At 42.6% G+C, this 72,089-nt stretch overlaps 4 protein-coding genes across 4 annotated transcripts in view; 1 reads left to right on the top strand and 3 right to left on the bottom strand.

The window, feature by feature from the left end:
* Nucleotides 1-535, bottom strand: part of LOC145394974 (uncharacterized) — an 841-nt gene extending 306 nt beyond the window's left edge. Inside the window, exons 1-2 of the mRNA XM_080268727.1 lie at nucleotides 443-535; nucleotides 1-189 (exon numbers count right to left, since the gene is read on the bottom strand). The exon at nucleotides 1-189 is cut by the window's left edge and continues 306 nt beyond it. Of these exons, the coding sequence (XP_080124853.1) occupies nucleotides 1-189; nucleotides 443-535 (282 nt within the window). The remainder of the gene's footprint in view (nucleotides 190-442) is intronic.
* Nucleotides 536-3,491: 2,956 nt separating this feature from the next.
* Nucleotides 3,492-21,478, top strand: LOC145395297 (methionyl-tRNA formyltransferase, mitochondrial). Its single transcript, XM_080268977.1, has 6 exons — nucleotides 3,492-3,570; nucleotides 11,877-12,087; nucleotides 14,640-14,834; nucleotides 17,401-17,523; nucleotides 18,800-18,978; nucleotides 20,295-21,478. The coding sequence occupies exons 2-6, from the start codon at nucleotides 11,897-11,899 to the stop codon at nucleotides 21,041-21,043; spliced, it is 1,437 nt and encodes a 478-aa protein (XP_080125103.1). The 5' UTR covers nucleotides 3,492-3,570; nucleotides 11,877-11,896; the 3' UTR covers nucleotides 21,044-21,478.
* A 7,615-nt stretch (nucleotides 21,479-29,093) lies between these two features.
* On the bottom strand, nucleotides 29,094-45,187 carry LOC145395304 (leucine-rich repeat-containing protein 47-like). The gene is made up of 7 exons (XM_080268983.1): nucleotides 44,972-45,187; nucleotides 44,228-44,627; nucleotides 39,608-39,801; nucleotides 39,045-39,209; nucleotides 38,500-38,735; nucleotides 33,080-33,182; nucleotides 29,094-29,492 (listed from the first exon to the last, which is right to left on the bottom strand). Exons 1-7 carry the CDS (start codon nucleotides 45,185-45,187, stop codon nucleotides 29,208-29,210), a joined length of 1,599 nt encoding a protein of 532 aa, XP_080125109.1. The 3' UTR covers nucleotides 29,094-29,207.
* A 15,311-nt stretch (nucleotides 45,188-60,498) lies between these two features.
* The window catches only part of LOC145394985 (putative G-protein coupled receptor B0563.6), a 51,452-nt gene continuing 39,861 nt past the window's right edge, over nucleotides 60,499-72,089 (bottom strand). The window contains exons 3-4 of the mRNA XM_080268735.1: nucleotides 71,748-71,948; nucleotides 60,499-61,321 (exon numbers count right to left, since the gene is read on the bottom strand). Coding sequence (XP_080124861.1) covers nucleotides 60,499-61,321; nucleotides 71,748-71,948 — 1,024 coding nt within the window. The remainder of the gene's footprint in view (nucleotides 61,322-71,747; nucleotides 71,949-72,089) is intronic.

The raw sequence follows: 72,089 nt of genomic DNA on the forward strand, positions 1-72,089 counted from the left end.
GGACGTGAGCCCGATAAAGGCACAGAATTCGTGGACATCTAGTGGTAGGGGGAGGTCTGCAATAGCGTGCAGTTTGTCAGGGTCAGGTGCTATGCCTTCTTTGGAGATGACGTGTCCTAGGAAGGAGACAGACTGTTCAGCCAGGTCCTGGCCCAGGACGCATTTCGATGGCCTAAGCTTAAGCCCTACCTGTCAGATTTGGATGAAGGTTTGTTTGAGGCGCTGGAGGTGGTCGGCCCATGTCTAGCTGAAGATGATGGTGTTATCAAGACATGCCAGGCATATTTCCCAGGTGAGGCCACTGAGAACTGACTCCATCAGCCGGGAAAATGTAGCAGGGGCGTTGCAGAGTCCAAAGGGGAGGACGTTGAATTCAGAATGCTTCCCGTTGCTGGTCGAGAAAGCTGTTTTCTCTCTGTCCTCTGGGTGTACAAGGACTTACCAGCATCCTGACTGGGGATCCAAGGTGGAAAACCAGGACACTGTACAGGGAGTCATCTGTCCTGGGTAGGGGGGTGGCATCCTTTGAGGTCATGTCGTTCAGTCATCAGTAATCCACACAAAAGTGCATGGTGCCATCTTTCTTTTTAACTACGACGACTGGAGAGGACCAAGGGCTGGTGGATGGGGACATAATGCCGGCATTGAGCATTTCCTGGACCTGCCAGTCTTCCTCAGCCCATTGCTTGGGGTTTTTCCTTCGAGGTGGTTGGCGAATAGGTGGCCCTGTGGTGTGGATTTCATGTGCCGGGTACGTGATGTGGCCAGTGTCTGCCGGGCCCGACAAGAAGAGGTCTTGGAAGTCCAGTAGGAGATGTCGGAGGCTGTCATCCTGCTGTGGTGAGAGGTGTTCTGGTAGCGGGGAAAAGGATGGGAGGGGAGGAGGGGTGGTGCGCATGGTTTAGCTTCTTCCATTCCACCGACCACTAATCATTTGGGGAGGGTGAGAGGGGTGGTGATGTTGGTGATGCGTACCACCTCGAGGTGGGGAGGGAGGAAGATGGGAGATAGTAGACAGGAGGAGATGGTTCCAGAAGGCAGGTTCAGAGAGAATAGGATGGAGGTTCCATTGGGCCTGTTCAGGTGGAGCCAGGCCTCGTGCTGGAGACTGTAAAATTTTCTCATGGCACTGGGGGGGATCCTCAACAGAGTGTTGAAGATGTGTTGTTCCTGGGTGGCCTTGTCGGCCTCCAGGTAAGCAGCAGTGACGAATCACCTGGCCTGGTTGAGCATGTTGTCCAAGTTGCCGTCACAAGTGAGGGCATTGAGCTGAGATAAAGCAACGACTTTCCTTAGTGATGGCGTGACTGCTTGAGTCACAATTTGTGTGAACTGTGCCCATGTCAGCTCAGGGACGATCTTCATGATAATGCTTGGGACTGTTTTTCCCAGGTAGGGTAGAGTTACTGCTATCTACTCCCTGTCATGCTCGAATCCGATGTCCAATAGTCGTTTAATCATGCACATGTACGTGTCTATGTCGCACTGTTCAGGATTGAATTTTGGCAATTGTACGTGTGGTTTGGCCACCATTTTGTTAGATTTTCCCTTTCGTTCCTCGTTGCTCTTTGACCAGATCTAGAACCACCACTAGCCACCAGTATTATACTACATACTCACGGTTCAGCCTCTTGCTCCCTGAGTACAAGGATCTGATCTGGGGTTCTTTTCAAGACCACCAGAGGAACAGGGCCCAAAACACAGGCCAACCAATTTTACACATATGTACCCCCCCTACAATATGTCTACCCCCGATGTATATATGCCCCCCCCCCCCAATTCATACATGCCCCCACTAAACTTGCTGACCTAGCACGCTTTCCCAGGGCCCCAAGCCTGGGAAGACGGCGCTACTGTGTCAGTTCAGAGCAGACACTCAAGAAGGGCAGACTATTTTGTTGTGAGCTCGTAATAAACTCCTTATCTAGCTGTTTGTACACGGAGTTTCTATCACCAAAGTATTGCAAGTTACATTTGGTAGCAGCAGTGTTTCGGTAGTGTACCCCCCCTACAATATGTCTACCCTCGATGTATATGTGCCCCCCCCCCCAAAGCATACATGCCCCCACTAAACTTGCTGACCTAGCACGCTTTCCCAGGGCCCCAAGCCTGGGGAGACGGCGCTACTGCGTCAGTTCAGAGCAGACACTCAAGAAGGGCAGACTATTTTGTTGTGAGCTCGTAATAAACTCCTTATCTAGCTGTTTGTACACGGAGTTTCTATCACCAAAGTATTGCAAGTTACACATATATTGTCATACAAACATGCAGTACTGGGCACAATACAAATGGGCAGATTATACACACTATAGTAGACACAATGGACAAGAGTTGTGACTACAGGTGACAAGGTAGCTGTAGGTGTTCCCCAAGTGTGGGGGCCTCGGTGAGTGTGTTGGCCCTCGGGACTGGGGCCGAACGGGGCGAGTAGGCGCGCTGCCTTGTGCCTAGCCTTGGTGGAGGACGGCTTGCTGGCTGGTCTAGGAAGGTCTCAACAGGCAGTCCTGGGAATCTCTCGGTGGCTGGGGGCTGCGGCCTTGCCTTTGTTGAGAGGCCATCAGGGGCTGCCTGCGGCGTCTCTTCCTCTGGGAGTCCGGCAGCGACGGGTGATGTAGGGGCACTGGCTGGAGTGAGCATATCCCCAGGCTAGCTGTGGGGCTGCTCCAGACCCTCTCCAACTGCGACTTCGCTGGGGAGCGAGCTCCGCCACTTGGGGTGTGGGGAGAGTGAGAGGGGTGTCCCACTCGGCCTCTGGAGGAGTGAGGCAAGCAAGGGACGTTGCTCTCGGTGGGTGTCTCAGGGGTAGCAGACGAGGGAAGTATGGTGGACGTTCCCTCCCCGGTGGGCACGGTGGGTGCCGTTGCAATTCCACTAGACCCTGGGACTGCAGGTGAGACGAGGACAGTGGCTGTCCTCTCCCCAACGAGCACAGTGGGCGTTGCTGCGAGCCTGCTCCTAGCGGGGGCTACAGGTGAGGGAAGTACAGTGGACGTTCCCTCCCCGCCAAGCACGGTGGGCGTCGCCGCGGTCCTACAGGGGGTAGTTGGTGAAAGTAGTACGGTGTACATCCTTTCCCCGACGAGCACGGTGGGCGTCGTCGCAGTCCTGCTTGGGACTGTGGTTACACGAGTCCCACCCCGATCCTGGTGAGTGCTGGTGAGTGCTGGTCCGGGTAGAGAGTAGTGCAGCGGGGTGGCGTACCTCCCGCGGGTTCCGTTGAGGGGAAGAGGGGCGCATGGTGACGGGGAAAGTATGCCCTTCTTGCTCGGGCCTTTTCCGCGCCTCCCTGTGGTCTCCCCTTGGTGCTGGTATTTCAATAAGCTGTTCTTCATTACATCTACGCAGTATTTTCCGTACTTAAAAATGCGTTTTTATGTATTTACAACTTTGAAATATAAGGTACTGTAATTTTTGTGTAGGAAAATTATAACCCGCCGGGCAGGAGTGATCGGTCAACAGGCGGCCAGCTGATGTTTGTTTACATTTTGGTGCGGCACGGGGGCTGCGGTGTGGTGGAGGGGGACGGTGGTTGCAAATGCAGGCAAATACTACACTGCAGCTTGTAATTTGGTAAATATTAATGACAAGCCTCACGAGTGCGATTCAAATATTATAAGGTGATATCAGAGTGCATTCTATGAACAGTAGCCGGTGTTACACCATTTGTTGATACCTTTCATCTTAGGCTATGCACTTACGTTATTGTAAAAATAGTCCTTTTAAAGCATATAATAGTTCACGGGGTTCAGTTTCAACCAACCACAGCTCATGGTGGCTGGGTTTGTGTCAGTCACAGCTTGGCCAAGTTTGGTCAGTGTTCATGGATAATAAAAGTACAGTATTGTGATAATGAATTTCAGCAGGAAATTTATTTGCTTGTAGTAAACATTTTACTTTAAGCAGCAGAAGCACATTACAAAGTCAGATCCTCTTCCTGATAATCTATTAAATTTTGCTGGTTATTTCTGGGGTGGTAAATAAATGTTTCATGCATAATTTTTTTCATTGTTGGTTTTAGCCACGTTCTTTCTGCTGTATCAACTGTATCTCGAGTGTAATGATAGACACATACTCAAGTCTTGTCACCTTCAAGTACCTCTTCCCAACCTTACATCTTAACCTAACCAAACCTAACATAACCTCAAAATGACCATAGCTTGAATTCAGCTGTCTGTTATCTTGTGTTTGTTTTTTCCTGGAGGGAACAATTTGCTGGCTCCTGGCCTTTGGTTCCTTATTCCTTGCATTAAAAAAAATAATAATAATAATAACTACCAAACCTAGCAGTTTAACTTGGCCTAGCCTAACTTAACTAACATTAAGTAAGGTTTAGTATGAGTGCTGCTACAAATGTCAGTGAGATGTAAGAAACATGATTACAAGGGGACAAATATCAACATAAAACAGTTATTTACCACCATGAAAAGTCTGAAAAATACAGAAAACAAACTGGAATAATAGGAATTGAATTGGTAAGGTCCATCTGCCGCGTATAGTAAAACGTATATTTACACTTGCATGCTGTGTATTTCTTTGCTTGTTAGTCCCTTACCGATCAAACCGTTTTGGGGTTATAGGTTTGCGTGGTTCCATAAGTATGTCCGTCAGTCCATCCACAATTTTGTGTCTTCTCAAACTTCAACATGCATGGACAGATTTTGATATAATTTCGCACAACTTTTCCCCATACCATGATGGTGTGTCGTGCGCAACAGCCATCTATCTACTCCCAAGGCCAAGGTCACGCTTGGGGCTCAGACAAGCTTGGGTGCTGTCTTACTTTACAGCCATACTTACATTCGTGTCCTGTGCATGTTGTCTGGGGAGATCATTGAATGGTTGTACATACATATTGCTGTCATAGCCACATTGTATACAGTACACAGTACATGCTGTTATGTATGGTTATCATCTGGTAGGGGGCTTAATATTGCATGGCAGGGACCTGTTTGATTTGCTTTTCTTGCATGCTTGCCTACTTTGTCTTCTGTCAGTTATGATCCCCCCCCCCTAACCCTTTTCCAGCTCCCTATGAGTTGTAGAGGACCACTGGGGCTTTGATGCAGTGTTGGGGGTGCAAAAATGAATTCTGTATTTAGAAGTGCTTTTGGAAAATATCTTTAAAATGTCAGCTCTACAGTGACGATGTCTTTGTATACTTCCATCATGGTTGATGCTGGTGCACCGATGATGACTAATGATTATTTTAGAAATAGTTTCACTTTTAGTTTTTTTTCATAGTTTTTTATGACAGTTATTGTGCCAAAAGTAATTTTTGTCATAATAAGCCTGATGTTGGTGGTGGTTTTCACAGGTTGATGTACCGGTAACTGTTTGGGGTTTTCAAGGATAGGTTTAGTGGCAATCCATGGTGGTTAATATTTTGAGGTTCAAGGTAGGATGCATTGATGCATCCAGTCGGCAAGATCATACAAGGTTTGTTCTGAAATTATGGTATCAGGACATTAGGCTCTAAAAAAAGTAAATAACTAACCTGGTGAGCTAGGACACCGATCCCCTTCAAAGTAGGCCCCTTCTGGCTTGACATACATAGTCGAGCGTTCTTTCCACTGCCTGAAACATTCTTCAAAGTCAGTTTTCGGTATCTCCTGCAGGTGCTTTGTCGCATTCGTCATGATCTCTTCTCTCGTCTCAAATCAGGAACCCTTCAGCGGAGTTTTGGGTTTGGTTAATAACCAAAAGTTGCGCGGAGTCATGTCTGGTAAGTGGGAAGCCTGCTGGACCTGTGGGATGTTGTGCTTGGCCAAAAATTCCTGAATCTGGCGGAAGAATGGGCAGGGGCGTTGTCATGGCGCAGCTTCCAACTTGCCTCATTCCAAAGGTTTGGTCTCTTCCACTGAACTGCATCACGAAGACGACTGATAATGTCGAGGTAGTAATGTTTGTTGACAGTCTGACCTGATGCGTAGCTTATTCGTGATGCACAGCACCACGGTAGTCAAAAAAAAACTGTCAGCACGTGAGTACATTTCACTTTGCTGTGGACCTATTGTGCTTTTCTTTGGCCGAAGTGACCCTGCATGCTTGCGCTGGGATGACCATGCTTTGGTTTCTGGGTTGTATTCATACACACAAGTCTCATCTCCAGTGATGACAGTCTTCGGAAAGTCTGGGTCATGATTTGCATACTCCATCTTGCCTTGAGCAACATTCATCAGAGGTAAGAGATCATGACAAGTTTGGCAAGGTACCGTAACAACAGGAGATACTGTACTGAAAACTGACTTTGAAAAATGTTTCAGGCAGTGGAAAGAATGCTGGGATACATTTGTCAAGTCAGAAGGGGTCTACTCAACTGGTTAGCTGCAGTAGTCCCCCAGTCATTCGACATAATAGAGCCAGAGGCATGTCTGAGTAATGACATTGTCTGGATAATAAACAGTATCCCCCCCTACTATACCCAGACCCTACCCATACCCAACTTCCAGCCTATACCTAACCTGTTTGTACAGTACCATTGCATACTTTAGCAGTGTTTTCTGGTCATTCAGGTATATATAGACATCAAAATACACATAGGAATTCTGAAAATATTTTTTAACACTAAGAAAACCATGCTAAAAAAACACTGAAAACCAAAAAACACCCTATCAACACACTGCTGTATGTATTAGTACCATACCCCTTCTGATTTTGGCAGTGTTTTCTGGTCATTCTGCCATATTTAGACATCAAAATACACATAGGAATATCCAAAGTAATGCTAAAAACCAAGAAATCCATGAAAAAAAAGAAAAGAAAAACTACGTATCTGTACAGTACCCTTCCAAATTTTGGCAGTGTTTTCCGGTCACTCTGCCATCCTGAGACATCAAAACACACCTAGGAATATCCATATTAATTCTAAATACGCAGAAAACAATGCATAAACAACAAAAATCCACAAAAAAATTGAAGACGGTTTGAAAATAATTTATCTTTGTGACGAGTGATAGCTGCTCCCAGGGCACACACAAAAAAATCCACGGCCAAATATGCCACCAGAAATTGGTTGTGTTGGTATAAATGGTATACTGTCATCTTCACTGGTGTTTGTAGTATAAGCTAATAAAAACAAAAAACTGATGAGTACAATAACAAAACTGCAGTGATACTAAATGGTGGTCAAGAGTAAAACTTGTTTATATAACTTCCCACCATCCTGGTGCAAAATTTTGCCTGCACCTTGCAAGAGTTAAGCATATGTCTAGATGCAGAATTTCGTGAGCTTTCTCATGGATTTTGCGGAATTTTGATATGACCAGTAATATTCAAATAAATCGCCAAAAAATTTAAAAAGTCACAGGTCAGTGCTTTCAGCGCAAAGGAGGGGAGGGAGTGAGGGGGGGATCCAGAGGCCTGGCTAGCAAGGCAGGGACCATGGGAGGGTATGGAGTAGGGATGGGAAAGGGGGAGAAACGAGGCTGTGGGCAGGATTTTCACCCTTCTGTCATGAGGCAGATGGGCGCTTTTACCCTGCTTGTGGTGTGTCTTACACGCATTAGCTTTTGGGAAACACAGCTCCTGGTGACTGAGCAACTTTGGATGTTCGGTGTAGAGGTGGACAGGTGCTTTCATCTGACTTGTGACTTGCGGTCTCTGTTAGACGTGCGGTGACAGCTGGGGAAGACAAATCCCAGTGGTGGTATGACTTTAGACATTTGGTGAGGATGCATACGGATGTCTTGACACTGCTTGTGGGTTACGGTTTGTATTACTCGGGTGCTGGAGGTTCGTAGGCAGTGATTGAACCAGCACGTGACCCTGACCATTCAGTACAGGGGTGGACGGACATTTTAGCTCAAGTTGTGGGTTACAGTATATTTCCCGCACACAGCTAGAGCTCAGCGGCCATGATACCAAATATTTGAACACGTTGGCTGGCTGGCCGAAGTTCTCGGGGACTTTTATGTTTGGGTAACAAGTAAATTCAGATTTTGGTTTAATAGAGCCAATGTCCAGTATCTGGATAATGAACAGGTCTGGATGCTGCACGTCCGGATAAAAGAGGGTTTACCTTATTTACTGTATTTTTTTTTTAGAGCCTAAGGTTGGATACTTCCTCAACAAACCACGTCTGTAAACACACTGCCGTGGGTGTCCAAGGTGATCTCAATGCTATACCGGTGGGATTACGGTAGTGTTTTGCATCTGGAGATGGTAGGAACTTTCTAGAAATTAAGTGTTCTGTCATGGGTTTAGGCTAATGTTTACCTCTGGAGATGTGAGGAACATTCAGGAGATTTCGGCATTTCTGTTTTACTGTATTTTCTTTCTGTCTTATCCTAGGAAATAATTCTTGTCATTTTCATTATTGTGCATTGTTAATTTAAGTGCATTATTGTGTCAGAAAATGTGCATTCTCTCCTAGGTTCTAGAGTGTTCTGGGTTGCACTGGTAGATGGAGTCAAGGAGGTTATTTAACTACCATTTCGCGTCTGAGAGAGTTAGTTCAGTTCAGGTAATGTGGAAGTTGAGTTTTAGTCAGTCAGCCAAGTATAACAGACAGGGGAGCATGCGTTTGGTGGCCAGCAGGAAATCAGTTTGGTTTTAGGCAGTGGGGCAGTTTTAATCAAGTGAGCCAGGGAGTGACAAACCATTAGTTGTGTGTGAGAGCTCAGTTTTTTTGTCAGTGAACAGTCAGTGAATCAGAGACAAACTTAGTGGGTCAGACATTGAGAGTAATCAAAGACAGACAGAGTAGTCAGTCAGAGTTGGTGAGAATTGTCAGCCAGTGAACGAGTAGCAATGAGTGAAGGACAGTTAATGTGGAAGAAAAAACAGTGTTTTGCAAGTGTACCTCAACTGTGCCTAGAAGGAATAAAACCTTGGAGTGTTTATCCGCCTTTGATTAACCGCCTGGCCTGTCTGTGTGTTGTTCTCGATGTATATATCTACAAACTGCTAAGGTTGTAACAACATGTGTCAGGGGTGGAACGAATGCTATGTTTGTAACAATATTATCAACAACAACCTTGCTTTATATTCAGTTCTTAAGGGTGCGTAGATATGGTCAGGTTGTGCTTTTGTATATCCATGGAATCTTGAGGATTTCATTTTGCTAGTCAATACAGCCTACATTGTACCAACTGTTCTGTATGATGAAGGTTTAGGAGAGCTCTTATTCATGTAATTTAAAGTAGTATTTTTGGGGTGGAGAGGTATATGAGAGAGGGGGGTGTGAGTTGGGAGCAGGGCAGTGAAATGGCGGGGGACAGGGCGACTTGGAGGCGATTTGTTTGTGGCCACCCCAAACGGGATTGAGGCGTCTGGCAATAGATAGATAGATAGATAGATTTTTTTCTCAAGAAAATTCCATTTAATATATCATAGCAATAAATTTGGAAAGTTGCAGAAATGTGCTTTTTTTATTTTTTATCAGTACGTTTTAGTACTTGGATAGTGTGATGAGTAAGGATGGAGGTTTGGAGGGTGAAGTGCTTGAAAGGGTACAGCAGGGAAGAAAGGTTGCTGGTTCTTTGAAAGCAGTGATAAGAAACAGGGAAGCGAGCATGGAAGTGAAAAAGTTACTACGTGACAGTATTGTGATACCAACTCTAACGTATGGAAGTGAAGCTTGGACGTTGTTGGAAGGACACAAGTCAAGAGTGAGAGCAGTGGAAATGAGTTATTTAAGAGGAGCCTGTGGAGTCACATGGAGAGACAGGCTGACGAATGAGAATATAAAGGAGCGTTGTGGTGTGGATGTGGATGTGATAGGAAATGTTATGAGGAACACACTGAGGTGGTTTGGCCATGTGGAGAAGATGGAGGGTGAAAGACTGACGAAGAGAGTGTATGTGAGTGAGGTGGAGGGGGGAAGAGGGAAGGGGAGGCCGAGGATGAGATGGAGGGATGGGGTGGAGAGGTATATGAGAGAGGGGGGTGTGAGTTGGGAGCAGGGCAGTGAAATGGCAGGGGACAGGGCAACTTGGAGGCGATTTGTTTGTGGCCACCCCAAACGGGATTGAGGCGTCTGGCAATAGATAGATAGATAGATCAGTTTTATTTACATTGGTTTCAATCAGTTATCCATTTGATTTAAATCATGATTTAACCCGTGGATTGTGCAATTACCTTTTTTTATCCCACCCTGTGGTGTGCAAAAAATTAAGAAAAAAAAAAAGTTTCTTTTTAGTTTTTGTTCATTATAAACTTGAAGATAAACATCCAGGGCATCATCTGGTGAAAAAAAAAAAAAAATCTGTCTCTCTTTGCATAGGGCCATGCGTAAGTTTATGTAGAGGAGTAGTGAAAAATGGAAAAAAAAAAATTGTTTTTGTTTATAAACTTGAAAATAAACATCTAGGGCATCATCTGGTGAAAATAAATAAAATCTCTCTCTCTCTCTCCATCTTCACGTAGCACCATGCGTAAGTTTGCATAGGGGTGAAGTTGTTAATGCACGGCCAGCACAGCCTGAGCTGTGGCTCGCAATCCATAGGTTAAATCATCTTTATTAGAAATGGCCAACTTTGCTAAGCAGACAGTCTAACCTAACAAAGACCTAACTTGGGCATTCCATAGTCCTAACCAAGGCATTCTCCTTCCCTGGCATAAACCTTCTGCCCTGGGAATAATTTGCATTCACCTGCATGCACTATTTTGAGCTGTGGTTGATTGAAATCTAGCCATTGCAAGCTGTGATTGGTTTTAACTTGATATACATTAGTGTTATAGACTGTAACAGTTATTATTCATTTGTGATTGTAATTTATGGAAGAACAGTGTGACCCTCTGAGATACTACCATGCAAGTTGTGTGGCTACAAGCATGGTAACAAGCCTCACACTTATCACTGTTTGGCAGGAAACATTCAGCCAGAAGTACGGTTACATGGTGATCTTTTTTTCTGAGTGACTACTTTGAGTCAGAGTTCAAGCTGAGACACGTTGTGACAAATCTTATTACACATCTCAAATTCCTTTTTTCCCAACAGCTTCCAGCAACTGTTGTTTAGGTTCCAGTCCATTGAAAACATCAGCCAAACCCAATACAAGGATTCTCTAAGAGGAAACATGGTGTCATTTTTACAGTATGTAATGTACTGTACAGTAAACCTTCGATATAATGAACTAATTGGTGCCACACCCTTGACGTTAAAGCCATAACACAATGGTGTTCGGTAATTTCCCAGGCATTGTGACTTGTATCACACAAAGATCATTAAATATAGAGCATTGTTTGGCCATGCACTCATACACAATAACATACAGCAAGGTCTAAATGGCACTTTTTCTCAATAAATGTTCTATTGACTTGTGTTTATTCTTATAATTTCAGGAGGTAATTGCTCAGTCGGTAGAGAGGTGGCTTGCAATCCTACCGGACCCAGGTTCAAATCCCTGCTGGGGCAGGGAACCGTTTAAAGATTTGAATTTCATTACGGCAGACTTTACCGATCTACCAAAAGACCCGCCGACATGTCGTAAAAATACCCCCACTAATACCAATACACCAGTCCTGTATGAGACAGCTCCAGCATGTATTCAATATGGACGGTGAGTGTTAGCACCAAAGTGGTGACATGTAGAGGTGTACAATATGTAGGAGGACTACTGGGCCTTGGGAGCAGGCTGAGAAGCCTATGCCCAGAGTCGAGCACATAAAAAAAATAAATAAATAAAAAAGATAAATTTTGCAAGTAGGCGTTTGATAGATCCATGTTAATTTGTCGTTCGGTGTTTCCCATGTGTCCATTCTTTTACCAAACAAAATTTGTTCAGTGAACATAACGTTCGGTCAGCTCAAGGTGGCCGTTAAAACTGAAATTCATTAAAAGAGGGTTTGGTATATTGAGGGTTTACTGTACTTCAAAATACGTCAGTAGCTGTTGTGGCGTCATGATATTATCCAAAGTTCTGATATTTTTGCAGTTTCACAAGTGTCATGCAAGATGAAGGGTCCCTTTGCGAGTGTGGTGCAGGGGCTGAAGTTGGCCTGCCGTCTGGTGGTGCGGCAGCAGAGAGGTTGCAGCACTGCAGCCTCAAGTGACATGCCATCACCACCCTGGGACATCATGTTTTTTGGGACCGATGAATTTTCTCTCAAAAGTCTCAAGGTCTTACACCAAGAACAGCGGAAGGGGTTAGTTGAGGTATATGATTTTCACTTTAGCTTGGCTCAGATTTTCATTTTTTTTCAGCCTATTTCACACAATTATGGTAGTTCTGTGGCTGAGTAAGACAGTGTTATTGTTCTACTTCCTTTTTCATATACTGGTACTTTATGACTAGCATCATATATTGCAACAGCACAGCATTCATGATGGAGATACGTCTATTTTAGGGCAAGATAGAGTATAAAAAGAGTACGGAGATGTAATACTGTACTTGCAAACCTTATTACAGTATTATAGATGACCATTCTGTAGTCATTTTATCTGCCTTAACGTGGCTGCCCAGATTTTTATCCTTCTGCAACATATTTCACATAACTCAGTGGCAGAATAAGACAATACTGTAATTCTACATCCTCTTCACAACATTTCGTCGTGACTTGCATCATATTTTAGCATTAATATAATGTTACAACTCAGTGTTCAAGATGGATGGCAGTTTTAGGCCAACTTAGAGTAAAATGAGTATAGTTACTGTACCAACAGACAGTTGTATACTATCCAGCTTAGGCTTGAAGGACCTGTTTGACTGAAGGGGTTAAGGCACTACAGTATTGGCATATTCAGCAATCTGTCAGTTCATATATTTGTCTGTTGCCAGATGCATTAATCCTGTAAGTAGTGGCCGGAGACAAACTGCCTCCATGTTTTTCCCGTCCCCAGCCAATAATTTTTTAGAACGCATGTTCAGGAGTGAAATAGCTGAGAAAACAGGGAAGCGCTGTGAGATGAAGGAAACTATGGGACCAAGAGTAGTAACCACTTTTGACATAAGCAAAAATGCTGTTAATTACCACTTTCTTATGCATTTATTAGTTGGCCAATTTACAGTTTGTCATGAGTAATGATGTACATTGCTGTGATCTGTTATAAAAAGCATCATATTCCACCACAAATGTCTAGAGGCACTAACATTGAGGTTTATTTTTATCTTCATTGAAAGTTAGGGCATTTTCTCCATTATACACTGGCTCAGCCTCTGTAATGAAATATAATCTTTATCCAAAAATGCCATGTTCCCTAATAAGGAATCCCTGTGTTGGGGTTGGTCATGGTAGCTAAACCAGGTACCAAAAAAGGAATTGGTGTGTAATAAGATTCCTAACAGTGTGAGAGTCTCAGCATGGACTTGGACTCTGTACAGTTGCTCAGAGGAAAGATCACTGAGTGACTGTACATGTGACTAAATGTTTCCTGTCCAAGAGTGGTGACTGTGTGGCCAGTTATAAACCTTGTTACCACATTCTACTTTCATAGTAGTACCTCCCAGGGCCCATGGTAGCCACTCATTTACTACCTTTGGCACAACCTCTCTTGCAGGATATTTGATCTTGTAGAATCGTGTTAAGATAGCTGAATTAATAGATGGTTGTTCGGGGATCACGTATTCACTAAAATACCATAAAGTACAGAAAAACAAAAACCTAAATGCAATTTGTAAATTCACCACTTGTTCCTCCCTATGTGTCAACAAGTGGGTTGGTGGAGGGTTAGTGCCCTTCCCCGAAAAACAAATAACTCAAGTCAAATGGCCACCCCTTACGGGATTATGGTGTCTGGCAATAGATAGATAGATAGAACACTTGTTCATTTAATAAATCCGTGTATATTTTCATTTTGACTAACCTTTTGTTTTCTATCTATTTGTTTATCTGTAGCCAGATGGCTTAATTCCATTAGGGGTGGCCACAGACAAATCTCCTTCATGTTGCCATGTCCTCTGCTGTTTGGCTTCCCAGCTTTCAATTCATAGTGCCTTCTCATATACCTCACCACTCCAACCCTCCATCTCATCCTTGGTCTCCCCTTAACCAACATGTAAAAGATTAGTAAAGCAATGTTCTGTAATTCCATATTGACAAGCAAAAGGACCAAAATTTGTACGTTTAGCAGTGAATTATCGTTTAGTGGTTTCCTCCATAAAGTGGTGCAGGAGAGAAGTGTCTTCCTGCAGAGGCACTGATATGGCTGACTCTGTTCCTCCAGTTATACCCTCAGTTCCCACCCTATCCCTCGAAAGGAGGCTAGTGGACAGCTGGAATAGGGCAACTGTATACCGCACTCCACCAGGCTCAGAGGAACCAAGGATCACAACACTTAATATACTTGGTTTTGTAATGGTTCGAACATACTTGCATGCATCAGCCTTGGTTACTTAATAGTGGTTCTCCATGCTGCTTGATCTCTAGCAGCCTCGATGTTCAATCCCTTTTCCCTGAGGTTACACATCATGACCCTGTTCTAAGTCTTTTTCTGTCTGCCTCTTGCATCCCTACTCTCAACATCAGCACCTTTCACCCTCCACACCCTAGTTGTCATCCTCCATCCTCTACACATGTCAAAACCATCTCAGTCTACTCCCTGTCATCACAACACTAATGCATTCAAGTCCCAGCCTTCCACTTAACTCTTCATTTACAGTGCTAACCCCCTCAGGCTTGTCATTCAAGGACTCACTGCCCATCCATCTAATCATTCTCATCCCTTTATGTTTGAGTATTGAACAACAAACTTCATACAGTGGTTTGGTGGGTCGGCTGGAGGTAGTTACGGTGAGCCTCAAGAAGCCAGAGCCAGCAGTGCGTCATTACTGTTGTATAGAAGGCGTCCCGCTGCACACGTGGCCACTCCCACAACAACCATGCGGCTTCCAGGTGGGGGTGGTTGCATCATTTGGCCACCTCATACCTGCTAAAATCATCACTGCCTTCCCTTTGTAAGTTTGGAATGTGTTTTCTTTTTTTTTTTACAGTACAGAGGCCTTGCATCCAGCATGTGTCTCTTTAGCACCAGTTGCCTTTAGTATGGTAGACACTCAAAATACTCAGTAAGAAAAAAAAATACCATAGTTTAATGTGGAAAACTTACATTAGTATGGTTTGCTTCCACAGATGTGGATGAAATTCATTTTTTGGGGAGGAGTCCATTTTTCTGTGAAGCTGAGAGGCACCATATCCAGTGAAAACATATATTAGCCCAGGAAAGTTAATGTCACTAAATATCAGTCTCCTTGTACCGGTATTCGCTGGAATGCATTCGACCATAATAGCATATTGGACACTTTTTTTTTTTTTTTTTTTTGCCCATATTCATCACACCAAATTGCACTTTTGTGTGTTTGCATTTCATTGTTTACAACATTCTAGGGATTCTTGTGCCGTATGTTAAGAGTATTGTGTGATCAAAATTTTCTTCAGAAGGTTTATTATTTGTCCAGTACAGCAGTGTTATCTGATTTAAACTGAACTGGATGCGAGGCCACTGTATATACAGGGTGGTCTGTAAATAGCACTTCACTAGAGACTCATGTGATGGTTTCGTATGTGTTGTGTGGATGGCTCATTCTTCTGGTGTGGGTGTGGGTGTGGCAGTGGGAGCAGGATATGAATAAATACTAGGTAGACATTGTGCATACAGCTAAGTATGGGATGTTTTTGTACCTTTCAGTTAGTGCCAGGATTGTGGAGTCTTGAATGGTGAGTGAATGGGAGAGGCTTTGTAAGTTGGGGAATATTTGGTTCATATCTTAGTTGTTTTTTTTCTTTTCTTTCCTGCCTCTCTGGACCCCTTCCTTACCTCACCTTGGGATAGGTAGGGAGGTTTGGATGATGATTGATGGATGATGGGTGATAGATAGATGGATGGATGTTTGATGGATGGATGGATGATTGATGATGGTGATGATAATGAAAAGACAGACACTGATAGTGCCAACTAAGCTGTCAGTGATGAATTATGCAAGCCCTACCTGGGCCTCTAACCTCACCAAAACACACTACAACACTCTACAGACCATACAGAACAAGGCCCTAAAACTAATCACAGGCTGCACACTATGACACCCACAGACCACCTACATCAAGAAACCAAAGTCCTCAAAGTCAAGGATCAATAAACATGAGAGGCACCCAGTTTCTTGCTGCAGCCTCCACAAACCCACAACATCCACTATATTACATGGCAGCACATCCACCCACACCAAGGAACATCAAAACAACACCCAGCACACGATACCATACACAAATACTGTCATCTCTCCCCCCTCAGACCAGCTTCCAAAAGCACATCCACACTCAGATCACTCGCCGCTCCATTCAGTCACTTAAAGACAACACACAGCTGCATGCACGGCCTCCTGACATCCACCCTTCTGAATCCTATCTCCCTCGTGAGGACAGGGTCCACCTGGCCAGGCTGAGATGTGGGCACCATCCAGCCCTCTTAAGCTACCAAAAGAGGCTGGATGACTCCGTTGCTGATGCCTGTCCAGAATGCAACACAGCACCCCATACTATTAAGCACATTATGGAAGACTGCATTGCACACAATCACCTATGCCAGCAACACAACATACACTCTTTGAGAGCTCTGTGGGAAAGCCTGTTCTCGGGCATGGCCTTCCTAGGGGACTCAGGGCTGTTCGGCCAGACTGCCTAGGGAACAACTACTACTACTACTACTAAGCTGTCCTCACAACACTCAAGAAATCACCTGTTCAAATGGAAGAGGAGTGTTATATGTGGGTCACCCTATTTGTAGCGCATGTAGCCACCCAACTTATGGAACACCTCATTTAGTGAAGGAATTGTTGTTGTAGTGACCCCATGTTCATCGGAATGAGCCTGGTAGACTGTAGGCTGAAGCTGTCCATGTCCTGCTGTCTACCATCCTCCTTTTGAGAACTGGGAGGGTGTTGAAAGGCATTTGTATACACAGACAGTGGAACTGCCAGGTTATGTTGGTGCCGCTGCATGAAGGCTGATAAGGGGTGTGTCTAGAGGCAAAGGATGCCTTTTGGAAAGTGATATGATTGTGTCAAGGGCTGTGGTGGAGGCTGTGTTTGGTGATGCATCAAGGAAGATGTCAGGTGGTGAGTGGGGTGTGTCAAGATGTGTTAGGGTCTGTGTTGGTATGTGTGTTGGAGTGTGTGCTTAACTAGTAAATAATTATTTCTTCCTTATAAGAATACTGCAGGGGTGGGTGTAGCTATGAAATGTGTCCTTTGTCTTGTCAAACAGTACCATACAGGTATACTGTAGCCACTGTACTGTTGTGCATGAAAGCTCCTTCCACCAACCAGTCAGTAAGAATCAAGATCACTTAAGTTTCAGTCACTAATGGGCTAAATGATTTTCCTACAGATGCTTCGTGTATTGAAATTCATGTGAATATTTTAGGCTCACTATAATGCAGGTTGTTGGCTTTTTTTTTTTTGAACAGACGTTTGTGTTTGATAATATATGATTGTCGTAATATATACTTAGGGTACTTTTCCTTCACAGTGGCATCATAAATATACATGGGTCACTGCTGCCACGGTGGCGAGGGGCTGCCCCGGTGATCCACGCACTGCTCCATGGCGACACACACACAGGCATCACCATCATGAGAATACGGCCAACCAGGTATACTGTATGAAGGGTGATGGAGAGGTTGAAGCTGTGTAGTGCAAAGATAGTAGCGAGCCCAATCTCCTTGCTGGCCAAACACAAAAACACACACACACACACACACACACACGAGTGTACTAATGTAAGACACAAGGTTAAGTGCGTAAATATGAAAGCTCAAATTACTGTGTAAAATATATAGGTGGGGGTGCTCACCATCCACTTTCTCGATGTAGTACTGCTCTCAGGTGTCTGCCCTTTCCTCTCCTTCTTCCTTCCTCTTCTGTCTTTCTTTACTTCATTTTTCCCTCTTCCTTCTGCCTGCTGGTGACTTTACACTCCCTTTTCTGTCTTTCTTTCCTTCATTCTTTACTCTTGCTTCTTTCTACAGGTGATTGTACACTCCCTTTTCTGTCTTTCTTTCCTCTTCCCTCTGCCTATGGATGACTTTTCACTGAGTGACAAGCCAAATGGTTTCCTGTACACCAGGAAACTATTTACTATGCTGGGTGGTAACCATATAACCAAATTATGGTGCCTGGTGGTTTAGTGGGAAAGTACGGCGCTCCAGTTGGATTGAGCCAGTGAAGGTTTATACCCAAGGAGTGGTTGGGGCTAATTACTCATGTAATACCTCACAGGTATAAGTGAGGCTGGTCACTGATATCCTAAATGTCAGGACCATCTTGCCTAGCCCAAGGCTGTTATGCTGCTCATGGGGCTGCACAGGATTGGATAATGATATCTCTGTGTTGCAAGTGTATGATTAAGAGGCTGTCCAACAACAGTTTCCAAACCTCATTCACAGTAATGTCAGTGGCAACAATGTACTCTTCTCGCCTGAACTTGGCCTAGATTTTCATCCTTTTGCAGGGTATATCAAGAAGTCTGATGGCAGAAAAATATAATACCACAGGCCTGCATTCTGTCCATAAGACTATACTTCAGCATAACTATACCCTTTTACTCTAATTTGACCTAAAATTGTCATCTCTTCTCCATGAATATTGAGTTGTAACAGTAAATTAATACTAGATTATGATGCTTGTCATGAAGAAGTGCTATGAAAAAGATACAGATGTACAGTATTGTCTTATTCTGCCATTGAGCTATGTGAATGAACCTTCAAAAGGAGAAAATTTTGAGCAAAATCAAGGTAAAAGGAATCTAGCATCATTTATTAATATTAATGTGTCGCTAAAACTCAGTATTCGGGATAGAAAGATGATAATTTTAGGTCTAGTAAGCATAAAAGTTGTTGATACCAACACCAGCTTCTTCCCTGCTGCAGGTTTGATGTGGGAAGTATTGTGAGCCAGGCAGTAGTTCCTGTGGCATGGGATACCAAGTGTGGAGCTCTGACCAATGAACTAGCTGACTTAGGGGCAACGGAATTGATATCTGTGTTAAACCACCTTCCTGAGAAGCTGCACAATGCTGTACCTCAACCGGACATTGGGATTACGAAAGGTAAGCTGTTTTTATATCCGAACCCAGGTTCAAATCCTCGCTGTGGCAGGGAACAGTTTAAGGATTTGAATTGAATAAAAACAGACTTTACTGATCTACCAGAAGACCCGCCAACATGTCGTAAAAATTCCCCCACTAATACCAATATGCCAATCCAGTATGAGACAGCCCTAGCATGTATTCAGTATGGTGGGTGGGTGTTAGCGCCGAAGTGGTGACATGTAGAGGTGTATAGGATGAAGGAGGACTACTGGGCCATGATAGCAGGCTGTGAAGCCTATGCACAGAGTCAGACACACACACACACACACACACAAAAAAAAATCCTCCTTACTTGTCTGTTTCCTTGCCTTTATTGTAGCTGTCTGTAGTTACAGTATATGTCTTTCTTTAGATGAGCTTTACAATACTTTGCTTCTACTATAGTCACTGCGTGCGACTCTGAGGTTGTTATTATCGTGCCCTGGCAACCTACCGTTCAAAAGTGCTTCTGATTTTGTGTATAATATGAGACACATGTGATTCGTTTATAATATGTTCGTGCATAATAATATTCGTGTATTAAGCAACGTTGGGTCTGGTTAGTATCTGGATGGGTGACCGCCTGGGAACACCAGATGCTGTTGGCATCCCTACGTGTCAGGTGGGGTTGGTGGAGGATTAGTGCCCCTCCCTGTAAAACAATTAACTCTAAGCCGTTGGCTACCCTGTTTGGGATACATGGCGTCTGGCAATGAATGAAAAATAATATATTCGTACATATTAATATGATTCGTGTATAATATGATACGAAATCGGACGTACTTTTGAATTATTGGCTTCCAGGGTACGATAATGACAACCTCAAGTCGTGTGCCGCGACTATAGTTGTACTGTAGATAAAAGAGATGCAAGACTTACCTGCCACTTCAGTTGTAATTATGTAAGTGCAGTTTTTAAAGTACTTCCATATGGATCTACTAAAAAATGCTAATATTTTTATGCACTCTGTAAAGGAGTTATCACAAAAGTTCCTGGAAAGAGGTTTGCCAGGGAAACAAAAGTATTTTAGCTGAGAACTGAGACTCCCACTTCTTAAAAGTGATTAGAGTTAAGAAGATGATGATGATGGTTAAGACAACATCACGGTTATTATTACTGTAAATAAAAGAGATACTGGGCCTGCTTGCCACTTCAGCACTATATTGATAAGTCTCTTACATTTGTAGCAACTGTACTTTCCTGTGCCTGTTTCTGGATCCCTCTTATTAAGTGTGAGAAAGTTCTGATAATGATGGTGAAGATTGATTGATTGATTGATTTTTTTTTTTTTTAAGCACCTAAGGTTTCAGAAGCCACATCGAGATTGAGGTGGAGTGAACACACCTGCCATGACATCCAGGCAATGTTCCGAGCTCTGGATGACCACTTCCCACTCTGGACGCAGTGGCAGGAAACACCAGTTAAGCTGAGGGGGATGGTGATGCGGCAAGAATGGTCCAAGGGAGAGGGAAGCAGGGAGAGATGTGAAAGTGATTGTAGACTAGATGATAAAAGAACTGGCCGGGATCAGGGTCATAAAAGTGAGAGAAAAGTGAGAGATCATGATGGTGTATGTGATCACAGTGAGATAGGAAGGACAGAAAATTTAAGAATAATAGAATCTAACAAAGTTTTGGACAAAGAAAATATTGAAACACACCATCAAGATGGGAAAATATCAGAAAATGGTGAAGGCAGGACAGAATACAAAGAAATAAATATGCACATAAGTAATATTGAAAGTGACCATAATTTGCCAAGAGACAAAGACAGAGATACTTCATTATTTAAACACACTCAAGTGAAGGATGTTGCAGATAATGGTAGTGACACAAAGGTGAACGTGAGCAGTATGGAGACAGTAACAGAATCTCCCGGAACCATCATTTACAGTCGAAAGTTAAAGTTGGTGCAAGTAAGGTGTGTAGATGGGTGGGTGAGTTTCCAACAAGTGGTGGTGAAGGGACGGAAACCAATGAATGCACAGGACTTCTATAATGGATTCATCAGTAAGGTGCCGAGAAACTTTAGTAAGTTTACTTAACTGAACAGTTGTTCTAGTATCACAGTCATCATAATCATGTTGCCTATGTATACTGTATGTGGGTTGGGGAGTGTACCACATGAGCTATAGAAAAAAATGCCCAGATTTGTGTAGTAGGTGGGGGCACTCACCATCCACTCACTCGAAGTAGCACTGCTCTCAGGTGTCTGTCCTTTCCTCGCCTCCATCCTTCTTTCCTCCCATCCTCTTCTGTCTTTTTTCCTTCATTCTCTCCTCGTCCTTTTGCCTATTGGTGACTTTACACTTCCTCTTGTCTTTCTTTCCTTCATTCTTTCCTCTTCCTTCTGCCTGTGGGTGACTCTGCACTGAGTGACAAGCCCACTGGTTTCATGTACACCAGGAAAGCATTTACTATGCTGGGTGGTAACCATATAACCAAATTTTGGCATCTGGTGGTTTAGTGGGTAATTATTGTGTCGCCCAAGGGATGATTAGGGTTTATTGCTCACGTAATGCCACTCAGGGATGAGTGAGGCTGGTCACTCTCATCTTAAATGTCGGGACCAACTGCCGAGCCCCGGGCTCCTACACTCCTCATGGGGCAATGTAGGATTGGATGATGGATGGATGGATATATATACTGGATATACTGTATATATATATATATATAATATATATATATATATATATATAATCATGTTGCCTATGTATACTTCAGTCCATCATCCAATCCTACATTGCCCCATGAGGAGCGTAGGAGCCCGGGGCTAGGCAGTTGGTCCCGACATTTAAGATGAGAGTGACCAGCCTCACTCATCCCTGAGTGGCATTACATGAGCAATCAACCCCAACCACCCCTTGGATATAAACCTTCACCGGCTCAATCCAAATGGAGTGCAATAATTACCCAATAAACCACCAGGCGCCAAAATTTGGTTATATGGTTACCACCCAGCTTAGTAAATGGTTTCCTGGTGTACAGGAAACCATTTGGCTTGTCACTCAGTGTAGAGTCACCCACAGGCAGAAGGTAGTGGAAAGAATGAAGGAAAGAAAGACAGAAGAGAATGGAAGGAAAGAAGGATGGAGAGGAAATGGAAGACACCAGAGAGCAGCACTACATCCTCGTGTGTGTGTGTGTGTGTGTGTGTGTGTGTGTGTGTGTGTGTGTGTGTGTGTGTGTGTGTGTGTGTGTGTGTGTGTGTGTGTGTGTGTGTGTGTGTGTGTGTGTGTGTGTGTGTGTGTGTGTGTGTGTGTGTGTGTGTGTGTGTGTGTGTGTGTGTGTGTGTGTGTGTGTGTGTGTGTGTGTGTGTGTGTGTGTGTGTGTGTGTGTGTGTGTGTGTGTGTGTGTGTGTGTGTGTGTGTGTGTGTGTGTGTGTGTGTGTGTGTGTGTGTGTGTGTGTGTGTGTGTGTGTGTGTGTGTGTGTGTGTGTGTGTGTGTGTGTGTGTGTGTGTGTGTGTGTGTGTGTGTGTGTGTGTGTGTGTGTGTGTGTGTGTGTGTGTGTGTGTGTGTGTGTGTGTGTGTGTGTGTGTGTGTGTGTGTGTGTGTGTGTGTGTGTGTGTGTGTGTGTGTGTGTGTGTGTGTGTGTGTGTGTGTGTGTGTGTGTGTGTGTGTGTGTGTGTGTGTGTGTGTGTGTGTGTGTGTGTGTGTGTGTGTGTGTGTGTGTGTGTGTGTGTGTGTGTGTGTGTGTGTGTGTGTGTGTGTGTGTGTGTGTGTGTGTGTGTGTGTGTGTGAACCTGCATGCACACATAAATACTTTTCATCAATATGCTATTGCCACATGAGGTCTGTTCAGGAAGTATCTGACCTTAGGCCCTTAAAAAAATTATATAGCTAACCTGTTGAGCTAAGACACTAATCCCCCTTGAGTAGGCCCCTTCTGACTTGACAGACGTAGCCCAGCATTCTTTCCACTGCCTGAAGTGTTTTCCAAAGTTCGTTTTCGTTATCTTCTGCTGCTGCTTCGTCGCATTCGTCATGATCTCTTCTCTCATCTCAAATCAGGAACCCTTCAGTGTAATTTTTAGCTTAGGAAAGTAACCAGAAGTCCCACAGAGCCATGTCTGGTGAGTAGGGAGCTGGCCAGAGCTTGGGGGGGGGATGTGCTTGGCCAAAATTTCCTCAATCTGTTTGGAAGAATGGACAGGGGCATTGTCAAGGTGCAGCTTCCAACTTGCCGCTTTCCAAAGGTCTGGTCTTTTCCGCCAAACTGCATCACGAAGATGACAGATTACATTGAGGTAGTAATGTTTGTTGACAGTCTGACCTTTCGGTGCATATTCGTGATGCACAACACCACAGTAATCGAAAAAACTGTCAACATGTGAGTGCATTGCACGTTGCTGTGGACCTGTCATGCTTTTTTTGGCTGGGGCGACCCTGCATGCTTGCACTGGGATGACCATGCATTGGTTTCTGCTGTAGGTCATGCCCATTCACCCAAGTCTCATCTCCAGTGATAACAGTCTCCAGAAAGTCTGAATCGCAATATGTACACTCCAACATGTCTTGAGCAACGTTCATCCGAGAGAAGAGATCACGACAAATGCGACGCTGCACCTGCAGGAGATACCGAAAACCAACTTTGAAAAATGTTTGAGGCAGAATGCTGGGCTATGTGTGTCAAGGCAGAAGGGGCCTACTCTGAGGGGGATTAGTGTCCTAGCTCAACAGGTTAGCTATTTTTTTAGAACTTAAGGTTGGATACTTTCTAAACAGACCTTGTCTGTCTCAATGTCATTGGAAAAAAAAAATTGCCATTGTAATTCCATACATTAAAACTTAATAATGATTAAACCTACTACATTTTTTCCAGTGTATTCTCCAATCTTAAACTAAATAAAAATAAATGGACAATAAGAATATTGGTGGGTAAAATAGAATTTTTCATATTTATCTACTATGGGTCCTTCACAAGCTTGGGGCCTTAGTCTTAATGTATATCTGCCCCTGGGTTAGTGAAAGAAGGAAGGCTATTAAGGTTTTATGCAAATTCATAAAAACAAACCACACACTTCTGGTTTATGTGACAGATAAATATATGAAAATATTTATTCCTAGTAATGAAACATGAACCAGTGTTTTCCAGTTACCTTAGAGGCAAATATTTGTATTTCTAGCTTCCAAGCCAGCAGGTCTGTACTGTATACATAAACTAAAATACAGTTTTCTGTGTTTTTTTTTAGCTGTGGAGCAACTCTATAATTAGGCCTAGCTTGGTTTATGTACATGTGTGCGTAAAGTCAAGGTTTATGGTTTGCCTACCAATCCATTGCTTCTACTTCAAATTTGGGGCTTGTCCATTGCTTTCCTGTTTTCTTTCGTTTATAAAGGCTCAAAGATGCACTGACCTTGATCACCTAACTGCGGCTTTCCATGCTGTTTGATTTTTAGCGCGTCTCTATTCTGTCCCTTATCCCTAAGGTTGAACTCTTATACCCTCACCTCAAATTGCTATTTAGAAAGAATCTACAGACAGGGAAACATACCAAGTCTTTCTCTGTGCTAGACTGTCAGGCAGCAGGGGAAAGTGACATGTTGTGAGGTGTAATTTTAGGTAACCATTTGTCCCAGATTCTACACACAGCCTTACAGAAGTCTCTGTTGGTATACCTTTTAATACAATGACTGACTATATAACTGCTATACCCGGTACTTTAAATTATGTTCAGTCATGACTTGGTATGTGATAGGGTTACATCAAGTGAAAACCTATTGCATCTGATGTCAAATTAACATGGATTCAATGGGAATACACTAGGGGGTCAAGAGCTACATAAAAAAATAAAATAAAAAACAAAAAAATAATTACCCTTTTAGGCCTGCCCTTGGTGCCCTCAGCAGTACCACACTTTCTACTGGAGGTAGCATTCTTGCCGCATATGATTTCCAAGTCACAAGTTTCAGTAATTCACACACAAAAATCATCACTCCACTTTATATCACATACAGCACTATACATTGCGTACTGCACTATGGCGAGAGCGATGGTGTTTCAGTGGCTTTGCACGCACAAGACAATGAAAAAGACAATCACAGCAAATGTAAACACTGGGTGGCCATCTTGGCTCAAACACCTAACCGTCGACATGCGAAGGAGGCACCACATATGCATGGGATTATTGTAACCGGCCACCACAATTATCATGTAAGCGAATTCTGCAATCATTAAACCCAACCCTAAGTATAACTTTTACACTGTACTGCAATGTTCTAAACTTTTACGCTGCACTTCAATGTTCTATTGCTTTACTGTGCACCAAACTGTTGCATAACAAGAGATGACTGTATATGATACTCAAATACATTTCTTGCTGTAAAATGACCTGTTATATGATCCCATTAGGGGTGGCAATTTGTCTTTGAGTTAGCTGTTATATGGGGAGGGATACTAACCCTCTGTTAACCCACCTGTTGACACGTAATACATAAAAAAAAATTATAAAAATAGATATATAAATAAAGCAAACATTTTCAGGAAGAACAGCTGGTATAAATAATGTTACCGTACAAGCAAGAAAAATTGGTTATTCACTCCTTGTAGACCACTATGGACAACTTTACCACTTGAACCAAAGGATGTATTATTTGTTTCCTTTACAGTATCTCCAAACTATTTTGTTTAGCTCTGGGGAGACTTTTTGAACTGGAAGAGTTAGAAACAAGAGCATCTTCACTTAGATGTACTAGAGGGAGTGTTGTAATGGAGGTCTTTATGATCCTATACTCATTTTACTCTAACTTGACCTAAAACTACCACCTCTCCATCTTGAATTCTGAACTGTAACAAGAGATAAACATTAGAATATGATACTATTCATGAAACAGTGTTATGGAAAGGATGTAGAGCCAAAGCATTGTCTTTTCCTGTCACTGAGCAATGGGCAAATAGGCTGCTAAAAGACTATAATCTGGGCCAAGTTAGAGTGAAAACAGCGTAATGAATCTGTTGACGCCTCAGATAAACTGGGTCGAAACAAGCCTGTAGGTCAGACGACAGAGGATGTGAGACATAGGTAAGTACACTGGCACCACATAAGACCCTGAACACATCACCCTCTGCAGTTTTTTTTTTTTTTTTTTTTTTTTTTTTTTTTTTTTAATGCATGGAAAAAGGAACCAAAAGCCAGAAGCCCATAAGACTGTCCCCTCCAAGAAGAAAAACAAACAAGACAACAGAGAGCCAAATTCAAGCCCTGTTCATTTCAAGATGCCTGAACACACTACATTTGAAAGACTGGAGGTCAGGCAGTAGGAAACACGGATAGAGGAAGACGCTTAAGTGGAGGTAACTGTAAATTCATATATCCCTTCTCTACAAGAGGTCCATCCAAAGCTAAATACAACAGGCTGGCATCAAGAATACACTAAAAAGGACATTACCCAGACTTAAAGGGTAACAAAGGGAGGCAGACCCTTGTATCAAACACATGCACTGCGGATGAAGGTGCGGCATGCATCCTGAGTGGTTACAGGCCTTCTCTTCAGTTCTGTGGGATAAGTGAACAACATTCCTCTTACAGAATGGTGATGTAATGTACGAAAACACTGTGTGTAATATACAAATGGACGTAAAAGTTTAGAGTGGGAGAAGGAAGAGTTGAGATGAAGGATGGGATGCTTGAATGTATTCGTGCTGTGATGAGAAGGGGTGGAATGAAATTGTTTGGGCATGTGGTGAGGTCGGGAGGATGACAACTGGGCACAAAGGGGGAGAGGTGTGAATGCTGAAGGTAGGGTTGCGAGAGGTAGACCAAAAAAGACCAAGGATGAGGTCATACAGTAGAGTGTGACCTCAAAGAACAAGAACTGAACAGAGGGGCTGCTGGAGATCATGGAATATGGAAAGCCGTCATTAGGTGACCACTGATGATGCAAGCGGGCATGTTGGAGCCTTTATAAACAAACAAACAACATAACATTACAGTGCCTCTCTCCTTAACTTGGTAATGAGGTGAGATGAATACCTTGTTCCCCTCGCTTACATATGAGCAGAAACAGGGTATAGGGACCTTGCCTCCATTGCTAATATTACCGTATTTACTGACCTCATAATGTAGGATTTTTTTTTGTCTTCAGTTTCTGCAAATAGTCCCGTACAGTAATAATACAGTACTCTATAACAAATATCCTTAGTCTGTCTCCTACCCGCTTCCAACTCCAGTATGGCTTGTGCGAATATACTCATGCATTCTCTAAAGAAGCCTAACTCCAAAAAATTACTAAAAAGATAAAAAAAGGGAGAGAGACAGAAGTGTGTGTGCGTGTGTTTATAGTTAGGCAAGAACATGAGAGTGAATCAGAAAATGAGTCTCCAATTAATTTCACATAATTGTCCCCTAATTAATGAGTGACTGAACTGCAGTTAGTGTAGATGTGGGGGATAGGAGGTAGTAATGATGATGATGATAGCTAAACACTTAATTCACAACTCTTCCTTCTTATAATGGGACAGCTTGAATCAATGATCACATGAGTCATAATTTCTGCTTCCTATATTTCTTTGACATTAGGCTGGCTCAGATTTTTGTCCTGTTGTGGCTTATTTCCTGTGGCTCTTCATCCTTTCCATAACACTTCTTCATGACTAGCACCATATTCTAATGTTAATCCATTGCTACAACTTAGCATTCATGAGATGGGAGTTTTAGGCCATGTTAAATTAAAAAGTGCATAGCAATTCCCAATAAGTCAACTGTATTTCCTGTTTCTTTCTCCCTTATTATATCAGTGAAATGACCGGCAAGAAGTCCCTGCTGTTGTATACATATGTTCTGTAAATTCTATGGTGTCTTTTTTGGTCTGGCACAGTGTTGGTGATGGATGCCTTCATGTGGTGGCACTGACAGGATTGGACGGTGAAGCTGCCTGGTTATATAAATGTCCCTCAATCCCCTCCCAATTGACCCCAAAGAGGATGGTGGGCTTCAGAAGCGCATGTTCATTCTGTCCATTGCCTTCATGTTTCGGATGAACTGGGACCACCTCTGTCACCACCTCCTCCTCCTCCTCTTCCTACTCCTACTACTACTACTACAATCCTTTCATGACTACTACTACACTCCCACGACTACTACTGTTACAAGGGTTAATGCTGTACTTTATTATACTCCAATGGTACTGCATTCTGAGTGAAACTATGGCTGTAGGGGGGAAAAAATAGGTCCCAAAGTGAACCCTAAGAACTGCCTTCAACAAATCCCTATGACCCTCTAGCATTCAACCTTACTGTCTAGAGGTTAGATGGCTTAGTTTAGGAAGGACATGTAATAATGAGGGGGTTTGAGAATATTAAATGTCCTCTTCATTATCAGGCCTCCCCTACGCTGAAGAAAACTGTGTGGGAGTTTTAGTAGTAATAATAGTAGTGGTAGTAGCTGTAGCAGTAACCAGTAGTTGTATTATTATTATTATTATCTTTAGTAGTACTGTAGTACTTGTATTAGTAGTAGTAGTAGTAGTAGTAGTAGTGGTGATGCTGGTGGTAACTGTTGTAATCCTAGGTTCATCTGATGCAGTCTGAAGTTGTCTCCCTGCTACAGTTCACCATCCTCTTTTTGAGCGATCTATCTATAGCCCAACGCCCTAATCCCGCAAAGGGTGGCCGCAGACAAAACGCCTCCAAGTCGCTCTGTCACCCACCATTTGATTACCCTCTCCCCAACTCACCCCCCCCCTCCCTCATATACCTCTCAACTCCATCCCTCCACGTCATCCTCGGTCTACCTCTCCCTCTATGTACCCAGGTAGTGGAGCCACCGTTATATCAGCACCACCACATGGAGGCATCCCTCTCCACAATTAACAGGGGGATATATGCATTTCTTATATAATAAACCCTCTCTCTTCTCCACATTTACCTCAACAGATGCACTTGTATATACAGTGATGCAAAACCTATAAATATTTTTGGGAGTAAATAATGTAGTGTAAAAACAACACTAGCTCTTTCTCTGGTACCTTATATATACTATATATATTATATAAATATTGTTTCTCAGACAGCCTGACAGAAGCACTTGTTCACAATATAAAGAATCTTATACAACCTTTCAGAAAGGAATTACTGCCTTAAAAAATACAAAACCCAAATACTGTTAATAATAATAAAAAAATATAATAAAGGCATTTTTTTCTGGTACCTGTACAAAAAAAAAAAAATTCTAAACACTGTTTCTGAGAGAGCCAGACTTACCCAAACAGCTACTTCCCTGGCATGACGATCCTGACTCCTTCCGTGTGGTTGGCAAGGTCGACACGAGAAGGGTACACGACACGCAGAGCACCCTCCTCATCCTCCACCCTCACCTGTCCCACTCTCAGCAAGGCCTGTGTGGGTGCGGATCCTTTGCTCTCAGCGTCTACATCCTCGGAGCTCAAGCCACAGGAGAGAGCCGAGAGGACGAGCGCATCCATGACTTCCTTAGCCTTGCCGAGAGAATCCCCGCTGGTCACCTCCACAAAGACATCGGTGGTGGTGGGGGTGATCTGAGGAAACAATACTATGCTGTAAATTTGTGTGTGCTGGTTCCCATCATACACCTGCTTGATGTGATGCTGCCTCACTCACTCCCTCTCTCACACATACACATACACAAACACACTTTTCTTCCTTTCCATTTCTCTCTCTCTCCCTCATTCTTAGAAATCCTTTTCCTCCCTCACCCTTCACTCTCTCTTTCTTTCTCTCTCTCTCTCTCTCTCTCACAAACACACACTCTTTTCTAACCCTCCCTTTCCCTCTCTCCCTCCCTCCCTCATTCATGGAAATCCTTTTCCTCTCTCACCCTTGACTCACTCTCACATACACACACTTTTCAAATCCCCCCTTTCTCTCTCCCTCCCTCCCTCATTCTTAGAAATCCTTTTCCTCCCTCATCTTCTCTCTCTCTCTCTTTCTCTGTCTCTGTCTCCCACACATACACATACACTTTTCTTATCTTCCTTTTCTTTCTTTCCCTCCCTTTTTCTTAGATATCCTTTTCCTCCCTCCCCCCCCTCTGTCTGTCTGTCTGTCTCTCTCTCTCTCTCCACTGAGTGACATGCTAAATGGTTCCCAGTAATCCTGTAATCCAGGAAATCACTTGCTAAATAAATCATCGACATCATCCACATCTCATTTCCTTTTCCATGGTGGGGTGAGAGAGAGAGAGGCATGAATAGAATTGAGTAAACTAGAAGGAAGTAGTTTATGGAAGGATGACTATACTCTTTTCACATTAACTTGGCCCAGAATTTTTTTCTTTTTGCAGCCTATTTGATGCATCTCAGTGGCAGAGTAAGGCATGACTATGGCTTTACAATCTTTTCACAGCACTTCTACAAGACTAGTATCATAATCTAGTGCCAATCTACTCTTACATTGAATCAGTCAAAATGGGGAGACGGCAATTTTAGGCCATGTTAGAATAAAAAGAGCATAGCAGTAAATAATGTAGAATGGTAAAAGAAGTGATACAACTGGGGTAAACCTGTAAATCAATGGTATCTGATCATGGATGGTCTAAAATTGCTTTGTGTACACCATGACATGCAGCAGATGAGAGACTGGTTTTAAGTAACAGAGAGCTTTGTCTTGGTTTCCAGTGCTACCTCACTGAAGCAGCTAATAACAAGCATGTAATTTACACACACACACACACACACACACACACACACACACACACACACACACACACAAAGAGGAGGACTCCCAAATTCCCAGAACAGATTGGTAGTGCAGAAAAAAGGATATACTGTAGTTCCCCGCTGTGATGGTAGGCACCACTTGTAAGCAATCTGGTGAATCATTCTGCCACGTGGCATCGCACTGAGAGGGCTAAGTCTGTATTTCTGGCGATTTTTTTTTTCTTTGTGAATGTGACTTCAGTGGTTATCATCCTCAAACTACTGCAGGAGATCTGAATGAGCAAAGGGAGCGTATTAAGTTTTGTTTTTTGCTTGGGAAAATCACAGCTGAGGCAGTAACAGTGCTTGTGCATGTCTGCATGGATCAGGCTATGAAAAACAAGTCTGGGAATGGTACGTGCATTTTAAGAAAGGCAACACATCAGTTGAAGACCACATCCTGGCCATTTGCTGACCTTTTGAATATGAAAACATCAAGAAAATTCGACGGGCAATCTTGGAAGACTGTCGTCACACTGTTGACAAACTAGTGCTACGGCATTTGTGGGAAAGCATCAGGCACACTCAGAAATGGTTCTTGCATCATGATAACACACCACACACTGTGCTGTCACCTCAGCAATTTTTGGCAAAAAATGCTGCTGTTGTTCTGTACCCCGTCATCGCCAGATCTTGCTCTCTGATTTTTTCTTGTTCCCCAACACTGAGACAGAAATGGAAGGTAGAAGATTTGACAACTTAAAAAAAAAAAAAAAAAGTCTGAACAAGGTCAGGAACGATGACTAAAGGAAGCATTTCCAGGAATGGGATACGCGTTGGTACAAGTGTATTGCGTCTCAAGGGAAGTACTTTGAAGGGAACCAAAATGGATGTGCTGTAAGTTTTGTTCTGAAGTTTTTTGTTAACAACTCTGGGAATTTTGGGGTTAGTTCCCCTTTGTACAGGCAGACCCTGAGATACGACACCCCTAGATGTGATACTCTGGCATAGCGATGGGGTAGAAACACCACCCTACCCCACCGAACGATGGCTAAACCCCAGCATAATGGTTTTTTTTTTTTTTTTTTTTTTAGATTGACGATATTTTAGACTTAAATTTTGTGTTTAGGTTGATTTATACACTGATTTTAGACTCAGATTAATGTGTTTTAGTACTGACTGGGGTGAAAATTGTAATTTCGGGGTACAGTTTACAAAGTTTGATTTTTTTCCAAGCTTATTTTTGATGATTTTCAGAATTTATTTTTGGGATTAGGTGAGTTAGGAACTGCTTTTAGGTTTAGTTTTGCTTGTTTTCAAGCCATCTGAGGGTTTAGGTTAGCTAGAAACTTGTTTTTGGACTCATTTGGGTGGGTTAAGGACTTGGTTGAGGGGGAAACCCAAGGCTCAAAAACACATCCCTATACTGTACTTTATATGTTAAATCTACCCAAAGATATGATACGCTGCCTAGAGAGGGTTTTTTACTTAACCAATTGCATCATTAAACTGGGGTATGTCTGTACAGTATATACAATATGAGAACTCCATCCTCATGTGTTTAAGTCACTCTGCATGAAGATGTAATACACAATTTGCATACATACATACATATACGTTAAGGGATGGACTTCAAATTGGAGAAGGTATTCAGCCTTCATATACTGCACCTCTCCATCACAAAGAGATCTCCCTTAAAACAGGTGATACTGCCTGGCAGCATCATTTAAATTATATAAAATTAATGTGGATGTGGATGTGATGGAAAGCATTAGGAGAAATACATTGAGGTGGTTTGGCATGTGGAGAGGATCGAGAATGAGAGAATAACGAGGAGAGTGTATGCGAGCAAGGTGGAGGGAGGGGGAGAGGGAGGGAGAGGCTGAGGATGAGATAGAGGGATGGAGTGGGGTGGTATATGAGAGAGGGGTGTGTGAGCTGGGAGCAGAGCAGTGAAGGGGCATTGGACAGGACAACATGGAGGTGATTTGTTTGTGGCCACCCTTTACGGGATCGAGGCATCTGGCAACAGATGGAAAATTAATACTATGCACAGACTGAGCTGGCTGGATGAATTTTGTGCAGTGGAGTGTATGACCAGGGCCTGGCACCTGTTTTCAACTAGACGCTGTTGGACTAGCTCTTATCAGACAAGTAAGTATGAAGCTATATGCAGAATGTACTTTGACCTACCATGTGGAGCCAGGATTCCAGGGGCTTGATTGATGACTGAATGGGAGTGTGACCAATTCATCTAGGCAAACTTTAGTTAATGTCTCATTCAATCATGGACTATCTTGCTCTCTGGACCCCAACTCATTCCACTCTGGGGTAGGAAAGATCTGGATGATGATGATGATGATGATGATGATGATGATGATGATGTGCCTGGGCTGAAGGGGTTATGTTCTAGTTTACATCATAAGAAAACAATCTTTTATTATAAACAAACATCCATTTCTCCTTACCTTAGTGTTCTCTGAGTTAGTTATGGGAGGAAGCGAGACAACAGTACCGCCAGCATCCACAAGACACGGCCACATCGACCACTTCTCTACCAAGTGAAGGAATCTGCCACAGGAAATAAGTGTGGTTTAGTGCATTAAATTCATACTGTATACAGCAGTTCTCTCACCCTCTTTCTCTCTCTCATATTAGTGCATTTAAATCAAACTTTGTACAGTCTCTCTCTCACTAGGTAATTATTCACTCCCTCATTAATTGCAGTCAAGGACATAAGTTCACCAAACATTTCACCTCTTCTATTCTCATTTCTCTCTGCAGTATAATATTTCAAGGTGAGAGTCTTGGTATATTTCTTTGCCTAATTTCAAACTGAGTCTTGGTATATTTCCCTGCCTATATTTCAAGCTGACTTCTGGTATATTTCTCTGCCAATACTTTGAGCTGGGAGTTTTGGTATATTTATCTGCCTACTGATATGATGAGTCTGGGAGGTGACTGACACACATTCTTAAGCGTGATGTGCATACAGTGGAACAGTTAGGCAAACTATTATACCTCAGTGTACTTGAGTATTTCTTGTACTATCACTGAGACAAAAGTACACCTCAGTACCATATCTTACATAACGTCTAACTAGGCCCATTACAATACAGGCAATTCTCTTTATATGTAGCACTGTTTACACAATCTTGCATAGGCATATACATACACACAATCGCCCACATATGTAGTCCAACTTTCAGTCTTACCCACATAATCCTTGAGCCAACTGATCCATACTCTCTTATATTCTCCTTCCATCTGTTACTCACAATAATACACACTCCTTCTTTTGCCCTCTCATGCTCACCTACTCCTGCACATATACCCCATCCATACTCCCATTCTCTCACACTCTCACCTCTCCATTTAGGTTCAATTAATCCACATACATCCACTTTTGCACCCTGAAGCACCTGGACAATCTCTCTCTCTTTCACCTCATCATTCGCACCCCTTACATTCCACGCTGAAGGAAGAGAGAGGTGAAAAGCTTAGTAAGAGCGAATAAGAAAGGAGTGGATGAGGAATTTGGAAGGAATTTGAGTGTCAAGTGGAGGGAATGTACGAAAATGTTCTGGAAAGAGGAAAAGAGAGTCAGACAGGGTGGCAATGAAGTTAGTAGGGGAGTGAAAGATAAAAATGGTAGATTACTAGCTGAGAAGGGAGAAAAAGTGAGCAGATGGAGAGAACACTTTTACCCCTTAACCGCGGAGCGTCACTTTTGTGACGCCTGGGAGCAAGGGATCATACCGCGGGGCGTAGCTTTTGTGATTCTGTTATTTTGAATTCACCCGGGCTTCCAAGTGGGGGCTTGTATCATCTATCAGTACTGCCAATGTCCAACACTAGTCAGCACTCCTAATCTCATCTGTACTCCCATCCATTGTTGACAATTTAGCCATTTCTCCCCGTTCTTGACTCCCCTCCCTAACCCCCCTCCATTACCCTATCCTCTCGCCTGCCCGGCCGTGCTACGCTAAGTAAATCTTCCCTGGAATTTTTCACTGATTTCATCCATTGAAATAAGCCCTATGCCCTATTCTTATACCAAATAATATATACAAGAAAGAAATAAGGTAAGTGAGAGTGCCATACACCTGGAATTGGCTAATTATCACCTGACAACACCTCACGTGCACTCGTTCGCTAATTTTCGCTGTTTTTTTCCCCTTGAAATATGCCGTATAATCTATTTTCATAATAAATATACATATAAGGAGGGAAGGGAGAAGCCTAAGTGATATTTACATTCACCTGGAACTACCTAATTTATAATGTATTGTCTAGATTTCCTGCCAATCATTTCAGTGCTATACATAGCTGTTTCAAGAGCTAATGTTGGTAGTACTGAATATCCCCTAAGTAGGCCTCCACCCAGCCCTCCCTTATCAGTTTACTCTCATCTTCCGAAGTGGAGGTACGTCTGTTTCCTCTTGCTGACTTCAGGGACTTTTTCACCCCCATGCAAAGGGCCCTGTGACCTTTACCCCCTACTAAACCTCATGTGGAAAGAGATAAAGGGCTGACAATTGATAAAAGAGTGACTACAATCTTTCTATTGAGTAAAACAGTGCAAGTGGAATTGTAAATAATGTGTAAACAGCAAGTGAAAGTAATGAATGTAAATATACGTGAACAATGGAAAATAGTTTTATAAGTTACTTCCAGTGACAGTGCATAACACAGTGTAAATAAAATAGAAATGTAAAGAACGTAAATAAATTAGAGAACGTAAATAGAAATGTAAATGAGTAGTATTATAAGAATACGAGTATATACCCTAGGAGTAATGAAAGTGAAATTTCACTCTAGCATGTCTGAATACTATGAGTTATGAGAGTGAAGATGAAAGTGACATTCACTCTCAATGCTAGTACAGTATACAGGACGAGAAAGTGAATGCTACGTATTTTACTGAAAGAAATTGAATCCCTACAGTGACAATAAACTAATACTACTGAAGGAAACTTATGGATAAAGACTGTAGATATATATAAGTGTTATATAGTAGCAGAAATATAAAGTGTGAGGGGTTTTATGAATAATAAATGACAGAGTATCAAGAGCGAACTAGCGCAAGTGCGACGGTCAGACACGCTCATAATTTTCATTGCATTCACAGTGGGTTTTTTTTTTGAGTATGGATCCCAAACTACTTGAAAATCATAGAGTAGTGTTTATAGTGTTAATATCTGGCTGTGGTAATCATATTACGGGTTGTCGGGAAGTGTAAAGTGGAGAATCGTTACCCTACTTCAGAGGTCTCCACAAGTCCTACGGTAACCGACGAAGGCTCAACAAACATTCCAGGAGAAAGCTGAAGGTATGTGCCATAAGCATAGGTAATTTTAATATTCTAGGACTAATAACTGATTTTTGGCAAATATTTTTTGAGAGTCTGTCGGAGCCCGAATAACCCCGCAGCACACGCAAAACATCGGTAAACATGCCCACGGTGTAGGGGTTAAGGAATTGTTGAACATAGAGAATGAAAGTAATGCAAGTATAAGTGGCTGAGGAATGGCTGGCAGAAAGAGGGAGGTGAGAAAACAGGAAGAAATCAGTAGGACGGAAGTTGTGGAAGCAATGAATAAAGTCAAAATGGGGAAAGTCCCAGGAATTGATGGAGTGAGTGGTGAAATAATGAAGCATAGGGGAGAGGTAGTAGTAGAATGGATGTGGAAGATGAGCAGATTGGCTGGGAGGAAGGTAGAGTCCCAGAGGATTGGAAGTCAGGTATAATTATTCCCTTGTACAAAGGAAAAGGGGAAAAAGAAGCGTGTGGTAATCATAGGGGCATTTGTCTTCTTAGTGTAATATGAAAAATGTATGGTAGAATGCTTATTGACAGAGATAGGGAAATAACAGAGGAATTAGTTGGAGAAGAACAGGGAGGCTTTAGGAAGGGAAGAGGTTGTGTAGATCAGATATTCATTCTTAGATCTTTAGTGGAAAAGTATCTAGAGACGGGAAAGAAGTTGTAAGCGGCTTTCATGGATTCGGAGAAAGCACATGACAGGGTGGATAGATAAGGATTGTGGAAAGTATTAAGAATAAATGGAGTAGATGGGAAGTTGTTGAATGCTGTGAAGAGTATGTATGAGGGTGCTAAGGCTGCAGTGCATGTTGATGGTGAACCGAGTGAGTTTTTCTATTTGAAGGTTGGGTTGATACACGGATGTGTCATGTCTCCATGGCTGTTTAATCTGTGTATGGATGGGGTAATAAAAGAGGTACAAGGTAGGGTAGTGGATGTTGGAGTGGCCCTGGTGAGAGAGGATAGTGTTTGGAGAGTCCCTGTACTGTTGTTTGCAGATGATACTGTGTTGTTGAGTGAAGACGAAGGGGAGCTGCAAGGCTTGGTGGATGAGTTTGGGAGAGTGTGTAAGAAACGGAATCTAAAGGTAAATGTAGGGAAGAGTAAAGTTATGGTCTTCGAGAGAGGTGAAGTCAGTGAATGTACAGTGAGGCTGAATGGTGAGGAATTGGAAAATGTGAGTATGTTCAAGTATGGTACTTGGGTATTGGGTAGTGTGATGTGTAAGGATGGAAGTTCAGAGGGTGAGGTGCCTGAAAGGGTACAACAAGGAAGAAAGGTTGTTGGTTCCTTGAAGGTGGTGATAAGAAACAGGGAAGTGGAAGTTCAGAGGGTGAGGTGCCTGAAAGGGTACAACAAGGAAGAAAGGTTGTTGGTTCCTTGAAGGTGGTGATAAGAAACAGGGAAGTGAGCATGGAAGTGAAAAAGTTATTACATGACAGTATTGTGATACCATCTCTAACGTACGGAAGTGAAGCTTGGACATTGTTGGATGGACACAAGTCAAGAGTGAGAGCAGTGGAAATGAGATACAGTATTTGAGAGGAGCCTGTGGAGTCACATGGAGAGACAGACTGACAAATGAGGAAGTGAAGAAGCATTGTGGCGTGGATGTGGATGTGATAGGAAGCGTTAGGAGAAACACATTGAGGTGGTTTGGCCATGTGGAGAGGATGGAGAGTGAGAGACTGATGAGGAGAGTGTATGTGAGTGAGGTGGAAGGGGAGAGAGGGAGGGGAAGGCCAAGGATGAGATGAAGGGATGGAGTGGAGAGGTATATGAGAGAGGGGTGTGTGAATTGGGAGCAGGGCAGCGAAATGGCGGGGGACAAGGCGACGTGGAGGCGATTTGTTTGTGGCCACCCCGTACGGGATTAAGGAGTCTGGCAATAGATAGATAGATAGATAGAATCTAATATCATATACCTCAGTGAGAGAAAAAGGCTCAACATCCTTTCCACAGCACTTCTTCATGACTAGCACCAAAATCTAGTGCTATCTAACATCATAATTATACACTCAAGCTGGAGAGATGGAAGTATTAGGCCACATTAGAGTTAAAAGGGTACAGTGTCCTCAACTGTTAGTACAGTACCAATCATATTTAAAATGTTATGATATTTCAGAACTAATCATTCACTTATAACAAGGACTGCCTAGCTTCAAGTAAGGGACAGGTTTAAGGTTGTATATACTGTACTGAATGAAAAGGTGTACAAAGAGGAGAAGTTGGCAAAAAGTACATAATATAATTTCCCTGTATCATTTTCCGATAACAGCACAGCACTTCAGAACTGTACCCTTTTTACACTCACCTGACAAAATTGTCATCTCTCCATCATGAATGCTGTATTGTAGGAGTAGATTAGCACAAGAATATGATGCCAGTCATGAACAACTGCTATGGAATGGATTTAGAGCCATAGTATTGTGTTTTTCTGCCACTAAGTGATATTAGCTACAAAATGACAAGATTCCGGCCCGAGTTAATGTAGAATGAATATACTGTCGCTATCCCCTGGCAGGATATAACAAAACTGCATGCCAACTTGTCTAGACCCACTTGTGTATGCCTGTGACATTGTTCCTCTTCTGGTGTTTACGCTGTGCCTCCGCCTCCTGCTGCAGGCCCTGATGGAGCTCCTTTGCGGTCACCTCCTTCCCACGCACCAAGGGGTGGATTCGGATGTCTTCTGGTGCTCTGGCCAGGTATCGCAGGGGGCCCTTGATTTTGGCCAGGTCGTGAGTGGCGATGGTGGCAGCAAGGCGCTTCTGACAAACACCCTCGTGCAGTTTTGTCTATTGGGTTAGAAATACAGTATGCATTATATATTACCTTCTTAGACATTACAATTATGTTATGGGGGGATGAAGTGGAGACGTATAGGAGAGAGGGGGGTGTTAGCTAGGAGCAGGGCAGTGAAATAGCGGGGGACAGGGGGACATGGAGGCAATTTGTTTGTGGCCACTCCTTATGGGATTAAGGCGTCTGGCAATAGATAGACAGAATAGATTTTTTTTTTTCAAACATGTCCATGATAAATTACAGAAAGAGTGCCTATCAAAGTTCCATTGCTACCTATGAAGATGTTACCAAACTGGGCATACCTGAGCAGATATAAATTTCTTCATGCTTTCCCCATTCAGGTTAACCCCGTACAGCACACAGCAGACGATGTACGGCCGCACATCCTTCACAGTGTCATCAACCCGAACCACTGGAGCAGCTTCATTTACACTCAGTACATGGATCTCATCGCACAATTCATCAATCTGGGCAAAAAAAGTCATATTTAAATACAGTACAGCCTCCTCAATCCAAACATCCAGTCTCCAAAAACCTCCAATTACTACAGCATTATTTTTGTGTAACACTGTTGATATCATCTGTCCTCACACAATCAATGCATATTTAAAGACAAAGTTTGTTTGTGGACAAGTATAACAACAGATAATATATTACTACTGCAAGGGGTATCACAGTATTTACTCTTCATAGTACTGCGCACTATTTCTTGCATGATTTTTCTCCTAGTTACTGTACTCTTATGATTCTACTTTCCAAAACTTTCCATCTTCAATAAAGTCTTTGGAACCAAGCATTCCGGAGAGTTCATGTTGCAATTTATGAAGGATCTGGGAGTTTGTACTATACTGGCTTCTGACCTTACCTCATCTTTCTCTTTATTCTTTCCCTTTCCTCCTTTGCCCTTTTTGCCCTTGCCCCCAGCCTTGCCATCCCCTGAGGCTGCCCTGGGACAGTGCTGCTTCACATAGTCCAGCACCTGGCGAGGGAGGCACCGATCCGACTCCACCAGCTTCTTGAGGCGACGGTCACTCAGCGGGTTGCCTTTCAGGTTCAGTTCTGGGAAGACATATTTGAGTAGCAATGAGGTAATTGTAACAGTAAAAAGCCACATACATATCATAATCATCATCATCATCCAATCCTACATTGCCCCATGAGGAGTGTAGGAGCCCTGGGCTAGGCAAGTTAGTCCTGACACTTAAGATGAGAGTGACCAGCCTCACTCATCCCTGAGTAGCATTACATGAGCAATAATTCCAACCATCTCTTGGATATTACCTTCACTGGCTCAATCCAAATGGAGTACTGCAATTACCCACTAAACCACCAGGCACCATAATTTGCTTATATGGTTACCACTATCCATCCATCCATCATCCAATCCTACATTGCCCCGTGAGGAGCGTAGGAGCCTGGGGCTAGGCAGTTGGTCCTGACATTTAAGATGAGAGTGACCAGCCTCACTCATCCCTGAGTGGCATTATGTAAGCAATCAACCCCAACCACCCCTTGGATATAAACCTTCATTGGCTCAATCCAATTGGAGCGCCATAATTACCCACTAAACCACCAGGTGCCAAAATTTGGTTATATGGTTACCACCCAGCGGAGTAAATGGTTTCCTGGTGTACAGGAAACCATTTGGCTTGTCACTCAGTGTATCACCCACAGGCAGAAGGAAGAGGAAAGAATGAAGGGAAGAAAGACAAGAGGAAGTGAAAAGTCATCTGTAGACAGAAGGACAAAGAAAGAATGAAGTAAACTCCATTATATCAATGAGAAAAATGTTTAATATGCTTGTGGTAGCTCTCCATACAATGTAATATCTGGCTGCAACTCTGTGTAATCCCTGACCATATATACATACAGTGCACCCTCACACAATGCGAGTTTATGGGTGGTAGAAACCCTCACATTCTACAATTTCACATTGTGTTAGCCAAAGAACTTATGGGAAAAATAGTATGTGGTGAACAGGCCAACCAGGGCTTGGTTTTCGAGTCCCCTTCAAGCCTACTCTACCCAGCTAATACTTTGTCTAATAGTACCTCTAGCTGGACCAACAAATAAAACAACAAATAGAACACCATGTACCTTTAATTAAGTGACTTCTGGGCTTGTTTAAAGGGTGGGGGGGTGGGGGGTATCCGAGGCTCGGGGTGTCTACTCTCGCTCTGCGGGGCGGGGCACCCCGTTGTCACTCTTACTGTCATTGCTGAGGTCTCCTGGAGGTGCCATAAAGCCTTCAAAGTCAACAGCTGAGACCATGATGAACAGGTGGGTACTGCTACGATACTAAAACAGAACACAGGATGCGAGGTACAACATGTGTTCTTGCGGCAATATGGAGGAGTAGTGTCTGTTTACCCAGGAATGTCAGTAAATGGCATGCAGATAGCTGGCCAGCTACCCATGATTTTGAATCTGGCTGGTTGCCAGCCACCTGCCTTCGTGTGACTGAGTCGCATTGTCCAGCCCGACACTAGTAGTAATGGAGGGAACTCCATTTTTGTCTTAGAATCATACAGCCAATTCGCATGTTGGGAAGTTCGATTTGCAGAGTTCGCATTCAATAAAAATAAGCATTTTCTAGGCTGACCTCGCATAATAGGTGATTCACACTGTGTGAGTTTGCATTGTGTGGGGGTGCACTGTAGCTACATCAACAAAAATTATGCTATGCTTCCTCTTAACGACTCCCCACATTAAGTTGGTCTTAATACATCTGATGTTTTCTATGGTCTGGAAGCAGCTGAATCAAGCAGCAAAATCAGCAAATTACTTCACAACAGCTGTATGCAGTCATTACTCATTTTACGATGATTCGGTTTATGATAATTCGCTACAACGATAACAGAAAAGTTCCACCTCAAAATTCGATTTACAATAAATTTCCCGCTATAACGATTTTGCCATCGGAAAGCGCCAGGCACATGCAAGGTGACCGTCGCTTGTCTTAGGGAAGATGGCGGCCCCGGCATGCAGCACATTGTTATGGTTCAGGTCCGGCCACCTCTTCAAAGCCCTGGCTTTTCAACTTGTTCATGTGTGCCCCCCTGTTATGATCACCTCTCAGCCAATCATCGTACTACAGTACTGTGGATTTGTGTGCCCAGCGGTAAGGTCAGTGCCAGTGTAGGCCCCAGTGCTATACAGTAGATGGTGCAGGTATGGGTCCCAGTGCTAAGGATGATGCAGGTATGGGTCAGATTCCCCTCCCCCTAACCTGTTCCTGTCTGACTTAGAGGCTGACCACTAGTGCCTGTAAGCACAGGCTGTCCCCCAGCCTAGGGGGGAACGACTTGGACCAACACAGGAAGGAATGAAGGTGGGTTGTCATCTAAGGTTCCGTCTTGGTTAGGTGACTTTGGGAAGTTGAGCTGACGTAACCCCCCTTTTATAATGGGTTTCAATCTCCCGATTTACAACAAAATCGGTATACGATAAGGTATGACCTGACGTAACCCCATCATAAAATGAGTAATGACTATACAGTAAACTCTCAATTATGTCATCACAATATCCAGCCCAATGCAATACTGGTATCTGGCACTGCTGGCTCAGCTCTATTAAAGCAGCATCCGGCAAAATTATACAATACCCGACGCTGAAATGGGACGTAACCAGCGGTTCCATACAATATCTGGCATCATGGTGTATCAACCTGCTTGAAAACGGTAGTCAACTGGTGCTGTATTAATGTTATACAGGATTTTATCATTAATTTATGGTATTTTATGATTAATGTTCATCTTTTCCTCATGGGAAAGTTTTTAGGATAGATGGTCAAGACGGACAGTAATGCAATATCTGGCTTGATGCCGAACATTGTGCCGATGGGGGGGGGGGTACTATGTAATATCCAAGCGTCACGTTATTCGGTGTAGGACTTGTATGAATTATGCCGGATAATTGAGAATTTACTGTATATATTAAAGAAAAGTGTACTGATATTTGTAACAATGTGAGAGTCTCTGCCTGAACTCTGACTATGTATGGCCACTCAGAAGAAAGATCACTAAGTGACTGTACAGTACTTGTGGCTGAATGTTTCCTGCCTGAGAGTGTTGACTGTGTGGCTAATTACCAAGCTTGTAGATGCACTTCACTCTCATGGTGGTACCTCCCAGGAACCAAGACAGCCATCCAGTGCCTAAATCTCATCTTAAACTTTGACTGATTTACTTGTGGCAGAACATTTTCTATCAAAGTGTTATGACCATGTAGGTAATTATCAAACTTGTAGCCACACAACATTCTTATGGAAGTACCTTCCAAGACAAATGGTATCCACTCATCTGCTACCTCTAATCCTAAGGTCGTTCTGTAGGATCTTATCCCTATGTATATCACATGATCAACACCCAACTGGTGCCCTTGACTAAACCAACACATCTCAAGACTTTCGTAAATAATGAGTGAAGAATGCGCACCCTGAGTTACAATAAAAATTCTAATCCAAAATGCTTGGTGAGCTACAAAGGCATTACGGAAAATGGAATATTTTGGAAAGTGGAATAATAAGAGAAAACTGTGGAATAAACAGCCGAGAGTAGGTCTGTTTATCTACAGTATTGCCAGATGCCTCAATCCTGTAAAGGGTGACCACAAACAAATCACCTCCATATCGCCCTGTCCCTTGCCATTTCGCTGCCCTCCTCTCAGCAAACACCTGCTTCTCTCATATACCTCTCCACTCCATCCCTCCATCTCACTCACATACACTCTCCTCATTAGTCTCTAGCTCTCCATCCTCTCCACATGGCCAAGACACCTCAGTGTAAGTCTCCTAATGCTTACTATCACATCCACAACACAATGCTCCTTCACCTCCTACTTTGTCAGTCCGTCTCTCCGTGTGACTCCACATGCTCCTCTCAAATAACTCATTTCCACTTCTTTCTCTTGACTTGTCCTTCCAACAAAGTCCAAGTTTTGCTTCCACAGGTTAGAGCTGGTATCACAACAGCTACTATCATAAAAGTATGTGAACAGTAAAATACAATGAAATACCTTATATCATTATCATCTGCTCTAAACACGTCAACAAAGGACTCTGATTTCAAGATTACACTTGTGGACATATGATATCAACAGCCATCTACAACCATACCGGGGGGTGATTTGGAGCCTACTATAGTGTCCTTGTTGACTAGGCAGAGACATAAATGCAGTGTCCACCCAGGAATCACACCCCACACCTCTGCTATGGCAAGGCAGCGTCTGCCACAGGGGAACATTCTGTTTATTGCAGAGGATGACCCTACAGGGGCAGTTGTTTGCCTGCAGTTCATGGGTCTGCTTGGCAGGTCACAAATACCAGGATAACTCAACAATAACACTCCTCTATAGCATGAATAAATAGTTTGGAAAGTGGAAGGTTCTGGAAATCAGACGTTTGGATGTGGAAGTTTGTACTGTATATGGCAAATTATATAGGCTACTGTACTGTACAGCTGTGTCACAACTGCACTCAACTAACCTTTAAGTTTTGGGCAGTCAATCAATTCACCCGGGACAACCTTGATGGCATTGTTGGTCACATCTAGAAGCTTGAGGGCCGGCAACACAGACAGCAAACACGGCACATCGCTGAGCTGATTTGTGCCGAGCCGAATTTCCGCCAGGTGGACCAGACTCTCATAGCAGACCTGAGGAAATTCCGTCAGGGCATTTTCCCGCAGGTCCAGAATGGCCAGGTTGACACAGGCCTCCAGATTTGGTACAGACTCCAGTGAATTCCCGCTGCCATTAAGCGAAGCCAGACTGGATAATTTGCCAATGCCAGAAGGAAGGCATGTGAGACTGTTCATTGACACATCCAGGAGTTTTAGTTTTGTGAGACTCCCTACTGCTTCTGGTAGACTTTGGAGTTTGTTGCCCTGTAAGTTATAGATTAATTAGCCTAAACCACTATTCCTAATAATACAAAAATCTTATTTTTCCTTATAGTGTGAAATATACAATCAACTAAAGTAACACATTGCCACTTACATAGTTTAAAATCTACGGTGTGTGCTATGTGCGAGTTTTGAATCCTCTAGACAGCCTGCCCTGGAATTCTAGTCTAAATGGAAACACCGGAAAAGCATGCCTGTGCAAAAGGGGTAAAAAAAAAAAACACAACTCACGTGTGGTGTTCATTAACAACACACCCAAAGCACACATGTCACGACAAAGTTTTGATATATTCACTGATATTCCTATTAATCATATTTAGCCTTACCTGTAGGATTAAATTTGTCATGTTGGTAAGTTTTCCAATGTCCTCGGAGACAGACACTAGGGGCGTTTTGGAGACCCGAAGGAAATTCAGATTTGTCAAGTCATATATGGCTGGATCCAGTTGACCCTCCTCCTCCACTCTCCTGTTCACCTCTTCACCAGTAAGCACCAACTCATACCTCTTCTCATCCCCGGCTTGTTTCACTTCTGGCCACATGATTTCGACTACACACACTCCTTGCCTCGTGTTGCTTCGTTTGTCAGTCACAACAAAACTTACCCAAATATCCTAAGTGCTAACTGGATGTAGCGAGAATAGTAAATGACGTCATGCATGTGACTAGCATTTAATGAACCTAATATTGTGCTGACAAATAGTCAAGTAAACCAACAATAATAACCAGATATATAAATGAATATTACTAAACCATACAATACGCTTGAAATATTTATTGTAAAAGGTACGATTGACAAGCAGCCTGCAAGGCAAATAAGATTGAGCCACTTAGCAAACAAATGCTATGTTTCTATTCCATAAATTAAGTCTTGCCAGTAACTAAAATAAAGCTCTTAGAAGTACACCAAAGTTACCTATGATTGTGAAAGCTAACTTCATGACGTCACACCTCCTACTGACACTTGGTAAATTTTACACATGCCGCTTGACGTGTTTGTCGTGTAACAGATGTGGTATCTGAACCAGTGTGAATAAAACTTCCATTTCATCCTTACTACCCTCATGCGACTATTATTTGGCATGGAACGGATCTCCAGCTAAAACTGTCTCTCCTTAGGTAAACAAAATTATCAGGCAACACGAAGATACGCAAGGCATTAGAGAGACTGCTAAGAGAGGTGTTGGGAGCTTCAGGCGGCAACAGTAACGTGCCTTGGACCAATATTTCCAATAATAAGAAATTTTCTCCAGCACCTCTCTTACCAGTTTATTTCTGCTTTTAGCGCGTTCTATCTATCTGTCTATTGCCAGACGCCACAATCCCGTAAGGGATGGCCACTTGACTTTGAGTTATCTGTTTTACGGGGAGGGGCACTAACCCTCCACCAACGCACTTGTTGGCACGTAGGGAGCACGTATGGGTTGGTTATATGGTTACCACCCAGCGTTGTAAATGGTTTCTTGGCTTATAGGAAACTATTTGGCTTGTCACTCAATGTAAAGCCACCTGTAAAGGAAAGAAAAACAATTACATATGACAGGAAAGATGGGAGAAATAGGAAGAGAGGAGGGTAGGCACAGAAAAAGAATGACACGGGCTAAGGAAGAAGTGGGCAGCACTACATCAAGTGAGTGGATGATGGTCGCCACCTTTTTTTTTTTTTTTTTTTTTTAAATAATAGAACGGAGGAAGGAAAAACAAATGAATAAAAAATATAATCCATATATCAGATTACTGGTGTCCTCTGTTCATAAAATATCTGTAACAGACTTGAACAGCTATTTTTTTTTTTTTATTGCCAGACGCCATAATCCCATCAGGGGTGGCCATTTGATTCTGAGTTATTTGTTTTATGGGGAGGGGCACTAACCCTCCACCAACCCACTTGCTGACACGTAGGAAGCACGTATGGTTTGGTTATATGGTTACCACCCAGCGTTGTAAATGGTTTCTTGGCTTACAGAAAACCATTTGGCTTGTCACTCAATGTAAAGCCACCTGTAAAGGAAAGAAAAGCAATAACAAGTGACAGGAAAGATGGGAGAAATAGGAAGAGAGGAGGGCAGGCACAGAAAAAGAATGATAAAGGCTAAGGAAGAAGTAGGCAGCACTACATCAAGTGAGTTTTTGTTTGTAATATTCTCCCCACAGCGTGGTGGGGAACGGGCAAACATGATAGCCCGTCAGGGAAAATGCAGAAAAGGCTTCTGTGAAGGAGCAAAGCACGGACGGCAGACTGGCAGACAGGGCAAGGGCGGCAGAGGAAGGGAACGATGCGATGGTGGTGAGAAAACAGCCCGAATGATCGACGAGGCGAGGGGGAGAGAGTGGTAGACTGCACGGCGCCGATGGAGGAGGCGCCGGCAAGCTCAGGTGGAAATCCCCAAACGACTCGACGGTGCTTGGCGGCCGTCTGCTCAATGATCGTAGAGGGCAGAGAGGGACGAGAGCTGTGTGGACGTAGCGGCGCCGATGGTAAGGGCGCCGAAGCTCAGGATGGAAGCGTCCCGACTCTGCCCTCAACCCCCATTGCCCTGGTGGAAATGGGGCGATATAGGCTACACTCGCAAAGCCCTCCAAAACAGCAGCAGGTTGAAGCACGAAGGGTAGGCCCGGTCCTGGTGGTCAAAAGGGCACAACCCCGGTCCTGGTGGTGACGGAGGGAGGGTCGTCGGCCGGGTAGATAAAGGGCGGAGGACCCTCGGCCTCCTGGTGGACCGACCAGGGCACTCCCTCTGATGGAAGGACAGGCCCGACCCTCGGCTGAAACGGCTGCTGTGGAGAGCTGGTCCCGCCGGGAACAGCGGTGGTGTTGCCTCGGCGAGAGGTGGGCTGCGAGTGATCAAGTGAGTGGATGACGGTCGCCACCACCTACCACTCACTGTGGGTTGAAATTTGGAGGGAAACAACTCTGGAGAAGCGAGTTCCAGAGAGATGCAGTTCGGGGAATGAAAGAATTCTGATAGGCAGAAGTTCTGCAATATGGCTGAGTGACATTCCAGTCATGAGCGCTACCAGATGCCCGTAGCACGAGGGAGGGCATGGAGAGGTGGCACCATGGACGCAACTTCGTCTGAGCATTTGCCATAAAAGTATCTGTAAAATAATGCAAGGGAGGCAACATTCGTTCTTACTTACAGGGGAGGTAGTTTATTTGTAATGGCAGGGTTGTTAATAATTCTAACAGCTTTGTTCTGAATTTTGTCTAGTTGTCTTAATGCAACCTCTCCACATCCATTCCACAAGGGTGAGCAATATTCAAGCTGGGAGTGCACATGACTTATAAATTATAGCTAACTGCTCGTCAGTTAAGAAGTTACAGACTCTGTACAATAATCCAAGTTTCCTTGAGGCGGTTTTAGCAAGTGATCTAACATGAGAGGTCCAGCTGAGGGCATTGTTAAGTGAGACGCCAAGAATTTCAATACTTTTAGAGATGGGAAAATTAGTAGCACTGAAGGTAATGTACGAATCTGGCAATATCTGTCTATTAGTAAATTGTATGTATTTAGTTTTACTAGCATTAAAAAAGACAAGGTTGTTTTGTCCCCATTCACTGATCGTAGATAGATCTTGATTTATGGAGATGGCTGTACTGAGTTGAGAGGTAGAGATATTAGACTTTGTAAAAGGGTGTCTGAGTGTGAATGAACTATGAAGTGTTGAGTCATCTGCGTATGAGTGGATGGGATTGTGGGTGACAGATAAGAGATCATTAATATGAACCAGGAATAGGGTTGGCGCCAGAACTGACACCTGCGGCACGCCGGCGTTAATTGAGTGGAAATTGGAATATACATCATCTACTTTTACTCTTATTTTCCTGTCACTAAGATATGAAGAAATCAAAGGAACACAATTTAGCGAGTTAATAGAACTTACTTATGTAGTTCGCAGATAGCCTACCGCTCCACTAGAAATGCAGCCGACGGTATCTTGTGTACTGGGGAGACGGCTTGTCTGGTGGTGTTCTGGGGAGACGGCTTGTCTGGTGTTGTGTGCGTGGATGTGGTAGTGGGAATAGGAAATGAATAAATGATGCAGGATAGACACATTTAACTAACTGAGCCGCTTTCGCAACACGAAAAATCTCCCGGCGGAGTGCAAGAGGAGCGTTATATATGTACCACCCTGTTTATTTCTGTTGAACAGGCATGAATAGCATACAAGATGCTGTATAGTAAGCCATTAAGAAAGAGGGCTTTGATCGTTCTTATTCCTTCATTGACTTTAAATCCGTTGTGGTTAAAATTCTCCCCTACATAAATGGAAGAGGTTCGCTGCGCTTGCAATCTTTATTCTCGTAACTTGGAGACATCTCGAACTTTGTCTCTCGTTAAAACCCAGCGTAGGCTATAATAGGCAATTCAAAACCAGTAACATGAAGGGTGTGCTTAAAACTCGCATGCAGCCTGACGTGTGCTTAGAATCCCCGTTTCCCTAGTATAGATTATCGTGGTTTTTTCTTCTTTATAAAATATGCTGGAAATGCATGCCTCTGCCTGAACGGGTTGAGTCCTTCAGTACGATGTCTATTTAATTTTATTCTCGCTACCACCAAGCAAATGTATTTTGTTAAAAGATGAGAACGTAGGGAGAAAGGATAACTGCAGTAGGTCGCTTGTCCCACGTTACGCAGCTTCTCCACTAAACTGCGAAAATAAGGCAAGGATAGCAAACAATAATTCGATGTCGGACTGAGAAGTCTGAAACCATCATCTTTATTTTCGTTCCGGTTATCGATCTTAATTTAATCTTGCTAGTCAAAATATTTTATTTTGATCAGTCGAGAGACCTTCTGACAGAATCAAGGTCCAAATCAAGTGGAGAAATAGAAGAAGGGAAGGACGCAGTGGCGGATTAAGGGTGTCTTGGGCCCAGGGCGGTGAGGCAATCATGGGCCCCCCTGACAGGTGACACACACACACACACACACACACACACACACACACACACACACACACACACACACACGTCTTATCAAATAGTACCATGACAATACTCACATTTACGTGATTTAACTATACCAAAAGATTATATGGAGTAAATTTTTCTTATTCTTTATTTAAGAACTCATTCGCTAAATTACATTCTAAAAATAACATTAAATAGAAAATAGCAAATTAGAAAAATTACTGGCATTTTGTATGGTGGAAAAATCGAAAATCAGAAATACGACTGGCAGTCTGGCAGACTGTATGGGCCACCTTTGGGCCTGGGCCCATGCAGTCTGGCAGACTGTATGGGCCACCTTTGGGCCTGGGCCCATGGCGGCCGCCCCTAACGCCTCCCCCTTAATCCGCCACTGGAAGGACGGGAGGAAGGAGTAGACCCAAGGAGAATGGAAAGGTTACAAGAGGATGAGAAAAAAGGCAGAATATAAGAGAGAAGTGGAGGAGCGATTGGGTAAATAAGAACTGGAGCAGATGAGGGACGTGGAAGGTGTGTGCAAGATATTCACACAAGAAATATGTGCAGCATGTGAGGTGGTGTGTGGGGTGAAGAGAAGAGAAAGGGAGTGCAGGGAACAGCACGATGGAATGAAGACGTGAGATAGGCTGTGGCACAAAAGAAGAAAGCATTTAATGAATGGATGAGAAATAGGGGCGTGGAAGAAGTTGAGAGACGGAAGAGAGTATATGTAGAAAGGAAGAGAGAGGTGAAAAGATTAGTAAGAGAGAGTAAGAAGAGATTGGATGAGGAATTTGGAAGGAATTTTAGTGTAAAGTGGAGGGACTGTAAAAAAATGTTCTGGAAAGTGGTAGAGTTAGACAGGGTGGCAGTGAAGTTAGTAGGGGAGTGAAAGATGAAAACGGTAGATTACTAGTTGAGAAGGGAGAAAAAGTGAGCAGATGGAGAGAACACTTCAAGGAATTATTGAACATAGAGAATGAAAGTAATGCGAGTATAAGTGGCTGGGGAATGACTGGGAGAAGGAGGGAGGTGAGAAGACAGGAAGAAATCAGTAGGATGGAAGTTATGAAAGCAATGAAGAAAGTCAAAATGGGGAAAGCCCCAGGAATTGATGGAGTGAGTGGTGAAATGCTGAAGCATGGGGGAGAGATAGTAGTAGAATGGATGTGGAAGATGTGCAGATTGGCCTGGGAGGAAAGTAGAGCCGCAGAGGATTGGAAGTCAGGTATAATTATTCCCTTGTACAAAGGAAAAGGGGAAAAAGAAGCATGTGGTAATCAAAGGGGCATTTGTCTTCTTAGTGTAATAGGAAAAGTGTATGGTAGGATACTTATTGACAGAGTTAGGGAAATAACAGAGGAATTAGTTGGAGAAGAACAGGGAGGCTTTAGGAAGGGAAGAGGTTGTGTAGATCAGATATTCATTCTTAGATCTTTAGTGGAAAAGTTTCTAGAGAAGGGAAAGAAGTTGTATGCAGCCTTCATGGATTTGACAGGGTGGATAGACAAGGATTGTGGAAAGTATTAGGAATACATGAAGCAGATGGGAAGTTGCTGAATGCTGTGAAGAGTATGTATGAGGGTGCTAAGGCTGCAGTGCGTGTGGATAGTGAACTGAGCGAATTATTCTCTTTGAAGGTTGGGTTGAAACAGGGATGTGTCATGTCTCCATGGTTGTTCAATCTGTACATGGATGGGGTTATAAAAGAGAGACAAGGTAGGGCAGTGGATGTTGGAGTGGCCTTAGTGACAGAGGCAGTGTTTGGAAACTCCCTGTACTGTTGTTTGCAGATGATACTGTGTTGTTGAGTGAAGACGAAGGGGGGTTGCAAGGCTTGGTGGATGAGTTTGGGAAAGTGTGTAAGAAACGGAATCTAAAGGTGAATGCAGGGAAGAGTAAAGTTTTGGTCTTCGCGAGAAGTGAAATCAGTGAATGTGCAGTGAGGCTGGATGATGAGGAAATGGAAAATGTGAGTACGTTTAAGTTCTTGGGTAGTGTGCACTGATGAGTAAGGATGGAGGTTTGGAGAGTGAAGTGCTTGAAAGGGTACAGCAGGGAAGAAAGGTTGCTGGTTCCTTGAAAGCAGTGATAAGAAACAGGGAAGTGAACATGGAAGTGAAAAAGTTACTACATGACAGTATTGTGATACCAACTGTAACGTATGGAAGTGAAGCTTGTACCTTGTAAGAGGGACAGAAGTCAAGAGTGAGAGGTGTGGAAATGAGTTATTTGAGAGGAGCCTGTGGAGTCACATGGAGAGACAGACTGACAAATGATATAAAGGAGCGTTGTGGTGTAGATGTGGATGTGATAGGAAGCGTTAAGGGAAACCCACTGATGTGGTTTGGCCATGTGGTGAGTGGGAGACTGGCGAGGAGAGTATATGTGAGTGACGTGGAGGGGGCGAGAGGAAGGGGGAGGCCAAGGATGAGCTGGAGGGATGGAGTGGAGAGGTATATGAAAGAGGGGTGTGTGGGTTGGGAGCAGGGCAGTGAAATGGCGGGGGACAGGGCGACGTGGAGGCGATCTATTTGTGGCCACCACTATGGAATTAAGGCGTCTGGCAATAGATAGATAGAGAGAAAGAGAGCTACTGGAGGGAAGAGAGCAGTCAGTTTACTACGATGGCGCCATTCTTAAGTTACATATTATTTTTTCCTTCATACGATTTTTCTCTGCATGGGAGAGATTTTTCGAGTTTGAGGGGCTTTGATACGGCCTTCATTAACCCCTTCACTACGAGAGATCTCATGCCGAATAAAATTATCTGGAGGTACGAGAAGGAGACTGAGAACGCGTCCTTGTTCTGTTGTGGTGGTGGTCCCAGGTTCATCTGTAACGTGAACTCCGTGGACTGCAGGCTGAAGTTGCTCATACAGTCCACCATTCTGCTTCTGAGGGATAGGGAGAGGGAGATGAGGGACATTTTTAAAAACCGGGTTGTGGAAATGATCGGTTATATCAATCCCACCACGTGAAGGCGTCCCTCTCAGTGGATTAAATGCTCCAGAGATGAGGGTTGGGAAAATAATACAAGATGCGTCATTATTTTTCTTTTTTAATCAAACATTTTTTTTGTTTACTCTTTCCGGCGATACAAATATATATATATGGGTGAATACAAGAAGGCAAGCTGGAGGTGATTCTGGTTCTGTAGGCGACTCTCTCTCACTCTTACCCAAAGCTTCAATCAAAATGGACCTTTGGGATACATTCACATTTTTCGGTAGTCTGTCAGCTCAGTTTACTTAAGTTCTCAGACTGACGCTCTGATTTTATTTCAGAAAATGAGAAAAAAATCTTCGATCATTGTTTCAGGATGTACTCATATAGACAATTTTTTAAAATCTAAATATACCGTGCGTCTATCAAAAGGTGTACTGTTTCCGCTGCGATTAACCGTTCCAGCTGAGGGATAACCTAACAGGAAGTGGATTCAAAATTATGTCGAGTAACATTTAAGCGCGTCCACACCAGATGCCTGCTGGTGCGGATAGAAGCGGAAGGGAGTTACACGTCACTCTAACTCATTTACACATCACTCTAACTCATGTAAGCGGGGGAGAACATCTACGGGTTAGGGCGCGTCCACACCAGATGCTTGCTGGCCTTGGACGAGTTCTGCGTCACTGCAATCCATGAATGTGACACAAAACACACCAGTAGGCATTTGGTGTAATCGCGGCCTAACACCACACAATTTCGTTCAGTCGAGAAAGATCATAGCAGTCACAGTCACCTTTTTTGTTTCACCTATTTATTTATATTTATTTATTCTTATTTACCTTTATTATTTAATCGTGAGGTCGCTTGTATTTTCAGGTCCAGTTTTATCTAAGCTATGGGCATAACACATCTTGGCTAACGTACGGTCGTTGTCAATATTTCATTTACACTTCTAGAGGGCTGGATCTAACGGCAAGAGAATCCAACCCTCTTTTTAATTAACCCTTTCAGCCCGAGGAGGTATATTTCACTGTATTCTTGCCGTTCAGACGATTTTATTCAGCTTAGAGAAACTTGTCCAACTGGAGGGGTTTAATACAGCTCTCCCAGCCCTTCTAGAGATATTTCCCACGCTGGATCAAATCGTCTGGAGGCAGGAAGAATGGAATATAGAAAACTATTAATCTTTTCTATCTAACGAAGCATTTTTCAATTTTAATCAAACAGGCAATTTCATTCAACCTAGAAAATTAACTCAACTCTGGAATGAACTATATTATTTTAAAAACGTCCTCGCAGGGAAGGGGCCAATGAATGTTTGTTTTCAAGGGCTCAGTTTGAAGAAATTCGAGTGTAAATGAATTATTGAGCATAACTCTGACGCACGCACTGCACCACTTGTATATCTTTTATTATGTGTGATGAAATGATGAGTTTACATAGAAATATATACTATTTTGGTTAAATATATATAAATATTTGGCTACACTGAAAGCACTTACATAAAGAGAGGGAGTGTATGAGCCACAGCGTTGGTAAAAATGCACTTTCTACCCCCCCCTCTCTCTCAGGGCACAGGCTTAACACTCCGTTCTCTGAGGTCCGTTCTACGTGCCACTCACCTTCACATGTCACCACTTCTGCGTTAATACCCACAGTCCATATTGAATACATGCTAAAGCGTACGTTATTTACCTTTTCAAAGTACGAAGAAAGTCGGAAATAGCAGCGTGACAGAGAATTAAAAAAAGGAAAAGAGTAAAGTGCTACGAAGTCAGAGAGAGAGAGAGAGAGAAAGAAAGAGAGAGCGCATATAAAGAGTGAGTGCTTACCTATTGTTATTCTTTGGTTGTTCTCCAGTAATATACACGCGCATACATGATCGAATACATAACTGAATACATAATAGGCTACATAATCAGATACCTAGACACGCACACATAATCAAATACGTACAAGGCTACATAAAGAAACACACACGAACACATAATTACAGTATACATAATCATACAGACACACGGGTACATAATCAAATACATAATCGGATACAGACACGCGGATACATAAATCGAACTGTTGTGCTGCCCGTAACACCTCGTCAGTGATTTATTTTGCCTTTTATAACTCCACACAATTTCCCTTTGAAGTAAACTATGAATATAAATAAAATAGTGATAAAAATAATACAGTGATCCCTTGGTTATTGCGCATGACTGGAAATGGGCCTAGTGCGCGAAAACCAAATTGCGCGATAATAAAAGCACCGAGCCTATGGGATGTTTCGTAATTGGCGCCAAATCACCCCACTTGTAAACCCAGATTTTTCATTTTACAACAATTTACACCCACTAAATGCACACCGATACTGTTATAGTGGGTATCAGAAACACTTAAGCATGGTTAGGTTAATGGAAAACGATCAGAAGGAAGAAACACCATACAAAGACTTGAGATGGGTTCGAGATAAGGGGTTCTGAGGCTAAGGGATGGAGAGTTAGGGGTCTCCGCCCCCTGGGATTTTAACTCCTTAGTAGGGCCTCATCTCTGAATCCCTAAAAACCATCAGAAACCAGAGATACTGCACCACCACCGTCGACAGAAACCAACTCAGGCGCGCGATAACGATGATTTTGAGCCGAAAAATGAGTGATAATGGCAGGAATGTAGATTTTCAACTTGCAGATTAAAAAAAAAAAAAAATGCTATAACCAAGAGCAAGATAACCACAGGATCACAATAAATAAATAAAATAAAAATAAAGAATATAAGATAGGATATTACCGAGTGTCAAGGCGAATAAGTCAGTAAAGAGCAAATATTACGAAAAAAAAAAGTGTGGCTAATGGAACTCAGTATCTTGAGACGCGTTATAGATATTTTATACACAGATATCTTCAGGTCCAAGCACTGAATTTAACACTTTCCCGTTCCAGTTCAACATCCACTCTCGTTATTGTCTAGCTTCCAGAGCCTATCCGATTCTCAAGAACGTTCTCGGATTCAGGGCATTTCCCGTAGTTCCAGGAGCATTTATTATTATTATTATTATTATTATCATATTTTTGTCTGAACTTACATGATAAACACAACCTGGAATGTCCAATTAACGGCTGTGCATTGAAAACTTTTGATGAAATGGGAAAATGTTACCCCATCACAAGCAAGATGATTTAACCTCCCCCCCTTTCTCTCTCTCTCCTATGGCTACCGTCAGATGATATTGTTCAGCTTGGGTAGGCTACTTGAAGCGAAAGGAGTAAGGTTTACTGAATGCTAGTTTGAGCTTTTTTCTTGTGTATTTTGTTTTTAGTATACCGTGATTACAAAGACTGTAATGTAATATATATATATATATATATATATATATATATATATATATATATATTTAACTTTCTTTAATTGTTGTTGTTCTTTTTCTTTTTTCTCTTCTGCTTCTATCTATTTTTTGCTTTCTTGTTATGATCTTTTCTTTTTCTTCTTTCTCTTCTCCTCCTCCTCGTTCTTCTTCTTCTTCTTTTTTTTTATATAACTACTGTTGGTATTCTGACAGCCCCCAAACTAAAAAATCATTTATTCAGCTGAGGAACGCGTTGCCACATTTTTTTTTTTTTTTTTTTTTTTAACGATACAAAAGTTCGCTGATACGTGCTGTAATTTGCCTTTGTATCCATTCCTGGTCCAACTTACACAACTACAAAGATACAGAATCACACAATATCTCTTTCATCCCTCGATTTTCTGAGTTTCATTGTATTTTGAAGGACTTAACGGGGTGAAATAAAAATCCATAACCACTTCACTACGACCATAGCCTCTTCAGTACCAGGATGTGTTTATTTCGCTCTTGGTTTTACTAGACGAAGGGTTCCTAAATAACGGCGGGGGGGGGGGGGAGGATTGAACATTGCGGGAGGTAATAAAGAGATAAAGCCTAAATGAACTTATATAACCTTTTTAATGCATCGTTAGTGATTAGATATATATATATTTTATGGCGATTTTTTTTTTTTTGATTTTCATTTGTGTCTTGTAAGCGTAAAGTCAGGATTTTGATAATTAAATTGCCATGCTATATATAAGTACAAAATCAACATCCCATCAAATTTGTAAATATTTCGATAATTCAGGTATATTTTTGATCGTTACGCTTAAAAAAAAAAAAAAAACAGGATATGATGGTGAACAACTCTAGAATCTAAAACTAAAATAATTCCCAAGGGAGGGGATTTCCGACTTTGGGAGGGGGTGGAATTATAAACGATTTTCTGGTAAATATGTGGAATGACCAGAAATAAACGAAGGAAGGAAGGAGGAAGGGAGGGAGGGGGAAGGAGGAAGGGAGGAAGGAAGGAAGGGGGGAAGGAAGGCATAAGGAAGAACTAAACCACGCCATAATAAAACTATATGGCACGAAGGCAGAAGAGAGAGGGGGGAAATAATCATGCTAAATATATGTGAAGAACAGTAGGAAAAGTGATAATTCTGGCAACAGAAACAGTGAGAATGTTACTCTCCATTCACTGTGATGTTACAGCGAATGGAGAGAGACTGGAATTGGTGAGAGAGTTCAAATACTTGGGTACAGTGATAGAAAAGAGAGGAAAATGTGCAAAAGAAGTGGAAAGTAGAGTGACACAAGGAAGAAAAGTAGCTGGTGCAATGAAGGCCTTGATAAGAAACAGAGGCTTGAGTGTTGCAGCTGCACGAGGCTTACATGAAGGAGTGTTAGTGCCAACTTTAACATATGGGTGTGAGACTATGGTGTGGCATGAAAATGAAAAGTCAAGAGTAAGAGCAGTGGAGATGGGACTGCTGAGGAATGTATGCAGTGGCGTCACCAGGGGTCAGATTTTGGGGGGGCTGTAGCCCTGGTGTAAGTAGAAGAGGGGGGGGCGAGCGAAGCGAACCTATGCAGCTGGGGGGTACGGGGGGGAGCTGTAAGCCCCCCGCGGAAAGTTTTTCGGAAATTGAGCAGTTTTAGGAGCATTTTTGAGGCCTATAGATGAAGAAAAAGTAAAATAAGGTCTCACAGGCTATTAATAAGAAACTTATAGGACACATGAATATTGATGGGCCTAATATCAGGTATCAGTAAGCCTTATGATATAATGTGTACAAGGTAATTGTATTAAGCTTTTTTGAAGATAATAGTTTTTCTTCAATTGCTAGTATTATGTGGTATCATAACGGTTTCTTAGTCTTACCATATTAAATCTGATAATTCAAAGAAGCTCTTTATTCAATGTATATAGATATAACTGCCAAGATTTATCTTCCATTACCGGTACTGTGATAGGAAAACAAAGCCATTCACAAAAAAACAAAAATTATAAAATAGATCTCGTGCCGGTTCTTCAGCAGGTACCGTATATTAAGGTTATCACTTGTGCTGGGCGGTGGCTAAAAAAATAATGAGAAAATATAATATATATTAGAGAGAGAGAGAGAGAGAGTTTTAGCCTACTTTCCCACTCTGTACGTTTAGGACAATATATTTGCAACAATGAGAAATAGCCTAGGCCTAGTCAATTTAAAAATAAATCAATAAAAAAAATCCTGGCCTAAGCTTCATAAAATGACTACTGAAATAGTTTGATATAGGGCTACTTACACATGTCTGAATGGGTTCAGCTTTGGGGTTATCTGGGGTTGCTTCTGGCACCTCATTCCCAATAACAGCCACTTTTTCTTGGCATTCATCTGAGTCATCTTTGGAGGTGTGGGCGAGAAAGAATTTCCTTATGTCACCCTGTCCCTGAGGATTTTTAAATGACCTTTTCATCACTTGAGTGGCTGCTGGCTGATATCCGCAAATGTATTATTGTAGAATAGCCTATAAAAGGGAAATGACATTCAGTTCTGACAGTCGAGTGTCGACTGAACCAACTAAGTACTGCTGACTCTTTGTATAGAGTATAGGCTAGATCTCATATCCGTAAAAACAAAAATGAACAGGTAAAGTGAGGTGGCTAGCAATATACCGGAACGTAGTAACGTCTATACAGCCACTGAAACCAATACATTCAAATAAAACCGAAAACAACACAGGATTTAGCCACAGTTCACAGACACTTCTCAATGTAAACAAACATTCCGAGTTCCGATACTCTCAACATTCGAATTTGTGAAAAATTGCATAGATCAGATATTTTAGACTGCATAATCCAATTTTAAAGCTCCGTGATTAATATATACCATATTATATATTGTAAATATATAATAAGTCTGATAAATTTAATACAATCTTGCATTTTGTGCAATAAATATATTTCAAAGAAAACCAAGCTTGGAAAAAGTATATGGGAAACTTCAAACTAATATATTATAACAATTATGATTTGAGTCATAGGTTTACGTAAATTGTGAATAACTAATCACATTATATAGCTATAAATAACATTGTATTAAACTAATATGGATGCACGAATAAAAGTGGATTGGCGGTAGGGGGTTGGGGGAAAGCTAGGTGGGTCAATGGCGAGCTGCAAGCATACTATGTAAGCTGGAGATTTTTTATTATTATTATTTTGGGGGGCTGCAATTTTTTGGGGGCTGAATCCTTGATTTGGGGGGGCTAAGCCCCCCTAGCCCCCCCTGGTGACGCCACTGGCCATCAGTAAAGATATACGTGGCAGAATAGCAGGGCGCGTTCGCAAAAGGGAGCGAAGGGTATCTGGGGGAAGAAGAATTTAGAACAAGGGAGAAAAGAAGGGTAGACAGCAGCAGGAGACAGAAGCCAGGGTGGGAAGGAAAATGGACGAGGTGGAAGAATAGGGGGAAAGGCGAAACAAACAGACTAAAGAAGGATTGGGAGGCCAAGGGGGGATGGAAGAGGGAGATAGGAGACCAAGTGAAAAAAAAAAAAATGTTACCAGAAAAAAAGGCCTCTAAATCAAGATAATCTGAACCATTTAGAGAGCATGGGGTTTATTTTACAAGAATAAAATCGTCTCATGTCTCGGGCGGCAGGAGGTGAAAGGAAGCCTGTCGTAGTGAAGGGGTGAGGAATACGTTACAAATGTCCACAACCACAGACCAGCTTTGGCTTTGTGTATTTGTTAATATGTTCTGACTAAAGAGAATGACGTTTATATAATACAAACGTACACTTAACATACGCATGCCGTATTGATTTGTAGCCTATAACGTTTTTTTTTTTTTTTTAATAAATAACAGAACGAAGGAAAGACAAATTAAAAAAAATAATAATAATAATCCATACACCAGATTACTGGTGTCCTCTGTTCATAAAATATCTGTAACAGTTAGACTTGAACAGTTGTGGGTTGAAATTAGGAGGGAAACAACTCTGGGGAAGCGAGTTCCAGAGACATGCAATTCGGGGAATGAAAGAATTCTGATAGGCAGAAGTTCTGCAATATGGCTGAGTGACATTCCTGTCATGAGCGCTACCAGATGCCCGTGTAGCCTTTCAAATTACAAAATGACAGTTATAAATACGTATCGACATTTTAGCCTATAGAGAATGGCAGTTACATAATACAAACATACATTAACATACGCATGCTGTATTGATTTGTGGCCTATAACGTGTGCCTTTCATATTACAAAATGACAGTTATAAATATGTAACGACAATTTAACCTAACATATAGCTTTTACATCAGTATCAATATATATATTTCATAATGGGACTATATATATATCCACTACGTTACATACATTTTGTGCTTTGTATTTGTTTATGTAGTCTATATTTTGTAGCACAGAGCGATTACAAAAATACTGTTACAACGTTTAATTTGATAATATGTATAATAACGGGAATGGCAAAAACATATACAAAGGTCTTTTTATATTACGGCACATACATACATACACACATACATACAAACGTTTCTGTAGTTGGATCATTCGTTTACAAAAATACGGTTACAGCTTTTTTCAAAGGAATAGCTGCATACATGTCTTTTGTATTTGTCTATAGTTGCATACATGTTCCTTTTGTATTTGTCTATATTTTACCAGTTCATAGTGGTATGGCCGTGGAGGAGTGTGCCATATTGTCATTGTGGTTGTGGTGGTCCTTTGACGTCATGGTGACCAGCGTCTTGCGGTACTCGGGGCTGAAGAGGAAGTATAGCACGAAATTAAACACATGCCCAGACACCTCTAAAACGTCCGCTACGGCTCTAAAGTACTGGATAAAAGGTAGATCGTAGAACATAAGGATTTTGTAGATGGCGCTGGGGAAAGCCGAGATGTAGAAGAGAACCGTTATGGCCATGAGGAGCAAGCAAAGCCGTCGCTCCCGCTCCTGCCGCGCTTCACTAATGACGTCACTGCCTTCTCTCTCGCGTTTCATCTGCCTTAGGGTGACCACTATGGCCACGTTGAAGGCCGTGATGAGTATGGCGGGCACGAACCTCGAGTATATTTCCCTGAAGAACTCATAGCCCAGGTACCATGTCTGCTCGATGTAACGGCTTTCGCTGACGCAGCAGTTGGACCCCGCACAAGAATACGTTTGGCCGAGCGGACTTAAACTATAGACAAACATGGTTAAAATTAGCGACATTCCGCACCGTACCCTCACCACCTGGAGTCTCTGCCTTGAGGAGAATTTCTGGGGACTGCACACGGCCAAACATCGGTCATAAGAGAGCCAAACCACTATATATTCGCTCATAGTAAGGAACATATTGACGGTTGGGATGCCGACGTGTGCGTAGTAAATGGCGCTCGCCCGGGAAACCACTTCTTCCTCAGAGATTTTGGCGAAGGCTGGGAGGCAGAAGGGGATGTTGAAGACGAGGTAAAGGAGATCGCTAACGGCCAGGTGGTTGAGGTACCTGGAAGAGGGAAGAAGATGTTAAAAACTATTGTTAGATGTGTTAAAGGAGAATGAGAGATGTTATACTGCTCAGTATTATTAACCTCATATTAACACCTTCAGACATCCTCCTCTTCCACCTCCTCCTCCTCATCATCATCATCATCACCATCATCCCAATTAAAGAGATTAAAGCTAGCTCTGATCCACGTATGTAAAGTCATGCACTGCGTATCAGCCCCTGCATGATGTCACGTAGTCACGGTAATTACATGCACTCCCTTCCTCCCTCAATACACAAGAGAGAGAGAGAGAGAGAGGGGGGGGGGGACCATGTTTAAATACTACCGTTTAACGTTTTCTGTGCTTCTGTTGGCTCACTAACCGACCTTATAAACAAACGATGCTCAGTGTCTGCTTTCTTTGCTTCTCTGTTGACCTGTAACAAAGGAAAAATATAACAAACAGGCTTCACCGTGTCTGTCATATTCCTATCATTATGTTTGTTGCTATAATTATCTGTCTATCCATCCATCTACAACCAGACGCCACAATCCTGCATGGGGTGGCCGTTTGTCTTTAAGTTTGTTATTTTACGGGGAGGGGCACTAACCCTCCGCCAACCAACTTGTTGACACGTAGGCAACACGTATGGGTTGGCTATATGGTTACCACCCAGCGTTGTAAATGGTTTCCTGGCTTGCAGGAAACCATTAGGCTAGTTATTCTATATAAAGCCATCTGAAAAGGAAAGAAGAGTAATAAAAAGTGACAGTAAAGATGGGAGAAACAGGAAGAGAGGAGGGCAGACACAGAAAAAGAATGATAAAGTTGAAGGAAGAGGTAGGCAGCACTACATCAAGTGAGTGGATGAGGGTGAGAAATAGGAAGAGAGGAGGGCAGACAAAAAAGAATGATAAAGGTGAAGAAGTAGGCAGCACTACACCAAGTGAGTGGATGATGGTCGCCAAAATATATATATATATATATATATATATATATATATATATATATATATATATATATATATATATATATATATATATAGCTAGACTTCTTTTTGTCCACTTTTCACGTAAATAATATTATTGTAGGAAAAATGAAAATAAACAAGAAAAATTAAGTTTGTTCTTAATATTACTTTTTTTTTTTCTGACTATAAATTAAGCTGACAAAAGCCTAATATGAGTGTGTGTGTGTGTGTGTGTGTGTGTGTGTGTGTGTGTGTGTGTGTGTTAAGTGTAAGCCAGCTAATTCGTGAGTGAATGAGGCTGTGTGTGAAAGAATGAGTGAGTGAGTGTGAGTGTGAGAGCGTGGGTGGGTGAGTGAGTATTAGTGAGTGAGTGAGTGAGTGAGTGCAAGTGAGTGAGTGTTGTTGCTATTATTCTTATTGTTGTTTTTGTTGTTGATGCTATTATTGCTGATGATGTTGATGTTGTTGATGATACTAATGTTGATGATACCGATGATGTTTTTGTTGATGTTGTTGATGCTATTAATATTGCTGATGATGATGATACTAATGTTGATGATACCGATGATGTTTTTGTCTTTGTTGTTGTTGTTGATGATGTTACTGTTGTTGATGTTACTATTGCTGATGATGTTGATGTTATTGATGATACTAATGTTGATGATACCGATGATGTTTTTGTTGTTGTTGATGATGTTGATGCTACTGTTGCTGATGATGTTGTTGATGCTACTGTTGCTGATGATGTTGTTGATGCTACTGTTGCTGATGATGTTGATGATGTTACTGTTGTTGATGTTACTATTGCTGATGATATTGACGTTGTTGATGATACTAATGTTGACGATGTTGCTGCTACTATTGCTAATGATGTTGATGTTGATGATACTAATGTTGATGATGATACCGATGATGCTTTTGTCTTTGTTGTTGCTCATGTTGCTGATGCTACTAATATTGATGATGTTGTTGATGTTGTTGATGATACCGATGATGTTTTTTTTGTTGTTGATGCTACTAATATTGATGATGTTGTTGATGCTACTACTGCTGATGATGTTGATGTTGATACCGATGATGTTTTTGTCTTTGTTGTTGTTGTTGTCGTGATGGGGTGGAGTTAATTATAAGTGTGTTTGTGTGACCTCTTATTAAAAGCCTGGGATCTCAATGTTGGGGTAATGAGAGGAAAAAAAACAGGGTGGGGGAGAGAGAGAGAGAGAGAGAGAGAGAGAGAGAGAGGTACGCTTGGAAAAAAAAAGAATTTGGAAGAGAAAGATGTGTGTGTGTGTGTGTGTGTGTGTGTGTGTGTGTGTGAGAGAGAGAGAGAGAGAGAGAGAGAGAGAGAGAGGGGTAAGCTTGGAAAAAAAGAACTTGGAAGAGAAAGATGTGTGTGTGTGTGTGTGTGTGTGTGTGTGAGAGAGAGAGAGAGAGAGAGAGAGAGAGAGAGAGAGAGAGAGAGAGAGAGAGAGAGAGAGAGAGAGAGAGATTTATCGTACAATGAGGGAAGGAAAGGGCAAGGTAGGGAGAGAAAGGAAAAGGGAGAAAATGTGTGAGTGTGAGTGTGTGTGTGTTCTTATCTAATTGTTCTTACCCCACTGTAGCCTATCTTTACAGGAATGAATCAAGCTCGTACTGTCCCGTGTATTAAACCACTTTTGTCATACATATCCTTAAATTTATGAATAGTTTTGGCACACATTACTTCATTCGGTAGTTTTTTTTTTTTTTTATGCGAGGAAGAAGGAACCAAAGGCCAAGAGCCCGCAGTAACAGTTCCCTCCAAGAGAAAAACAAAATACAATAGAGAGCCAAATTCTCAACTGCCCTATTTGGGAAAATGAATTTCCTTACGTCTTTGTCACCTCTCTTTTTATGCAGTTTTTTGCAGTGTCCTCTTGCTCATGTTTCCTCATAGGTTATATATTCATTTATGTCTATTTTCTCCTTCCCTGATATGCATTTATATAGCATAATCACGTCACCTCTTTGCCTTCTCTCTTGTAATGTTGGTAGGTTCAAGTTTCTCTAGCCTTTCTTCGTAGCTTGCATCCCTTAAGCTTGGTACCCATCTTGTAGCGGCCCTTTGTACTTTTTCAATCTTATCTGTGTTTAAAGATGAGGACTCCAGACTACTGACGCATATTCCAGGGTTGGTCTGATGAATGATGTTATCTTTCTCAGCACGTCTTAATTTATTTAATTATGTGAATGCTCTTCTCATATTAGCAGGCAGTGTATACATGTTCCGTACCTTCTCACTGATGTGGTCAGCCGGAGATAGTCTGTTATTGATAATCACTCCTAGGTCCTTCTTTTTTTCTTATATGTGTAGGGTTCAACTTCATAAACCATAACCTCAATCTGGTCCTTTTCCACTTTCACCAAACTTAATTACATGAAACTTGTCCACAGTAAATTCCATTTGCTTCTTATTACTCCATTCATGAAGCTTATTTAATTCTTCTTGTAGCTCTCTGCAAGAATCTGTGTTACTAAATTTCCTTTGTATTTCTGCATCATCCGCAAACATATTTAGATAGCTTCCATTTCCAGTGTTACTGTCTATGTCATTTATATACATTAAAAACATAATTGGCGCCAGCACTGAACCCTATGGAACTTTTCTAGTCACTTCCCTCCATGATGAGTAATTTCCCCTCAGTACTGTTCTCATATCCCTTGTTTTGAGAAAATCTTGCATCCAGCAAAATAGTTTGCCTCGAATTCCTCCTTGATGGTACAGTTTCCATAAAAGTCTTTGGTGCTGTGCTCTGTCAAATGTTTTCCTGAAATTTAAACATATACTGTCCACCCATCCCTCTCTTCTCTTTAAAGTTTCCGTAACTCTGTCAAAGTAGCTTAATAGATGTGTAATTTGTGTGTGTGTGTGTGTGTGTGTGTGTGTGTGTGTGTGTGTGTGTGTGTGTGTGTGTGAAAAGGGAAGGAAGTAATGAGAGGGAGAGAAGGATGTGTGTGGGTGTGGGAATGAGAGAGAGAGAGAGAGAGAGAGAGAGAGAGAGAGAGAAATTTATTGGAATATGTGTGTGTGTGTGTGTGTGTGTAGGCGGTAGGTGCGGAGGAAGCGAAACGAATGGTGGTGGTTTTAGGAGAGAGAGAGAGAGAGAGAGAGAGAGAGAGAGAGAGAGAGAGAGAGAGAGAGAGAGAGAAGAGGCGGAGGAGGAGAAGAAAGTATGGGAAAAAAGAATTTGGAGAGAGAGAGAGAGAAGAGGCGGAGGAGGAGAAGAAAGTATGGGAAAAAAGAATTTGGAGAGAGAGAGAGAGAGAGCAGATCCAGCTCTAAAATGCATAGCATGTTTTGCTCATAATAAAATTAATTTGACTAATTAGCGGCTCCAAACTTTCCCCATACCTCTCTCTCTCTCTCTCTCTCTCTCTCCAAATTCATTTTTTCCATGCTTCCTCCTTCTCCTCCTGCGCCTCTTCTCTCTCAGTCTTTGTGTCTGTCTGCCTCTCTCTCTCTCTCTCTCTCCAAATTCTTTTTTTCCATGCTTCCTCCTTCTCCTCCTCCGCCTCTTCTCTCTCTGTCTCTGTGTCTGTCTGCCTGCCTGTCTGTCTGTCTGTCTGTCTGTCTCTCTCTCTCTCACATGCCAGCTTTCCTTTATCACTCTCCTAAAAGGCGCCGTTTCAGCTGTTATTTCCCGATTGCTTTGGGTGGTTGAAGTGCTGCCATCTGTTGTCGGGATGTGGAACTAGTGAAGCGTTTTCTTTATACTGAGACGGGAAACTGTGGAGGAAAATTACGGAAACTATGAAGGAAAATTACTTAGACGGGAAACTGAGGGAAAATTACTAAGGAAACTATGGAAGGAAATTACTAAGACGGGAAACTATGGAGGAAAATTACTAAGGAAACTATGGAGGAAAATTACTAAGGAAACTATGGAGGAAAATTACTAAGACGGGAAACTATGGAGAGAAATTACTAACACGGGAAACTATGGAGGAAAATTACTAAGACGGGAAACTATTGAGGGAAATACCGTCTAAAGGGGGTTGGATGCTGTTTTGATTACCGTATGTTAAACGCTATTAAGGGCGTCAATACCCTTGTAAAATGTGGAGTTCAGTAGCCTAGCCTCTGCCCCCTACTCCCAGAACGAGGTAATGATGGGGTCTTATACTCCTTTTACTTTAACCTGGCCTAAAACTGCCATATTCCCGTTTTCAGTGATGAGTTTCAACAATAGCTTAATCCTAGAAATGATGCTAGTCATGTGGAAGTGCCATGGAAAGAATGTAGAGCTCTAGCATTGTCTTTCTTCTTTTTCCACTGATCTACATGAAAATAAGCTGTAAATGGACGAACATCTGGGTCAAGTTAAGGAGGACTGAGGGCACGTCCACACGTCTCCTCGAACATGGGTTGACAACGCAGCTGGCAATACGTCTGGATACATGTATGCGGCACTGTCTGGACAGATGTATGCAAACATGTTTCAGTGCAGCTTCAAACCTACTGGCAACAGAGGTGATGGGATAAGTGTGTCCAGACGAGGCAGCTGAGACTTAATCACGATGTTGTCAATATGACTGGACGCTGCTGTTCCCAGCATGTTTGCAGCTTGTTTGTTATTGTGGTGTTTACTTGTTGTTGCAGGCACTTGTTCCAGCACACGTGTGGACCCGACCATATATGTCCACCTCTGTGCCTGGTCTTAAAAGTTTGTACCCTTGGGGTTAGCAAGTCATCCCATGCCATGCACTTTCACAAATCACCACTTAGGTGCTTTTCTATACATACAAGAAGGAACCAAAGGCTTGAAGGTCTCAAAGTTTTTGCCTCCAAGATAAAAAGCAAAGAAAAGAGTGCCAAATTCAAGATCAACTGTCCATTCTGTTTGCTCTGTAGGACTATCTCATTCAAAACTGTCACGGCTCCATTAGTAGGGGTGTTGTTATACTGTGTTGATGGGTTTTGTGGAAGCTCAGTACACCCAGTTTTAACGAAATTCATATACTCAGAGTGTCCCCCTTCCTTGCTAATGAACAAACTTGCGTCTTTTCAACCAGCAGACCACTTCCATAACCACTCAGCCATCATGTACCCAATATTTACCGATAATTCCCCCATCCAGGTGTTGCTATCACAGTTAAGTGCAGGACATACAAGATTAGATTACCTGGTTCCTCCCGTTAGTGGCGTTATGAGCTAGAAAACACTCACAGAAGCCATACCTCCACCAAATCCAATAAAGTTTAAAATTTGCGACTATAACTCCTCTTTCGCACCAGACGAATATTTTTACAATCTCACAGAGAGTTAATTCTACGGTCTTTGTCTGCCCTGTTACACTATCTCAGAGAGTGTAAACCCCTGCCAATGCCAATTAAATTTATGATTTATTCCTGCATCCGGATCCCGATTCACCTCAAAATCTAATCAACTCTACCTTGACGTAATACCCACCTATCCACCAAATTTCACTGAGATCCTTGGCCAATTTTTTGAGATATCTTGCATACAGACAGGCAGATAGACAGAGACCAAAAGACAAGGGTAAATACATAACCTGCGCTCAGTGTCGTTCGTGGGGGTAAATATCTCACCTTCAACATATGCTTGCAATTTTCCTGATTAGGCTCACGTGAGGAACGCACGTAATGGAACTGATAAAGACGAGATAAATGATGGTGATAAAGACGAGATAAATGATGGTGATAAAGGCGAGATAAATGATGGTAATATCGTACGCTTTGTCACTGTCTGCTGCCATACACCTGTGTGTGTGTGTGTGTGTGTGTGTGTGTGTGTGTGTGTGTGTCTGGTCTGTCTGTCTGTCTCCAAATTCTTTTCTTCCACGCCTACCCCCCTCGCTCACTCTCTCTCTCTCTCTCTCTCTCTCTCTCTCTCTCTCTCTCTCTCCACTTGGTCTGGCACAGAGTTATTAAATTGTACCAGACAGTGTGAGACAGAGATGTATGTATGTCAGTTTGCTGCAACCCCTCCCCTCCTCTCTCTCTCTCTCTCTCTCTCTCTCTCTCTCTCTCCATACACATATACATACACACATACCTACATCTATCTATCTCTTTATCTATTATTTTTATCTTCTAGTTTCTTATCAATCTCTATCAATCATTACACATGGAATGAGGTCATACAGCGTGACCTGAGGGGTAAGGGACAGAGTACAGACTGCCAGAGATCGAGCAGGGTGGAGAACCGCCATAAGGTGACCAAGGCCGACGCAGGCATACATGATGGAGCCTTTATAAACGAAACGAAACGAACGAAACTAAACGAAACGAAACGAACTAAAAGAAACAAAACAACAACGAAGGAAATGAAACAGAACGAAATGAACGAACCGAACGAAACGAAACGAAGCAAACGAAACGAATCAACACAAAACAAAAACTAAAGAAACGAAACGAAACGAAACGAAACAAAACAAAAACGAACGAAACAAAACGGAACGAACCGAACGAAAGGAACGAACCGAACCGAAACAAAACGAACCGAACCGAACCGAACCGAAACAAAACGAAACGACCGCTAGGAGAATCTTATGTCCTACGGTGGAATGACGTGGCCTGATGATGATGATGATGATGATGATGGTGATGATGATGGCGTTGATGATGATTTAAATGATGATGATGATGATGATGATGATGATGATGATGATGATGGCGTTGATGATGATGATGATGATGATTTAAATGATGATGATGATGATGATGGCTATGATGGTGATGATGATGATGATGATGATGATGATGATGATGATGGTGATGATGATGATGGCGTTGATGATGATGATGATGGTGATTATTATTGTCGTATTGTGATAATGATAATAATGATGACGATAACGATGATAATGATAATAATGATGAAGATGGTATAGAGATGACCTTAACAAATTCAAAGAAGTGATTTATTTGCCAGTGTGCTATATATAAACACGTGTATATGGTCTCTCTCTCATCATTACCTACACACACACACACACACACACACACACACACACACACACACACACACAGAGGTAATTACACACACACTGAAAGGATGGCGATTGCACGTAGATACAGCGATAGATAAACCCGATAGATTGACTAATGGATAGGTAGGTAGGAGGGTAGGTAGGTATACAGGTAGGCAGGTAGGGAGGGAGGTAGGTAGGTGGGTAGGTAGGTAGGTAGGTAGGTGGGTAGGTAGGTCGGTGAGTGGGTGGGTAAGTAGGTAGGTAGGTAGGGAGATATATAGGTAAGTAGGTAGGTAGGTAGGTAGATAGGTAGGCAGGTAGATAGGTAGGTAGGGTAGGTAGATATATAGGTAGATAGATAGATAGGTAGGTATGTATGTATGTAGGTAGGTAGGTAGACAGGTAGGTGGGTAGGTAGGTAAGTAGGTGGGTAGGTAGGTAGGTAAGTAGGTAGGTAGGTAGATAGGAAGGTAGGTAGGTAGGTAGATAGGTACATAGGTAGGCAGACACATAGATAGATAGATAGATAGAGAGATACACTTGTTAACCCCAGGTCCGTCTGGTCAAGCAGACCCATCAACTGCATGCAAGAAAACGCCTCTGCAGGGCCGTCTCGTGCAATAAACTTATATTCCCTTACGGTAGACGGCGCCTGACTACAGAGAGGCGCGGGGAAGAATGTGGAGGTTTGGTTCGTGGATGGACGCCACATTTGCATCTTTCCACCCAGTTAACAAGGGCACCATAGTAGGCTCCACATCACCCCGTTAGACGTAGACAGACAGACATACAGATAGACATGTAGATAGACAGATTGACATAGATAGATAGACGGGTAGATAGATAAACAGATAGATAGAAAAACAGGCAGAAAAGTAAATAGATAGGCCGATAGACAGATAGATAGACAGGTAGACAGATAGATAGACAGATAGATAGATAAACAAATTCAACTTGAAAATCACTAAAGGCGAAGCAAATAGATAAACCCACCGGCGATAGATAAAGTCAACGTGACCTAGATCGGAGGTCGATATAGCCTGAGAGGTAAAATGAGGGTCAGAGAGAGAGAGAGAGAGAGAGAGAGAGAGAGAGAGAGAGAGAGAGAGATCCCTGATAGATAGAAGGTCGATATATCCAAAAACAAGCTTGGTTAAAATTGGGTCAATACGTTGCCCTTTGACCTTGCCCTGTGACCTTTGACCTTGACCTTTAACCTTTGACTTAATGCTCTCAAAACTGAATCACGCCAATCTTGCCTTACCCTCAAACTTCCCCCCAAGTTTGGCCTAAATTGAATGAAAATGGTTGGAGTTGATTTTATTAGGTCAATCTATCCGCGTGACCTTGACCTATGATCTGCTGTTCTCGAGGGCAATAATGGAGAAATAAAAGATGGTGATGTAGTAGGCTTTGTCACTCTCTCTCTCTCTCTCTCTCTCTCCTGGGTCTCAGGGAACAGGCTGACTAACTTATGGTCAGACTCAGATATATAAAATAAGATGAATACAACAGACAGAGAATCAGAAGAAGAAAAAATTTGTAGTGACCACCTTGTAACATTGGCAGGCAGCTGCAACTTTTTTTTATGCAAGAAAGAAAGAACCAAAGGCCAGGAGCCCGCAAAACTGTTCCAAGAAAAAACAAAAACAAGATAACTGAGAGCCAAACTCAAGATCCGTTCATTTCAAGATGCCTGGACATACCGCATTTGAAAGACTGGAGATCATCGGCGGTAGGAAATACACACAGAGGGAGACAGTTCCAGAGTTGACCTGTTTATCTCTTCAAGTCGTGTTATAATTGCCTTGAAGGGGAAATGCTGTATGAAGTCAAGGGACAATGCTTTCAGTCAGTTGAGAAGCGACCCACCCACACGCAATGCCACACTGATGGATGTAGGTGTTGAAGCATTTTTTGGCGTACAGTTGGGAAGGCACGTGGAAAATTGTGGTAGAGAGTTATTTCTGTCGGATATGGAAGCTCCCTAACACCTTTTCCTTACTGGTTTATTTCTGCATGTGCCTTTTTAATAAACGCTTTCATCTTATTCATGCAATCTATGTTGATAATACAAAGGAATAACTATGATACAAGAGATTAGCAGGTGTACCAAGCCAAAGAAATAGCTAGGAAACAGGTGTTGGTAAGTTTCCTCACCCTACGAACATACAGGCCTTTGTGTGTGTCTGTGTATGTCACTGAGAGAACCTTGATAGGGTGGGAACACATACAAAAAATGAAAGGAATAGGAACAGGAACAGCCCAGGCATGCTTGGACCTTGATAATAAAGTAAGGTGAAGGAAGAGCTGGGATTACTGAAGAAATAAGGTGAGGAAAGATGAAAGCAGCAGTCAAAGGTGAGGGAGGTCGTTGATGCTGTTGTGGTTTATTGGCTTTTTCCAGGACTAGTGGCACTGAATTCAGGTTGGGATGATTGGTAACCTGACACGGTACTGCCACAGCTACTGGAGGCACTGACAGAAAAAGAATATAACAAAATAAGAAAGCTCACCTGTAAGCGACGCCTCTCATAGCCGGCCGTGAGAGTACGACCAGATTGAGGAGGTTGGCCACGACCCCCACGGCCACCAGGACGGGGAAGATGACGCGGTACACGGCCCATCGCAGCTCCCACAGGTCCTCCTCGCTGGACGCGTCTTCCACACCGCCAACACCGCCAGTACAGTTCACCGTCACCTCTCCCTCGCGTAGACTGAAAGAATTATGGTGTTACATTTTGAAAGGATGGTCTGTGGAGTATGGTTCTGAGTTTATTTTTCTTCTCACTTTTACAATTTGCTTCTTGATTTACTTTGCATATTCATTGCATTTTCTCTCAATCCGTTTTACTTGC

Source organism: Coenobita brevimanus, chromosome 4 (assembly GCF_032717465.1).
Source record: "Coenobita brevimanus isolate Jiangsu-jjx chromosome 4, ASM3271746v2, whole genome shotgun sequence".
Taxonomy (NCBI): Eukaryota; Metazoa; Arthropoda; class Malacostraca; order Decapoda; family Coenobitidae; genus Coenobita; species Coenobita brevimanus.

Coding starts and splice junctions, on each gene's coding strand:
- LOC145395304 (XM_080268983.1), bottom strand. CDS start 45,187: ATGTGGCCAGAAGTGAAACAAGCCGGGGATGAGAAGAGGTATGAGTTG. Junction 33,183..38,499: donor AATGTCACAGGCATACACAA/GTGGGTCTAGAC, acceptor TTCCTGTGGCAG/ATTCCTTCACTTGGTAGAGA. Junction 29,493..33,079: donor CTAACTCAGAGAACACTAAG/GTAAGGAGAAAT, acceptor TTGTTTCCTCAG/ATCACCCCCACCACCACCGA.
- LOC145395297 (XM_080268977.1), top strand. CDS start 11,897: ATGAAGGGTCCCTTTGCGAGTGTGGTGCAGGGGCTGAAGTTGGCCTGC. Junction 17,524..18,799: donor ATGAGAATACGGCCAACCAG/GTATACTGTATG, acceptor TCCCTGCTGCAG/GTTTGATGTGGGAAGTATTG. Junction 18,979..20,294: donor GGACATTGGGATTACGAAAG/GTAAGCTGTTTT, acceptor TTTTTTTTTAAG/CACCTAAGGTTTCAGAAGCC.